This window comes from Diospyros lotus, chromosome 4, assembly GCF_014633365.1.
Source record: "Diospyros lotus cultivar Yz01 chromosome 4, ASM1463336v1, whole genome shotgun sequence".
Taxonomy (NCBI): domain Eukaryota; kingdom Viridiplantae; phylum Streptophyta; class Magnoliopsida; order Ericales; family Ebenaceae; genus Diospyros; species Diospyros lotus.
Genome location: NC_068341.1, coordinates 25,645,165 through 25,717,253, shown reverse-complemented (window position 1 = coordinate 25,717,253; position 72,089 = coordinate 25,645,165). Strand labels below are relative to the sequence as shown.

The window sequence follows — 72,089 nt, the reverse complement described above, 5'->3', positions numbered from 1 at the left end:
TAAATTTAATATCCTCTTTTAAACTTCTTTAGATCACAAATTAGAACACCTCATTCTGCTAGAACTGCCCGAGAAGAGGTGCTACGGGGAAACAAAATAAAACTAACTGATAAACTGAAATCTAATATCATAAATGAATATCTCAATCAATTAAAACAAAACTCTTGAGTCAAATAACTAAAAACCATAAACTTTGTCTAAGGGACAATCCCTCAACTGAAATATAAAATGACCTTAACTGACAAGACCTTATAAACTGATAATCTCCCAGACATCTTTCGTCTTGAGCGGCTCCACGTACACACACACTGACCATTGCTGTTAGGCCTCACATCTAGTACTCCCCCGCTAGGACCTGGAATGGTGAAGAATACAAGGTGAGCTACAAAGTTCAGCAAGTAATAAGTTGGGAAGAATAACTGAAGTTGAATCGAGAAATATCGATACTCATAAAGATAGTATCTATCCTTGCACTGAGAAATATAAGAATCATTGTAAGGTTGTATTTACGAAATGTAATGCACATAAACTGTAAAATAAATGCAGATATGTAACTTTGGCTCACAGGCCCACATATCTGTTATACATACTTGACTTATCTGAATCCTACAAACATAAAAATTGTAAGCACATACTGTGAGCAATATGCCCCTAACCCCCTGGTCGACATCAGGCGAGCAACTCATATACTGAGCTATAACTAAAACTGTTACTAGTGGGATCCCCGCGAACAAGCCGCCTAGTGTGTATAATACAATGCTCATATAAATGTTGACACACGATATGTAGTGCTCCACATAAAGTCATGCTCAATGCTCATACCATAATGTATGCACATAATCTCACAGAAAAATGCTGATCATGTCATAATTAATTAGTAAACATGGTATATGATTTTTATCAGCTATATTGAGATACAAAGATTCTGCAATTTCTGAGTATGGGCATGACATAATGGATTTTATCATATCTTGGCATCAAAATTCAATATTGGAAGAATTGAATATTTATATTAAATTTAAAACTTGCATTAAGAATTTACTGGAAGTCATTCGAATGTCCCAAGAGAGTCATTTGAATGCAAGGAAGGCCATTCGAATATAAGGCATAACACTGGAGATGTATTCGAATGGAATATGGGTCATTCGGATGCCATATGATACTATTCATAGGACATCTGAAGCATAAGGGAGCAATTTGAATGAAGCAGCAGCCCATTCGAATGAAATAAATTGACTACAGCAAGGTCATTCGAATGACAAAAACTTATTCGAATGAAAGAAACTCATTCGAATGATAGATGATATAACAAAGGCTATTCGGATTTTTCAAAGACTCATTCGAATGACTCATAAATTCATTCGAATGAATTTGGAAATTTTTCAACATTTGAACGGGCATAATGCAACTCATTCGAATGCAACAGTACCCCATTCGAATGAATGAATAGAATACACACGGGTCATTCGAATGACAGAGAGACTCATTTGAATGCTAGATTATACAAAGCAACAACTTACTCAGATCTTTAAGGATTCATTCGAATGACAAGAAAACTCATTCGAATGTCACACTCAAAACTTCAAAAACACATACGAATGATACGGCAAAGCTAAAAACTCATTCAGATACCTTAAAACTCATTCGAATGACACAAGGCTCATTCGAATGTCTAAAATCACATACTAAATAATGCTTACGATAACAGAGACGACATCTTGAATAAAAAACTTACATTACTACATCATTCCAAAAGAAATCTTGGGAGAACAATCCCAATTGATATAGAATAATATCAAGATGGATAAATCAATCGTTTTTGAAAGAAAATGCTATAAAAATTATACATAGCTTATCATAACTCACTGGATACTAATATCTGGCATGAATATATATATGTATATATATACATATGCATGAACATACTGTCTGATTAAACTGGGAACTAAAACAAATAGTCTTGGTATTCTGAGATCACTGAAAACATGGATCTTGAATTAAAAGTTTACAAGAAAGCTACTTGCTCATGACTTTACTGAATATGTGTATATATATAAATATGAAAACATATCTGCTAACTGATACTGATAACACTTGAACACCAGAATCAAAAATTCGGAATAACTAAGAACGAACACTAGCATGCTCCTATAAGAAAGGATTACAAGGAGAAGAACTTGTCTTATGATCGATCGGATCAAACGCTACTAATGAAAATCGAAGGCTGCTGCAACTGTGAACTCTATGTTCTTGGCTTACTGCTTCTTCACGGCGTGAGGAGAAACTATGGCTAATGGATCTATATATACAATGGAGATGCAGCCTTAAAGCCCACATCTCCTTCTCCTTATATAACTAGGAGACTTCTCAATCCTTCTCTTTCTCACGTATGAACTCCCAATCTCTTAATAACTCTAATTAAATAATTAAATTCTAATAACAAATTCTTAAATGACCATCATGTCCTTGTATCTAATTCTCACAACAATTAAATAAAATTAAATGCTATTCTTTCCTTTAAAATCTAAATTACCACATTAAAATAATTAATTGGCAAAATCTCTTAAACACTAATTAAATAGAGAATTAAATAATTTCTAGACCCTCTAATGGGTCATTACACAAATATTCCATAAATCACCAATCACTCTAAAACGTCAGAATTAATAATTATCATTTACCTCCAAAATTCTGGATGTTACACATCCCCTCTAAATCCAAAGCCTTCAATCCCAGCGAAAAACCAACCCTTCATCCCCGCCAAATCCAAAGCCTTCAATCCTAGTGAAGAACTAACCTTTCATCCCTGCCAAATCCAAAACTTCATTGTGGGGAATCTGTTTCTTCCCCAAGACAAACTCACGACACGACAATCTGGTAGTTCGAAGACCTTTGGTACGTCAATCTGTTCAATGAAGAACCAACCCTTCATCCTCGCCAAATCCAAAATCTCATTACAGGGACGTCAATCTGTTTCTTTCCCTGAATTGGTTTTTCCCTTATTGCTTGGATTCATTGGTTATGTTTTAACTGTACAAACACACCATATGTTTGATAAAAAAAACCTTATAAGTGATCTGACCACTCTTATACATTCTGTGTGTTTAAGAGTTTAGTTAATTTGATACTTTGTGTGTGTAACATACATATTCCATCAAATCAGTGTTTGTATACATTTTACCAGTGATTGATTTTTATATGTTATTTATTGGGAAAGCTGAATACTTTATTGTTATTTGTTTGACTTAAGATGTTTGATTCTTAACTACTATATAAAGAAAATTAACAAATTAATTAATTCTGTTATTCCAAGCGTATATTATCGAAAGGCTAATGTACTTGGAAACTAGGATGATTTAATCAACTTAGCTTGAGGACGAGTTTCGAGATAGACATGAAAATAGGAGGAATAACAAAGATTAGGGGGAAATCTTGTTATCCATTTTGTCAAAGTCGATAGCCATTTGTTGATTACTATGGTTTGATTACTGCAACAAATTTTAGCTTTCTCTATGTTGTATTTGATAACAATGATCTGATCACTCTTGTTCATTCTGTTTATTTTTCTGGTTGTACAACATAGTCCTTTACCTAGTTCTGTTGCCCTTACATTAAAAGCCCAACACAAAATAAAAGACTTTAGAATAACTAAAAAATTACATTTTAGAATAAAAGGAAAATTCAAATAGCAAAAAAACATATTCAATAATGGCAAAGTGACTAGTTGCATCTATCTTATAAAGCTACCCCAAAAACATATATTATGGGCTGAAATCGGAGTCTGTAAGCGAATTCTATGCATGTTTCTTCGAAGATGCACAATTGAGCTTTTCCAGATACGTTAACGTTGTTTCAACTTCATTCGTAGGTCGACCCTCATCGCATTGTTAATAAAGCATGTGTGAAAATAATTACAAATTAAACAATAATTATATATTGATTGCATAAATACTTTATGTTTGATGACGTAGGATCTGAAAATTGGAATGGCATAAATAGACTAAAATATATTGAAACAATAAAGCCCATCTGTATTTATTTACACTAGTTAACATAAAAAATACCATTAGATTTATCTAGCACAACAAAAGATTCTAAAAAAGTGGAAAACCATAATTTATGTTTTATGATATTATTTTATTCTTAATTTTTATTTTATTTGTTATGTTATTCAGAAAGTGTCTAAAGTCATGGATAAAAGCTGGATGTCTGCCGAAAAATGGTCTGAGGTCTATGTGCATGGAGTTCAATCTTTTATGAAATTTGTTAAAGATAATATGGGTTAAAATTGTGAAATCCGGTGTCCTTGTGAAAATTTTTTAAACTTACACAAAAAGAAACCAAAAAGAAGTACTTAGACATATGAGAAAGATGATGGAGTGGAAGATATGCTAGCTGACTTAGAAAATTTTACAGAAAACAATCTTAGAAGTGACGTTGATGGTAATTTTATTAATGGAGGCCTTGGAAACTTTTAGCAATTATTAAATGAATCTCAGTAAGAATTATATCCAGGTTGCTATAAAGTATCAAAACTCTCTTTCATCATTATGATTCTCCATTTGAAGGTATTCAATAAATGGAGCAAGAAATCAGTAGACATGTTGTTAGCATATTTGAAAAGCATATTTCCTGACAGTGAGGTGCTTCCAAATTCTGAATATGAAGTAAAAAAAGTCTTACAAGACTTAGGATTAGGATATGTTCCTATTCATGCATGTAAGTATGATTGTGCACTATTTTAGAAAGAGTTTGAAAATCGACAAAAATGCCCAGTTTGTGGTACCTCTAGATGGAAGCTTAATGGTGCTAAAGGAAAAAAGATACCACATAAGATACTGAGATACTTTCCATTGAAATCAAGACTCCCACTATTATTTATGTCAAGCAAGATAGCTACAGATATGATGTGGCACAAGAATAATTGGATTAATGATAAGAATTTGTTGAGACATCCGTTTGACTCAAAATCTTGGAAAGAATTGGATAAGGAGTATCCATGGTTTGCTGAGGATCCTCATAATGTTAGGTTAGGCCTAGCAACTGATGGTTTCAATCTTTTTTGTAATATGAGTAACTTTTATAGCATGTGACCAGTAATCCTTATACCATATAACTTATCTCTTTGGAAATGCATGAGTGAGTCATTTTTTATGATGTCCTTACTTATTCCTAGACCTTAAGACCCTGGAAAGGACATTGATGTTTACATGCAACCATTAATAGATGAATTAAAAGAGTTGTGGACTAATGGTGTATTAATGTATGATGCTGCGTTAAGGAAAAATTTCCAAATGCATGCTACTGTGTTGTGGACTATTAATGACTTCCCTGCATATGGGAATTTGTCAGGATGGAGCACCAAGGGTTACTTAGCATGCCTTGTTTGTAACAAGCATACATATTCTCAAAAATTGAGAAGCAAAATAGGTTATATGGGTCATCGTTGATACTTGCCACGTGACCACTTGTAACGCTTTGCTTTTTCGAGCGTAAAATAACTTAGAAATTTTGAGAATATTTTTTTTTCAGTATAAATCATTTCCCGACAATTTCGTTTTACCTTCCCAGCATATTAAACAAGAATTAATAAGGTAAGACAGGTAATCATCATAAATGCAGAAGCTTAAAATCGAAACCTGATATGATACATAACTGAATTCACTTAATCATAACATAAGAATCGGTACCATCATATCATCAAATACTTAAATACATTGAGACTTATCTATACAATCTGACGATTCATAAAAAAAAATTAAATCGTAACAATTATACATGATCTTCAATATAGTATAATTTTCTAACCATGACTAATGACATATCTTGAATCCTCATGAAAGAGAATATATCGGAACAACTCGTCGAACCCATCGGCCACGTCATCACGTGCCGTCACATCTCAATCATCCACTTGCCATAGTTGCAAATCCTAACTAGAACATTTGAATGTTTCGGGGCATAACCCAATTAGAAGATGAATCTTCTAGTGAGGGTTTAGAAACATGATACATTAATACATGATGCAATAACATAAACAAACATATGCCCTAGTGTAATTTCCATGGCCCACTGACCCGATACGGAACCCTAAGCAGAATCCCGACCTACTTTCAGGATAATCCTAACGTTGTTTCATCATTTGCCCTTGGAAAATTATGGCTACACTATCAAGGCGACATCCCAATCCCATGCACGAGTATCAATATGCCATTAATATCGTGCCATGCAAAAATCATAATCCATCGATGCAACAATATGTGTATAAATATAAAAGGATGCTCATGTAATACATATAACTTAGTCATTATCGTGGCTATCATCCTCAACATAGACAATATATAACTTATACGAACTTCTGCGAAAAAAACCACTCACTTGATGCCCGAATTTTAGCACACCACGAAAAATGTGCATCGCCTCGATTTGCGTGCCTGACCTCGATTTTTGCATGAGTCACTTCAACTTAAGGCTCAAAGCACCCTAATCATCACATTTATTTAAATAAGCATTAAAACCTATTTTTCATAATTTCTTACATTTTCTTTATTTTTCTCTCTATTTCTTTCTATTTTTCCTCAATAAATCCAAACTAAATATTTCTCAAATATTTCACTATAACAATCCATAAAATAACATTCCAGAATTTCAGGAATTTTCTAAAAAAATTTACCCACCCTGACTTAGCCTCTCAGGCTTCCTCGGTATGCGTGCCTTGACATCGAAATACGTGTCTAATCAATTTCTTGGCTTCGCAATACTCCTCCAGCCCAAAATAATTCCTAGAATTTTTCTCCACATTTTCCTATTTTTTCCCTTTTTATTTTCTTTTTTCCTTTTTCTTTCTTTCATTTTTCTTTTCTTTTTTCTTTATTTCTTCTCTTTCTTCACTTCATCTTCTTCCTCCTCTTCTTCTTCACCGAGCACCCGCGCATAGTGCGCCTGCTTGGCTGCCATCGCCGCCCGGCCACTCCAGTTGGCACCCGTGGCCAACGCTGTTTCTTTCGGTCACCCTCGGTCACCACCAGCTACCCACGTTGCCTGCTTGTAGTCGTTGTGTGCTGCCATAGCCGCACCTGCCTGCTGCAACAGCAACTTCGGGGCTGCTATTGCCACGCCTCCGGCCATCCCTGTTGCTTCAGAGCACCTCCTCACGCTCCCCCCGACCGCCCCGCGCTCGTTGCAACTGTCTTACTGATCGCGGCCACCACTCATGCTGTTGCTTTGCTTGGCCATGGCTGTCATCGCGGCTGCTTCAAGCCGCTGCCATGGCCGAGGCTGCTTGCTTCAGGCCGCCTTTGATTGGCCAGCTTCCTCATTCTCTCGATCTCTCCATCCATCTCTCACTCTTGGCTAAGCTCTCACGAACTCTCTTTCTCTCTCTCTCTCTCTCATTTGCTCTCGGCTCAAGCTTTTGGCCATTCTCCCTACAACTCTTTGTTTCCATTTCCATTCTTATATATATATATATATATATCCACATATCCACTTGCATCGAGATACGCCTTAGCCACCATTCTTTCTCCCGATATTTCTTCAAATTCTCTCATCCCAATGCCCTTAATTTGTGCCAATTTGCCCTTATGAGGCTTCTTAGAAACTTCCCAGAAATTGGCACAATCACACACGCACATATGTATATATATCCATATATTAGACATACTACATCAATATATATAAGAACTTACACATTTAAATCTCATATTTCCTCCTTATTACACTTGGGTATTTCATTAATTACAAATGCACCCTCAACCGTGGAATTAATTTGCATTTTGATACTTAAAATGCATAATTTATAATTTCAAACTTACTCGATAAGGACAATTTCATCTTTGCGCCCTCACAGGACCATTGTTATCTTGAAACCACCACAAGGTCGATCGTTATGAAAAATCGAAGCCCTATTAGGGTTCCGTTGAATTTCCGGAAGTCCCCTATAATAATTCAATTTTTCAGCCTAAATCATAGCTGTATTTTAGTTGTACCAAAAATTGTTTCTGATCCACTTTCTTTCGATGTCATAAATCATGCCTCGAAATTCTCATTAATACCATATCATTTTCCTTAGATATCTCGCCTCCAAGGCACTCCCTGCAATCGATTCGATCAATTTTTTTGGTTATTTAGATACCAATATTCCCCGAAATTTTATTTTTCTAATAAAACACTTATTCTCAAATAATCCAAATTTCTTGGGTATTACACCACTATTGGAGGAAAAGTAGGAAATTTGATGGCAAGGCAGAGTATGGAATGACACATAAGGATTTGTCTAGTGAAGATGTGCTACATCAGCTAGAATCAATCAATGTCATACTAGGAAAGCATCCAAATAATAAAAAAAGGAAGCGTAATCTTGAAGAATTGAATTGGACTAAAAGGAGTATTTTTTTCCAGCTTTCTTACTAGAAAAATTTGAAGTTAAGGCATAACCTTGATGTGATACATGTTGAAAAGAATATATGTGAAAATATTTTGGGAACTTTGTTTAACATTGAAGGGAAAACAAAAGATACACTGAAGGTAAGACAAGATTTGGAGGACATGAAAATTAGGAAAGAATTACACTTGAAGAAGAGAGATGATGGATTATATATAGTACCACTTGCTTGTTATACATTGTCCAAGGAAGAAAAACAAAAAATTTGTGAATTTTTTAAGTCAGTTAAATTTCCAGACAACTATGTTTCTAACATTTCTCGATGTGCTAATGTTAGTGATAGCAAGATATCTGGTTTGAAAAGTCACGATTGTCATGTTTTATTGCAACGTTTGCTACCTTGTGGAATAAGTGGATGTTTGAGCAAGGATGTGTCTAATGTATTGGTTGAACTAGGAGATTTCTTTAAAAGAATCTGTTGTAAGACATTGAAAATAGATGAACTAGAGACCATGCAGCAAGAGATTACATTGATAGTTTGCAAGCTTGAAATGATTTTTCCTCCGGCCTTTTTTGACATAATGGTACATTTGGCAATTCACCTCCCAAATAAAGCCATCATCGGATGACCAATATTCAATATCGATGGATATTTCCAATTGAAAGGTGATGCCGTTTTCCTTACAATTGTTTGTTGAAAAGCCTTTTTGGGGGAAAAATCTATTTAAAAAAAATATATATGCTCCCCATATATTTGTTATAATTTTTCACCCAATTATGTAGTAGTAACACTTTTTTTTATTTCCACATTTATATATTTCCAGATTCTTGGGGACTCTAAAGAGTTATGTAAGAAATAGAGTATGTCTTGAAAGTTTTATTGCAGAAGCTTACATTGTGAATGAATGCTTGACATTTTGTTCAATGTATTTGCAAGGAATTGAGACTCAATTTAATCAAGAAGAAAGAAATTATGATGTGGCTGAGAATGGTGAGTTGCCTATTTTCTCACAAAAATTTAAGCCAATTAGAGGAGAAATATATGGCGGTCTAACTGAGAAAGAGCTCAATTTAGCTCATTAGTATGTGTTGAACAATTGTGAGGAAGCAAAATCATATATCGAGTAAGTATACTATTGTATGTGTTTAATTTGATTAATGTTACCTCTAAACTAACAAGTCTTACAATTAGAATGCACAACAGGAAGCTTGAGTAAGAAAATGTAGTAAATCTTGATAAAAGCCAAAAAGAACATTTCCCTTCATGGTTTAGACAACATGTAATTAATTAATTATTTTGTTATGACTACATTCATAAGAGTGTTGAATATTTAAATATTTATTACTATTAAATATTTATTCTCTATTCCAGATAACACACTTATACAACATTAAAGCACCTGAAGCAACTAAGGCATTATATTCATTGGCATGTGGACCTTAAGTTGTTATGAAATATACTGGTTGTATAATAAATGGGGTTAGGTTTCATGTTCAGGAGCGTGATAGTCGCCTTAGAAGTCAAAATAGTGGGGTAGTTGTTGAAGGAAACCATAGAGATGATGTCCTTATCTTCTATGGAGTTCTCAAAGATATCATTCAAATAGATTACATTAACGAAAAGCAGGTCATCCTCTTTAAGTGTGATTGGTTTGATGTTAGTAATAAAAGGTCATGCATACAGAAAGATGGTAGCATAACAAGCATCAATGTCACAAAAAAATGGTATCAACATGATCCTTTTGTGCTAGCATCTCAAGTGAACCAAGTTTTCTACATCAATGACATGAAGTTAGGGGAAAATTGGAAAATTGTGCAACAATTTTGACACAAACATGTATATGACATACTTGAGAATGAAAACATAGATGCTGAAGAAGATAATGCCAATGATGAGGTGCGACAAGATGGAGAATCATTAGGAGGTGTTCAATTTCAATTGAAGATCATGGAACAACACCATTACTTAGAGATGGCATCAATCCAAGTGTAGTAGAAGCTAGTGGTGTCCACAACTTGGGAGGCAACATGCAAATGGAGCAAGAAGCCGATGATTTCATTTTGGATGATGATACTGAAGATGACACAACCAGCTATTGTAGCGACAATGAGGAGTTAAAGCCTATTGATGAATATAGTGACCTTAAACTTTGATTTTTACTTTTAGTTTAATATTCTATATGAAATTTTCTTTTCTTTCAATTTTATGTAATGCATTTTTCAATAGTAATTTATTTTAGAGAATTACATAAATGTGTATTGAGAGCTTCAATACTTTTATTTATATTAAAGTTGAACTCTTTATTTACTTTAGTTTCTCATTAATTGTTTTATTTTGTATGTTTTTGTTGGTTTTCTACACAGGATCAACTTCTCAAATTTGTTATTAGTTGCAAGAGTAATAGGTGATTTCTTTTCACAAGGTAATGCTACACAAATCTTTGTATACTTACATTGATTATGTGTACGGATAATTAGAATTTATGTAGTGACTGGAGTAAAAGTTTGCTATTATGCGTGTGTGAGTTTGCTTAGTGCACACTAGGCTATGAATACTCAATTATAGCAACAAAAAAAAAAAAAGAGAGAGAAAAATAATAAGTGCAATGATTATATGTGTATATAGGATAAATTGGGAGGTGGGTTTTGAACTTTCTTACTTAAACTTGGATTTTCTTTGTTGATTGGGTTTGGGCTTATGTATGGTCTGATTTTGATCTGTCTTTCTTTTGTTATTGCTTAAGCTTTGACAGTAATAAGCTCAAAGTGCTTAAATGTTTGTTCTGAAGATGTTAGTGCAATTAGGTTATCTACTTTATTGAAATAGAAAAATAGTATGAGCTTAATTACTAGTTGATAACTGAAGTAGAAAAAAGTTCTCAACTGTGCATTTAGAATTCCTTCATTTAAAAATAAGTTGATAACTGAAGTTTCCTTCACATTTGGTTATTTTTTAATATGTTGGAAGGTCCTCTCCCAACCCTTATAAAGTGGATTGCCAAAGTTTAATTGTTTTGTTTTGTTGATTTTTAGTAGTAGTCATAAGTTGAATGTAGGAAGCCAAATTGATTTTTTACTTGTTATTTTGTAAACATTTAGGATTTTGCTATAAATATTTCATGCTAAAGGTAATTCTTATGGTTTTATAGGTTTAGTTAATCATAGCATATGCATTATGTCATGTAAGTCCAAAAAGTCTACTTTTAGTGAAGTTACATCTTCAAGCCCTAACCCTCAAGGGATATTTAGATTATCAAATTCATCAAGGTCAACTGTGAGATTTATCCTTCCACTAAGCCTAAACAGAGTCATTCCATCAGCTAAAGATACATCACATAAATCATCCAGATTTATCTTTTCTCAGATGTTGTTTAACCCAGTTCTTACTGGAGTTGGACCCATTAGCAATTGAGCTGTCACATCTTGTAATGGTAATCTAAATGAATCATCACAACTATCCCATACTACAAATTCATCATCTCCATTCAATATTCCACTCAACATTGGAAAGGAAAAAGTGATTAAGAAATCTAGTGACATGCCTCAAGGGATACATATACCACATCTTTCAAGGACTTCAACTGGGCCACCTCAACTTATTAATACCTCGAATGACTCATCTCCTTAAGAGCCATGTGGATCATCCCTTACTTCAATGATAGATGATCCTCAACCTAGTAGCATTCCACAGACTCCATCAAATAATACTGGTATTTCTAAAACATTAAGTTGTGGTTGTAATATGATACTTATTTTGAGTTATATCTACTTAAATAGTGATGTCTATTGTAGGTTCCACTTCTAATGCAACCAGTACAGGTCGAGGTCCGACAAAAGGCAAAGGCTTAAGAAAGATTAAGAAAATAGTTAAGAAAAAAAGATGCCTATGCATATTTCCGTGGATAAAGGACGACCAGTTGATATGATTGAATCTGCAAAGCTATCAAGTGAGCTTAGTACCATAGCTCGAGACTTTTTGCCCATGCCAACAAAGTGGAAGGATCTTAAAAACAATCATGATCATTTGACTTCTGCATATGACCGGTTTAATGTAAGTAAACTTGTACTCAATTATTTTTTTATCCTTAACGATCACCATGTTGTTTTAATTTTAATTTAGGTTATTTCAATTATGTGTGTAATAACTTAAATTATTTTACTTTTTTCTTTCTAGATGAGGTTGGACATTATTGATGTAGGAGAAGAGGATGTAAGAAAAAAATGGAAGATATATTAAAGAATCGAAGTAGGGATCAAAGATATCATCTTCACAAGCATTTTCAAAAATTTAAGACATTAAAAGAAGCAAAACAAAACAAGCCCGCTAGGCTTACCCAAGAGTATTGGGATGATCTTTGTGCATATTGGTCAAACCCCAAGGTTCAGGTGTGTATCGCCTTAATGTTCAAATTCAAATTCTCCACTTACCTTTTGGTATTTCATATAATTTTGTTCTTGTATAGGAAAGATGTGCGAAGAATAAGGAGAATAGGAAAAAAAAATTACATCTCACAACCATGGTTCACGAGCCTTTGTCACTCTTCGAAATGAAATTGTAAGAATTAATTTTATTATTCAATATATATCCTTTGTATAACAATTTTTTTCTTATTTATATAAAAAACGTAAAGTTTGAACGAGCTTGATGGTGAGGAATGTGATCGAATAACATTTTATAAACGCACTTACTATAGTGAAAGGAAAGGATGGACGAGTCCAGGAACAGAAGTAAATTATGTAAGTTACTTCTTTGGATAACAATTTTACATTCTAATTTCGATAATTGATACATAAGTTTTAAGGTTCCAGCATTCTAATTCTTATACTTTTGCATAATGAAATTCAAGAACTTCTTAGTCAATCAGTTGCTAATGGTACTTCATTAAGTCCATCTAAAATTTGTGACATGATCCTTGGCACAAAGTCAAGATACATCAAGGGACTTGGATATGGACCAAAACCGACAAGAACAACAAACTCAAATACACAAAAAATGTTGGAATTGGAAGAAGCCCTTAGCCAATTTGAAGCAAAATATGACCAATTGAAGGCACAATTGAACATTACTATGGCAAAGTTATAGCAACATGATCTCCTTTTAAGAGGTTACTTGGATCTAATTTTGACTCTATCGAATATAATTTCTCATGGTAAGTGATTTGAATGCTATCTTATTTCTTTTCCTCTTCTTAAAATTAATTCTTCAATTGTGTATTGTATATGTTGGAATTAGTGGTGTCGTGAATTAGTGGTAAGTGATTTGATGGTGGTTGAGATAAATAATGTAAAACAACAGGAGCACAAAAGATCCAAACTTTGCATGTCATAAGCATGCATAATGTGCATGGAGTTTACTTCCTGAGCTTTAGCTCTCTCATTTATTTTTCTCACGTTTCAGGTGATGAGAGCTAGATGAATTGAGATCGCTTGGAGGCAAACTCACCTAGTAACCCATGGCATAGGATTTTAGTTTTGGACTAGTAGTTTTGAGATGCTTATTCGTTATTCATTTATTTACCCATTCTTTTAATTGTTTAATCTTGCAATTTTGAATAAATTAGTTTTGGTTTGGTTGGACCCAAATCTTTCATTTGGACTAAGTTATTTACTTAGTTGGTTAATATTTCTATTATTGTGGAGTTGGGGATTGAAACTTGAATTATTTGGTAGTAGTTGAGGTGTTGGATGAATGTGATTAGGTGTTTTTAGTTGTGTTATGGATGTGGTGTCCCTCTACAAGTTGGCTATGTAACGACTCGTTAGAGGGCCCAGTATTTGTTCAAGAATGATTTAATTAATTGTTGAAGTATTTGATTAAGTAATTTTACCAATTAATTATTTAATGTGGCAATTTAGAGATTTTGAAGGAAAAGAATAGCATTTATTTCTTTTTAATTTTAGAGTTAAAGAATTTGCCAAGGCGGCAAAGTAGTGATTTTTAATTGAGATAATAGTATTTAATGGCATTTAATTGGTGGAAATTAAATCCAAGGACATGTTGGTCATTTAAGAAGTTGTTATTAGAATTGAAATAATTAATTATAATTATTTTGATTAAGAATTAGAATTATTATGATTAAGGGATTGGGATAATCCATGAGTGAGATGGTTTTGGTTTAAAGTCTCCTAGTTATATTAGGAGGAAATCCAAATTATAAAAGGAGTGAGATCTAGGGTTTTATACCTATATATAGCCCATTAGCTTTAGTTTCTTCACGCCATGAAGAATCGAGAAGTCTGGGAGCAGCATCAATGTCTAGTAAAAGATAGTTTGCAAGCTTCGTTGATCCAATCAGAGAGATTGAAAGGCAAGTATTCTTCCTGTAATCCCTTTCATTACAGGATCATGATAGTTCGATTTCAGAATTTTTAAGACTCTCGTTTTGATCCTCAGTTTAAGTTTATCAGCCACTTTATATATTCCTATATGTGTGTTTAGATTAGCATATCAAAGGCTTCATTGAGCAAGCATCTATCCCTGTAAAACATTCTTACGGGATCATGATTCAATGTTAAATCTCAGTTTTCAGTAACTCTTTTGTTGAGTTTCAGTTGTTACAGACAGTGCACGAATATATATATATATCTATATATGTGTGTGTATAACAGTGAGTGCATGAAGAAGTTATGCATGATTCTTGTAGCAATTCTTTTACATATGATCTTCAAATCATGTTAGTAGTGATCTCCGAATACCAAGACTCTTTGATTTGGGTTCCCAATTTAATTAGATGGTATGTTCATGTATATATATATATATATATTCATGCGGTATATCATTACCCAGTGAGTTATGTTAAGTAATGCATAATTCTTTATAGCATTTTCTTTCATAAGCGATTGAGTTAATCCATCTTGATATTATTTTATATCAATTGGGATTGTTCTCCCAAGATTTCTTTTGGAATGGTGTAGTGATGCTAAGTTTTTTATTCAAGAGATGGTCTCTGTTATCGTAAGCTTCGTTTCATATAAGTTTCCAGTCATTCGAATGAGCCTCTTTGTCATTCGAATGAGTTCAGTGGTATCCGAATGAGTTTTCAGTGTTATCGTAAGTTTTTCCCTTATAATGTATCAGTCATTCGAATGAGTCCTTTGTCATTTGAATGAGTCATGTGTTATCGTATCATTCGTATGTGTTTTTTTTGAAGTTTTGAGACTGTCATTTGAACGAGTTTTCTTGTCATTCGAATGAGCCCTTGAAGATTTGAATAAGTTGTTGCTTTGTATAGTCTAGCATTCGAATGAGTCTCTTTGTCATTCGAATGACCCGTGAGTATCCCATTAATTCATTCGAATGAGGGTATTGTTGGATTCGAATGAGTCACTTTTTGCCAATTCAAAAGTTGGAAGTTGTCAAAATTCATTCAAATGAATTTGTGAGTCATTCGAATGAGTCCTTGATTAGATCCGAATAGCCTTTGTTATATATCATCTATCATTCGAATGAGCCTCTGTCATTCGAATGAGTTTCTGCCATTCGAATGAGCTTGCTGTAGTCAATTTTTTCATTCGAATGGGCTGCTGTTTCATTCGAATTGCTTCCTTATGCTTCCTCAATCATCCAAATAGTATCATATGGCATCCGAATGGCTTCCAATAAATTCTTAATGCAAGTCTTAAATTTAATATAAATATTCAATAATTCAAATATTGAATTTTTATGCCAAGATATGACAAAATCCAATATGCCATGCCTATACTCAGAAATTTCAGAATCTTTGTATCTCAATATGGCTGGTAAAAATCATATACCATGTTTAGTAGTTAATTATGACATGAACAGCATTATTTTGTGAGATTATGTGCATACATTTTGGTATGAGCGTTGAGCATGACTTTATATGGAGCACTACATATCGTGTACTAGCATTTATGTGAGCATTGCATTGCATTATGCGCGCTAGGCGGCTTGTCTGCGGGGATCCCATCAGTTTCAGTTTCAGCTCAGTTTATGAGTTGCTCGCCTGGTGGTAACCAAGAGGCTAGGGGCATATTGCCCACAGTATGTGCTTACAGTTTTTATGTATGCAGGTTTTAGTTTAGACATGTATGTATTATCAGATTATGTGGGCCTACAAGTTCAGTCAGTTATTTATCATTATCGATATTATTCGATTCAGTTTCAGTATTCTTTCTAGCTTATTACTTGCTGAGCTTTTGTAGCTCACCTTGTACTCTTCACCCTTCTAGGTTCTAGCAGGGAAGTATCAGATGTTGGGGCTAACAGCAGTGTTCAATAGTGTGTGTACGTGGAGCCGTTCAAGATTAAAGATGTCTGAGAGTCTGTTGAGTTTTATAGTGTTTTTTTTTTCTAGTTTAGATCTATTTTATATTTCAGTTAAGGGATTGTCCCTTAGACAGAGTTTGTACTTTTCAGTCTGTATTGACTCGGAGTTTTTATTCCAGTTGATTGAGATGTTCAGTCATGGTATCAGATTTCAGTTTATCAGCTAGTTTTATTTTATTTTCCCCGTAGCACCTCTTCTCGAGTAGTTCTAGGAGAAGTGGTGTTACAGGCTAAGTCCAATTTATAGGGGAGACTCTGCCAAAATTTTTGTAGAACTTTATAATATATATATACACACATATATATGGTAAATATAGGTAATATAAAAGAGATCTAGATTTAGGACTTCTAAACTTATGGTGTTATTCGTTTTTGGAATTTCTAAACACAGATTGTGTTTTTACTTTCTTCTTCTTTTTTGTTTCATCTCCCTTTTTAGGCTACTTAACCATATTGAACTTGAAACTCTCCATAGCCTAAACTGTTGGTTCAAGTAATAACATAAATGAAGTTATTTTTGGCTTTTACTTCTAATCTATAGCTCTAAAATATTATGGACTAAAATTTTTCAAGTTTCTTGCTTTGGGATCTTAATTCTATTAGAATTACTAGAGTAATCCTCTTAGTACGTATGCACGACCATTTTTTTTCCATCGAAGAGTTGAGTTCAAAAAGCATTTTATTTATCTCTTCCTTTGATTTGTGTTGACTTTTGTTTTCCAAGTTTTTGCCATGCATAAGTAGTAGAGGAAAAAAGCGTAAACAACAAAGGAAGAAAACAAGAAAGAAAGATGCTTTGGAGATAAATTTTCATAGTATCAAATTTTTAACTATTTTCATTTTAGAATTTAATGTTGCTATCAATATTACATCTATTGGTTTTATGTACTAGCCACCTTCAAAACAGTTGAAGAGTGTGGCTGACATTAATTTTATTTTATGTGATTAATCGAAAGATTTTGAAGTTATGTATTGTGTTTTAAATTTCATCTAAATTATAAGGGTTGGTGTAGGTTTAGAGAAAAATATTATTCCAAAAAAAGGGATTTTTTTTTCTTGCTATGAAATTAAATTTAGTAATATCGTAGTAGTTTATTAGTTGTATATAGAATTAACTATGAAAATTTAACTTTTGATTAGAAAAATATTGGTAGAGAAAATTAATTTGCTACGAAAATTAGTATGTGAGTATCAATTTGCTACAAAATTAGTATGTAAAAATTAATTTGCTACGAAAACTTATTACGAAAATTGGTATATGAAAATCAATTTGCTACAAAAATTGGTACGATTAGCTACGATTTGTTGTAGTTAAAAATAAGTGTTTTCTCTACGATTTGACATTCGTAGTAAAAGCTATGTTATTTGCTATGAAAATTAACATCATTAACTACGAAAATCAACATCATCACATATGAAAATTGATATAATTAGCTACGATACATGTAGTAGTATAAAACCAATACTTTTTCTACGTTTACCTGACTATAGCGAAAAGTGTATTATTCTCTACAAAATCTTAAATCGTAACTAAATACTCTTAGCTATGAGGCTTTGGCTACGATTCACGTTACAAATAAAATTTCGTAGCTGATTGGTTTTTGCTACGAAAATTGAATTTTTAATTACGAAAAATTTCGTAGAGAAAACCAAAATTTGTTGTAGTGTATATTCTAAAGAATAAGACAACTTAAATTTTATCAAACAAGACTCAAGTACCCACACTTGAGTATATAATCTTTTACTCAAAAGACATAATGTTGACTTGATGTTTAACACTTAAGCATTAGACATCGATAGAATATATCACTCTAAAGCTTGAGTAATGTTGCCACATACGACACTTTACATATAAAATATCACGAGTATTCACAAAACACTCATGCAACATCTTTAAGATCACCACGAAGAGAGGCATAAACAAACATATCAATAAAAAATATGGCTAGAGCAAACATAACACATATAGGAACAATCATAGGTAATAGATAAACCTATATAGGTTCCTTGACCGAGGCATCTTCAACATATATTCTATCAAAATATATAATCTATCAAGATAGACTTAACATATCATTAAGTACTATTCTAAATAAGAATACAAAACTTAATAACGTTAAAGTTTTGGCATGAATGCAATCATCATCAAAACATCTAGATCATGCTACTCAACACCATTCACTAGGGATCCTAAATATCATTTGAAGACCAAATATATTGACACAAGATATAATTTCACTACAAGAAAGGGAAATATGTCATTTGAGATGGATTTTGGGTCGTCAGAAAAATGACTGTCACTAATTTTGGGATGAATGTTTTTCGTCTCTAATTTGAGAAGGTTTTAGAGATGAATTTTGAGAGAGATTTAAAGACAGATAATTTTGCGTCTTTAATTTGAGACGGATTTTGAGAAAGATTTCAAACGGATTTTGAGTCCGAAATTTAAGACAGATTTTTTTCGTCTCATATTTAAGATGGATTTCGAAATAAATTTTTTCGTTTCAAATTTGAGACAAATTTTAAGACGGAATTTTCAAACATATTTTTTTGTCTCAAATTTGAGAGTTTACTTGGGGATTAACCTTGGACAATCCCACATCGACTGGGCAGGAGGGGATTATGGGCATAAATAGGCAGGTGGGGTGCTTATCCTGTGATAGTGAGCACTGATCTATACTAGGATGACTTGAGAGGTTGGGTATTCACAATTTGGTATTAGAACCGACATTCTTGTTACCAGATAGTGGGGTTAGCATGTGCGAAGATGCACGTGTCTGAAAAGATGGTGAAATTGGGAGTTTACTCAGGGAGTAACCTTGGAGAATCCCACATCAACTGGCTAGGAGGGGATTATAAGCATAGATAGATAGGTGGTGGGGTGCCTTATCTTGTGAGGGTGAGCATTGATCCATACTAGGATGACTTGGGAGGTTGGGTCTTCATAGTTTGGTATTAGAGTTGACCCTCTTGTTACCGGATGGCGAGGCCAACATGTGTGGGGATGCACGTGTCTGAAAGAAGGGTGGAATCAGGAGTTTACCTGGGGAGTAATCTTGGAGAATCCCACATCGACTGGCTAGGATGGGATTCTGGGCATAAATAGGCGATGATGTGCTTATTATTTGAGGGTAAGCACTGATCCGTACTAGGATGACCTGGAAGGTTGGGTTTTCACAATTGCCCCCCCCCGACCCCAATCGATGTTGTCACCAGCCACCAGCACAAAAGGGGTGAGTGACTGATTGATCGCTCGCCTCCTATTCTATTACCCCAGATCTGCCCACCCATGCTTATCTACTACTATCGATGGTTTATTGACCCTAATTGACGCCGTCATTGACCACCAGCATAAGGAAGGCGAGTTATTGCCTGACCTATCGCCTCCCACACAACTAGTGACCACCGATAGAGGAAGGCAAGACCATGGGTTGGTTGGTGTACGAGAAAAAATAGACTAGGGTCAGCCGATGGTGAAGAAGACAAGAGGTCACGTTGAAGGAGAAAAGTTGCTCGTGATGAGAAAGAGTGGGAAGGAGAAAGAAAAAGATGACGGTGTTGCACGTACCTCAATTGTGTGTGTAACTTACACACTGACTCAAGTGTCTAATAAATTCAAAAGTGAAAGTTGAGGGGCTAATGGTCTTCCCTTAAGTTTAGGGGATAAAATAATGAAAAATGCTATTTGTACAGAAGGATTTTTACAGAATGCTTATAGGGATGATATATCGCGATATTTTGATCCTCGCCGCCGCCTCGCTTTGCCTCGCGTCGCCGTCGCCATCGCCTCGCCTCAGTCGCTTTGCCTCGCCGCTGCAACTTCCACCACCTCGCCCCATCGCCTCATCGTGTCGCCTCGCCGCTGTCGCTGTCGTTAGGGCCGATGGTGTGAGTGGGAGAGAGAGAGACAGAGAGAGAGAGACAGAGAGACAGAGACAGAGAGATGTAATTGGGCATTTGGGTAATTAATTACAGGGGCAAAATAGATATTTTGATTGTTCTATAAAATTTCTATAATATTTATTCTGTACAAATAACATGATTCTAAAATAATTAAGGATCATGCTACATGTATACCATTTTTATACATCTTGAGCTACACAAGGGGTATTATGACCAAAATACCCTGCGCCTCTTCATGAGCCTCACGCGCTTCTATGCGCCTCATGAGGGATTTTTTGTCATAATACCCTATTTTATAGTTCAAGATGTATAAAATGGATGTACCAATAACATTTTCTAATAATTAAACAGGTAAAGTTGGAAGGGGCTAGATGCGTCCTTAGCCTACGACAATCAGTTATTGGACATTAGCATCATATATAAAAGAAAACCAGCTTGTCACCATGTGATGATATGAACAGCGCCATTTCAAGAGGACCTTGCAGAGCTTTCTTCGCCTTTCGGCAACCTCTCCAGGCACCACCACCGTTTCCATTTCCTCTCAAAGTCAATTAATTCAAATTTAGTTTTTCACCCATTTAATATATATGCACTTTCCGATTCTCAACTTTTTCACTCTTCCCCAAATCCTTCGCAGTTGCAGATCTGAATCATCCACATCGCATCTGATTCTCAGCGTACTCTCTCTATTTCTCTCGCGCTGTTTTCGTTGCGTGCTTGATTTTGTGGAGTTTTGAGATCAATTGTGATCGGCTGATTTCTAGGGTTTCGGGATTTAACCATCGGTGATCGTTGGGGAATTTGAATTTGCATTTGAGTTGTTGAGAAATGGACGCAACGTCGAGCCAGCCGGAGTTCGATTACTTGTTCAAGTTGTTGTTGATTGGGGACTCTGGTGTTGGGAAGAGCAGTCTCCTTCTGAGTTTCACTTCCGATACGTTTGAAGATCTCTCTCCTACTATTGGTAAAACCCTGCACTTGTGCTTGTTAATGCACAAATCGTAATTGGCCTTTAGTCTTTGTTCTGTCTGTTTGCTTTTCTTTTTGTTTGCAATTTCGTCTATTGGTTGTGTTCAGAGATGAACTTTCAGAATCATGTTGGAAATTCATGGGGTGTAAATCAAGTGAAAGATGTGTTCCGTTTTCATTTATTTTCAGGAGTTTTGTAGCTTCATATAAACTTATCTTGTGCTGTTCTCATTTCGCTTCAGAAATGGGAGTCTGCACGGTATAAATTTATCATGGTTACAGTTTCTTGTGTTTGTCCTCTGGATTGAGTTGTGTATTGCAAGTGTGGTTGCAGTGAGAAAGAATTTAATTTTCTACTTTTAATGCAATGCCTGAATTCATTAGAACTACAAAATACGTAAATTTGGTTTCATGCAATTAAAAATGAGCAGTCATGTCCTATTCTGTAAAGTGTAGTCTTCAATGTTTTAAGGAACTGTGTCATTGATGTTATGTGCAAAGATAGAATGTCTCTAGTTTTTATGGACCTATGTTAAAAGACTTGCTTATGGTAGAAGATATGCAGATATTATTAAGGTCAATTATGTTTGTGATTCTTTCTTGTCTTCATGGTTCAACTAATTAATTTCTCTCGTTGTGTAGGAGTGGATTTTAAAGTAAAACATGTGTCTGTTGGGGGAAAAAGGTTGAAGCTTGCAATTTGGGACACAGGTAATTAAACTTGTGATATAGATACACATGGTTGTTACTCTTGGAAGTGTGTATGGTTGAAGGCAATAACACTTCTAGTTTCTTGTTCTCTTTTGGGAACTTTGGTATTTGGATTAGTTAGTGATGTGATAAAATAGTGATGGGATTAAATTATCCCTATGAATGTTTGGCATAAGGAGGTATAACCATTCCATGTTTGGTACAGTAAACTTTGAATGAGGTATAGATGGACTTTGATTGCTATATTTTTACCATTCACGAAATCAACCTACTGCCACCAGTGAGTCTGGTGGAAGCTGTTCACCATGGATCATGGCTGATAATCATCTCCTTCACTATTCATAGAACCAGAAATCAAAAGGGAGCACTAAATCATCATAATTGCATTTTTTTTTCAAAACCCAGAATTCTAAACAGTAAATTAGTTAGGATTAACAGAAAAAATTGTTCAAAATTTCACCACATTGTAAATACAAGTCCAGTGAGAACTCCTCAGTAGCCAATACATCAAACCACAATCATCGTGTTTTCATTCAATGTTCCCTAATCAAGAAATCATAGAGAAGCAATTGGATCTGGGAGCTTTGACTCCAATGGTAGACAATCCACCATGGGAGAGGAAGGATGGGAGTCATTGGCGACACCCATGGGTGTCGTCGACTACCGAAGGTAAGATGAGAGAGGGGATAGAAGAAATGGCTCTCGGAGAGAGGGAGAGAGAGAGGAGTGGGAGGGAGAAATGGATGAGATGGGATTTTATGTTAGGGGCAAAATGGTCCATAGTGTAAGGAAAATGATCATAGTGTGAAGTGGGATTAATTTAACCCATGGGGGCGGTGGGATTGACTAAGCCATGGATTTAGGTAATCCCACCTCACGTGGAATTTCAAATGAGATATTACCATGCAGGGCAATGGCTAGAAAAAAAAAGGAACTACAAGAAAGCTAAAATCAAAGACTTCCCTAGTGCTTTTCTTGTGGGGAACAAACTCTCTATGCTAGGCTTGAATGTCCCTGTCAAGTCACAAATATTACATAGTTATAGTTTTTTCTCGTGAGTCATGATTAGTCTTAAATGTATGTCATGATGGCAAGGATATATTGATAATTGTAGTTTAATGCAATTGTAGTTATTTCTTATAGTTATAAATTAGAGTAGTGGAAGTGGAAGTGGTAACCGCTATAAAGCAGTAAATAACTGTTGGATAGCCTTATATATAAAGCTATGCCATAGTTTCGAGAATATGGTTGAATGATATCAGAATTCAAGTCTTTTCTCTCTCAATTCTCTTTTGAAATTCTCTCTAATTTCTCCCTATTCTTTCACTCTTTCTCTATTCTTCCAATCTTACCCTCTTTGTTCTTCTGAATTCTCTCTCTCTCTCTCTCTCTCTCGATTTCTACCAATTTCCACTCAAAACCCTAGGTCAAGGCTATATCCCTAACATTTGGTATTCGAGCAGTCAATTTACGGCTATAGATCTAGGTGATTCCAAAAGTAGTTTCAGAGGCAAATTCAGGCAATTATTGGAGCCAGTTTTAGAAGCGAGCAATGGAGAAAGGAATCAAGGAAGAATTCATCAAAAGTTGGATGACTTAATGATTATAATTTCAAAGAGGTTATAGGTCAGTCTAATAGTGGAATTTCTTTCAAGTTTCACTATGGAACTGATTCGAGTAGGTGCTGAAATCCTACCTAATGCTTCCAATTTGCAAGAAGCTGATGAATTACCTACGCTAGATTAGGTAATTCTGACTGAAAGATCATTCATCTGCAAGGAAATTGGTGTTGGAGTCCTTCCTCAGATTTTTGACTTACAAGAAATTGAGGAACAATTTGAATTGGAAAAAAAATATTGATTCATTAAATAATCCAGCTATAAATCATGTCAAAGATGAAAGTCGCAATGAAGAGATCTCTCATGCATCTGATGAGATGTATGCCTTTGGCATATATCCTAGGTTGGATCAAGTTTTTGATTCTCCACTTGCAATCAAAGAAGTTCTGATTGGGCATTTTGGACTAGAACAATCTTATATTGGCTCCAAGGAAATTGATCATAAGGTTGATAAGGTCCTAAGACTAGGAATTTTGGAGCTTTGGACTCTAGAAAATCACTACAATTGGTCTGAATCTAGATATGGAGGTCAAGTTTCAGTCATTGTAGAACCTACTATCCTAGATGAAAGTTTGAAGTTTCTTCAGACTGAAATAAGACATGAAGAGGAAGAAGTAGCTAAACAGCACAGGCAGCACAAGAAGATTATCAATATTGTACAAATGGAGAGGAGAGCTTTGCCAAGGAAAAAGCCAAGAAGGAGAAAGAAAGAGAGGAAAAAGAAAAGAAGGAAAAAGAGATGGCAAAGGAACAATCTAAGATGGATGAATTAGATAGTGAAAGCAGGGATTGGGTAACAAAATATTGGTCCAGTTACTGGATTTCTTGGGGACAAGAAATCTTTCAAGGAAGAGAAATTGTCACGACCCCAAGGATATATTAGTAACTGTAGTTTAATGCAATTGTGGTTATTTCTTACAATTATGAATTAGAAGAAGTTGGGAGTAGTGTAGGTGGAAGTGGTAACCGCTATATAGCTGTAAATAACTGCTAGATAGCTTTATATATAAAGCTATGCCACAGTTTCGAAAATATGGTTGAATGATATCAGAATTCAAGTATTTTCTCTCTCAATTCTCTTTTGAATTTCTTTTTGATTTCTCCCTATTCTTTCTCGATTTCTCTATTCTTCTGATCTTACCCTTTCTGTTCTTCTGAATTCTTTGTCCCTTTTTATCCTCTCTTCCCCCCCCCTCTTCTCTCTCTCCCCCAATTTCCACTCAAAACCCTAGGTCAAAGGCTAGATCCTTGACAATGTACCATCTTGTTCAACATCTCACCATAGTAGAATTGGATTGGTTGTATACCACTTTGTGTAGTACCATAAGCGTAATGTCCTTTCACCCAAAAGTGTGAACCGAAATTTAGTTTGTGGCCTATGAGACAAAGTAAAAATATCTAAAAGGTTAAATGTTCTACCATTGTGGATCATGTGATACACTCTCCCCCTCTGGCATACTTGTTGGGTCACAGACCTCATTTTATCTTAACTTTGACCTGTGGTTGGCCTTGAAGGTACATTTTGGCTTTTGATTCTATACGCTATAGTTTTGTAGCTACTTTATGCTCAAGCTAACAATCCACCACAAATGGGTTGTCCACAATTTATTACTATTGTGCTTTCTATCTTATGCCTAGTTGAGACATGCAATCTAAAGATGTGTGATGAGGTGGTCCTCTTACAAAATGAAGGTTTGCCCCTATCCCTTGGGAACCACAATCCAATTCATGTGCATTGGAGTGGTGTGTTGGTATCTTGGAATGCCATGAAATGTGTTTAAGTTTTCCTAGATTGGAGACCTAGATTAAAGAGAATGGAAGAGGTTCTAGTTTGCCTAGAAAGGGTTGATCTGTTGATCAACTGGACAAATTTGAAAAGAAATTAAATAATAAAATATATAGTTGCGTGTGGAAAGTTCTAGATATATCATTGAGACTTAACAATACAACATTGACCCTTTTGCTGGTTCAGTAATTGTATTTGTATCCTTTTAACTCCTCATATTTGTATTAATATATTTTTCTTGACTATTATTAATATATATTTTTTTCCACTTAAAAGTGATGGCATAGAGTTAATTTGTTTTTAAAAGAACTAACTCCAAAACTAAAAAATTATAGTTGTATGTAAAAAAGTAAATGAATATAAACATGTGTCATATTTTTACTAATAAATCTCATATATTAATAGGGATAACTTTTATAAAAATTATTTAATGGAATAGCATTAAATGTACCATAACCCCCTCCCCCCTCCCCCCATGGATATTGGGTTTTGGGCAAAGGGGTGTACCATGTCGCAATACTATGTTCCACATCTTGGACATTTCGTGAACTATGAGACACATACATATAGTGTCTCAATACACTTTTACCCAAATGAATGAAACTGCCCATGCTTATTGTTCCTGTTAGAATGTTGTCTCAAGTAGATCCAAGTTTTTAAAGCAGTCATATGAGTTGGTTTAATGGGTTTAGTCAGGCGGTTACTTAGCTTTGTAATTAGTTTTAAGTTTGAGGGTAAAATCGGGAATGTCTAATCCTATTTCAAGCCTTAGAGATAATCGCCTATTATTCTATAAATAGGGCAGGGGTCTAGGCTTATGTAATGTTGTGCATTTTCTCACGAGGAAGTTCTGGAGAGGAAAGGCTGTGTGTTCAAGAAATAGTCTTTGTAATCTTGAAGAGACTTGTAATCGTGAGGCGAGATTGTATTGGTACCATTCTGAATTAAAGAGGCTGCTATCAGGAGGCTTTAAGAGGCTGGATGTAGGGTTGTCCTAAGGGCAATCCGAACCAGGATAAACTGCTTGTGTTCTTCTTGTGGTTTGGTTTTATTTTCTATCATTTACATTCTGTTTTCATTGTCATTCATTTTGTCTCTGCTATCATTAAAATCCGAGTGTGTGCACAAGGGTGAGGTTGAGAATTTCGTCCAAGAAATCTAACTCTAAGTGCTCCTAAGTTAACAACTTGGTATTAGAGCCAGTCTATAGGATCAAGAAAGCTCAAGATTCTCATTGTTTAAAGTTTCTGTCATAGGAATAGTGTCAAGAATGGCAGCCACTAGATATGACATTGAAAAGTTTGATGGCCAGAATGATTTTGGCCTCTGGAAAAGGAAAATGAGAGCTTTACTAGGGAACTTAGGATTAGAAGAAGCCTTAGACGGTGAATCAAAAATGCCTAAATCATTCTCGGATGAACAGAAAAAGGAGATTGTCAAGAAAGCCTATAATACCTTGATATTGAGTCTAGGGGATAAGGTGTTGCGAGAAGTATCAAAGATGAAAAATGCAGCTGAGATTTGGCTTAAGGTAGAAAGCCTTTATATGACCAAGACCCTATCAAGTCGATTGTATTTAAAGGCTAAGTTTTTTACTTTTAAAATGAATGAAGGACAGAAGCTTCAAGATCATATTGACAGTTTTAATAAGCTGTGCCTAGATCTGGAAAATATAGAAGTAAAATATGATGATGAGGACAAGGCATTAGTCTTGTTGCACTCTCTTCCAAAATCATATGAGACTTTTGTAGATATATTAAAGCATGGCAGGGATACCCTAACCCTAGATGATGTAATAGGGCCATTAAATTCAAAGGAATTGCAACATAGGGTAGATGGGAAGAGCACAGCTGGGGATGTCTTAAGAGTCAGATCTAGATCCAATAAAAAGGATTCTAAGTAAAAGGGAAGATCTAGGTCTAAATCCAAGGATGGTAGGAAAACTATAAAATGTTATAACTGCCATGAGGAAGGGCATATTAAGAGAAATTGTCCTAAGAAAAAGAAGGATTTTCTAGATAAACCTAAGACTGAAAATTCCTCATCTATTTGTGAATATGACTATGATAGTGCTGATGCACTTGTAATATCTGGAAATACAGATAAATCTGTATGGGTATTGGATTCCGGGTGCTCTTTCCACATGTTACCCCATAAGCAATGGTTCTTGAATTTTAAAGAAATAGAAGGAGGTAAGGTGTTGTTAGGAAATAATCATGAATGTAGGATTAAAGGTATAGGAGATATAAAGATCAAACTGCATGATGATTCTATCAAAACATTAAATTCTGTAAGATATGTTCCAGAACTGAAAAGAAACCTAATTTCTCTTGGAGAGTTAGATAGGAATGGCTACTCCTATAGAGGAGATGGTGGAGTCCTAAGGGTATCTAGAGGATCTCTAATAAGTATGAGAGCAGTCCTAAATAATGGCATTTATGTTCTGCAAGCCTCCACAGTATGTGGAGAAGTTTCTGCCACTGAATTAAAAGCCTTTGATAAGACAAGGCTTTGGCATTACGGGATAGTCCACATTAGCGAGCAAGGCCTTAGGGAACTATCTAAGCAAGGGATACTAGGGAATCTTATAGTTTTAGATAAATGTGAGTCATGCATATTTGGGAAATCAACCATGGTAAAATTCTCCAAAATTGCCATACATTCATCTAAAGCACCTTTAGACTATATTCATTCTGATTTGTGGGGTCCTGCCCAAACATTAACTCATGGTGGGGCTAGATATTTTCTATCAATAATAGATGATTTTTCTAGGATGGTTTGGGTGTATGTTCTTAAGACAAAAGACCACACTTTTGAAGCCTTTAAAAGCTGGAAAACCATGATAGAAAACCAAAAAGGTAGCAAAATTAAAATCATTAGGACCTGATAATGGTTTGGAATTTTGTAACAAAGAATTCTCTCATCTATGTAAAGAAAATGGGATCCTAAGACATTTGACAGTCCTTGGAAATCCAAAGCAAAATGGTCTTGCTGAGAGGATGAATAGGACCTTGCTAGAAAGGGTTAGATGCATGATTTTTCATGCTAAGTTACCCAAATCTTTTTGGGGAGAAGCTGTAAACACAGCAGCCTATGTAATAAACCTATCCCCCTCAGCTGCTATAGGTTTTAAGACTCCATATGAAATGTGGACTGGACATAAACCTAGTGTAGATCACTTAAGAGTGTTTGGATGTTTAGCATATGTCCATGTTAAGCAAGGGAAGCTTGAACCAAGGGCTAAAAGATGTATATTCATAGGGTATCCTTCTGGTGTAAAAGGGTACAAATTGTGGAGTCTAGAATCAGGAATTCCTAATACAATAGTATCTAGGGATGTAACTTTTGATGAAAATTCCACTATAAAAGACATAAACTTAGATATATCTAAGGGAAATGAAGGGAAATCTAAAGCTGTGGAAGTTGAACAGCAGTTAGAAACTTCAGAAAATGTCTTAGATAACCCGATGAATTTAAATCTAGAAGAAGAGATGCCAGGGGACTCTCCAGACAGTTCTCTAGGACAGGATTCAGACTATAGTAGAGAGATTGAAGAGCCATCTAGCATAGAAAGTGAGCTAGACCATGAGAGGTATAATGTTGCAAGAGATAGGCAAAGAAGAACCGTAAGGCCTCCAGTTAGGTATGGATATTCGGATCTGGTTTCCTATGCACTTTCAAGTGCAATGGAAGAAGCTGGTGATGAGCCTCTCACTTTTGAAGAGGCCATGCACTCAAAAGACTCCAAGAAATGGCAAGCTGCCATGAAATCTGAGATGGAGTCCCTTATAAAAAATGAGACTTGGACTTTAGTAGATAAACCCTTAGGGAAAAGGATAGTGGGCTGTAAGTGGCTATACAAGATTAAGGAAGGTGCTGGGAAAGAAGATAAGCCTAGGTATAAGGCTAGGTTAGTGGCTAGGGGCTTTACTCAAGTGCCCGTTATAGACTTTAATGAAGTATTCTTACCGGTTGTAAGGCATACTTCAATTAGGATCTTATTAGCCATAACAGCACACTTAGACTTAATGCTTGATCAAATGGATGTCACAACAACTTTTCTTCATGGAGAGTTGGAAGAAAATGTTCTTATGGAGCAGCCAAAGGGATTTGAGATTAGAGGGAATAGAGAGCAAGTGTGTTTGCTTAGGAAGTCTCTCTACAGATTAAAGCAATCCCCTAGGGTATAAGAAATTTGACTCTTTTATGATTGTCCAAGGTTTCAAAAGGAGTGCATATGATAGCTGTGTATATTTCAAACATATGTCTAATGAGATATCTATATATCTTCTCCTATATGTAGATGATATGCTGATTGCAAGCCAATCAGCCATAGAAATCCAAAATTTAAAGCTGAGATTAAGGTCAGCCTTTGAAATGAAAGAATTAGGAGAAGCTAGGAAGATATTAGGCATAGAAATTAAGAGAAATAGATAGCAACGACAGCTTAGTTTATCCCAAAAGTCATACCTTAGTAAGCTGATTTGGAAGTTTAATATGCTGGATGCAAAAGAGGTTTCTATCCCCTTTGCACAACACTTTAAACTTTCTCATGAGCAGTCTCCAAACAATGAGTCAAGCATGAAAGAAATGAGTAAGATTCCTTTCTCAAATGTAGTGGGCAGTTTAATGTATAGCTGCAGCATGGTCTGTACAAGGCCTGATTTGGCTCACTCTATGAGTGTATCTAGTAGATTTATGGCCAAACCAGGGAGAGCTCATTGGGATTCTGTAAAATGGACTTTGAGATATGTAAAAGGAACATTAGATATGTCATTCGTTTATGGTGGAGCAAAGCTAGGAGAAGAACCTTGCATTTTAGGTTTTTTGGATGCTGATTATGCAGCCGATCTAGATAAAAGGAGATCATCAACTGGATATGCTTTCCAGCTATGGAATTCTACCATAAGCTGGAAGACCAACCTGCAGCCTGTGGTGGCTTTATCCACCACTGAGGCAGAATATATTGCTGTCACTGAAGCAATAAAGGAAGGTCTTTGGTTAAAAGGAATTGTGGGTGAACTCCTAGGAAGAAATGTCAAGGTAGAGTTAAGGTGTGATAGCCAAAGCGCAATCCATTTGGCTAAGAATCAATCCCATCATGAAAGAATCAAACATATTGATGTTAGGTATCATTTTATTAGGGAGATCCTTGAGAAAGGAGAGGTAAATCTAGTTAAAGTTGCAGGAGAACATAATGCGGCTGATATGTTTACAAAACCGGTTCCTTTGTCCAAATTACAACATTGTTTGAATATTCTTAATGTTTGTTTGTGTTGGTGATCAGGTACATATTGTGTTAAAGCCAGGAAGGAGAGCAGGTTAAAGCTTTGATGATTGAAGAATGGAGTGGATCTTACTCGAGACAATGGTGGAGATTTGTTAGAATGTTGTCTCAAGTAGATCCAGGTTTTTAAAGTAGTCATATGAGTCGGTTTAATGGGTTTAGTCAGGCGGTTACTCATCTTTGTAATTAGTTTTTAAGTTTGAGGGTAAAATCGGGAATGTCTAATCCTATTTCAAGCCTTAGAGATAATCGCCTATTATTCTATAAATAGGGCAAGGGTCTAAGCTTATGTCATGTTGCTCATTTTCTCACGAGGAAGTTCTGGAGAGGAAAGGCTGTGTGTTCAAGAAATAGTCTTTGTAATCTTGAAGAGACTTGTAATCGTGAGGCGAGATTGTATTGGTACCATTCTGAATTAAAGAGGCTGTTATCAGGAGGCTTTAAGAGACTGGATGTAGGGTTGTTCTAAGGGCAATCCGAACCAGGATAAACTGCTTGTGTTCTTCTTGTGGTTTGGTTTTATTTTCTATCATTTACATTCTGTTTTCATTGTCATTCATTTTGTTTCTGTTATCATTAAAATCCGAGTGTGTGCGCAAGGGTGAGGTTGAGAATTTCGTCCAAGAAATCTAACTCTAAGTGCTCCTAAGTTAACAGTTCCCATTATCTTATGCCCTTTTTGGCTTCTAATGAAGTGATATTGTCTTTTGTGAACATCCTCCAATCTTGTCTCAATTATAAGGGTGAACGCATCAAGCTCTGACAAGGTCTTAAACTTTAGCAATGAGAACTTCTTGCAAACAGTTTGGGACAACCCTACTAAAGTAAGACCACTTTGTCAACCTCTATGAACAGTTGAGACAGGACAAATCTGGACAACTTAGTTAACATGGTCTGTGGGTCAACCACAAAAATCTTCCCTTATAATGCAAGGAATTTGTCAGGTTCTAATAGCTGGGGTGACTTACACGTGAGGGTAGTTATAGATGATGTGACTTGTACCTAGAGAAGGCTATATACATTTGTACTCCTTTCGGTTTTGGCGAGATTTGAGGCGCGGGGATTTAATATATAAGGGACTGATCCTATCTGCTTAGAGGCATTTGGAAATTCAATTGAAATTTGTCTGAATTCTCCCTCACAATTTCTCTTTCTCTTTCTTCATATCCCTCTTTGTTTCTCTCCATTCTCCTACGGAATTCTCTCGAATCAACATCCGATTAGTGAGAATTTAGTATCAGATCAGAGATTTGACAAATTTGGTATCAGAGCTTGACCTTGGCTGATGAGATTTCAGTGGTGTTTCCCCATGGTGGAGGGGATATGGATGAAGAATTTGGAGTCGCAACTTTAACAGTTCAATTCAACTATTTCGGATTTGCTAGCTCGAGTGGAATTGTTGGAGATCGGATCAACTAGGAACCATGAGGCGATAATGGTGATGGATAGGAAAATGGATAGTTCCATGAAAGGATTGGAAAAGAGATTGGATGGAGTAATCTCACAGATCCGAGATGAGGTGGGGGACTAGATTCGGGATTAGCTCCAGAGTTTCATGGTGATGTTTATTCGAAAGAATCAGGTAAGAATTTCCCTTGACTTTCCTCCTAGGGAGAGGACATAACCTATCTTAACCGAACATGGAATAAATAATGTGAATGTTGGCCCCTCAGAAATAGAGGTGGATTAGGCAAAAACAGAGAAGAATGTGGTCGTACGACGGTAGGAGGGACCAACTTTTTCGAATTAGCCAGAGTTCCTAATGCCTAAATTAGAGATCCTTGTTTGATGTGATTAACCCACGGTGGTGGGTGAGGATGTGTGAATGGATGTTCAATTGGTATAATGTGCTAGAGAGACACTGGGTTGTAATAGAACGTAAATGGAAGATTGAGGGAGAGAAAAACTCAAGAGAGAAAACTAAAACCTCGTCCAATCTTTGATTGAGAAAATCAGAATAAATCTCAATACCATTACAATAGAAAGGCTACCTTATATATAGCCTTGATTACCGCAACTATAAACATATCAAGCTAGCAATCCTCTACAACCGAAATCACATCCTAATAATACACTCAACCACAAACACAACATATAGAGTGACAAACAATATCAAGACAACTACAACTGATCGACTGCCTTAGTGTCTTCAACATTCCCCTTCAATTTAGACCTCCTGAAAGTATCCTGCAGTGCTGCTTCTGTAACAGCATCAGTACTGCTTTTAGTGTCTTCAACACGGGTGGCTCTGGCAGTCGCTTATTTCAATGATGTTGGGGATGCCAAGAATTAAGGTTGGTCGAAGGTTAGGGGGAGTGTCCGTGGGATGAATTTGCAAAAAAGTTGTGTGAAAGGTTTGGGGATAGAAATAGGATGGATGTAATAGAAGAATTTAACAAGCTTAAGCAAGGAGGAGTACAATCCTATCAACTATGGTTTGAGGAGTTGAAGTCTCTCATGCTCAATCTGAACCTACACCTCTCTTAAGCATACTTTGTCTACAGCTTCGTGAGTGGTTTGAATTAAAAACTTAAGACCCATGGTGAAGATGCTACAACCTAGAATGGTGGAACAAGTAGCTGAGAGTGCTAGGTTACATGAGTTAATGGGGGAAACAATAATGAAGAAATAGAGGCAGCAGTCTAAGGGGATGATCATTGGTACTACGTGACAAGGGAATAAGGGTTATGGCAAGGAGATGATCAAGGTGAATCATGGAGTGTTGAAATATTGTCTCGAGTATATGGTATAAGAAGAAGAAAAGTGCAGTGAGTGATGGTAGTGCGCTAGAGGGCCATTGAAGAATTAGATAGAAGTTTATATTCCAAACTATAATTAATGGAAATTGGGGGGGTTAAACTGTAAATATCTAATGTCTTCTCTAGAGATAACCGCCAACTCTATAAATAGAGTGCTAGGGGGTGTGTGTGTCCATTCTATTCTCTTCTATTGTAATGAGTGCATTGTATTCTCTGAGAGGAAGGCTAGAGTTCTATTTTTTTAGCTTTGTAATCTTGGGAGAGAAATTGTTGTTTTTGTACTAGGGAATAGGGGGGAGATCTTGCTGCTGTACTGGTCTTTCTTCTCCTTAATAAGACTACTAGGAGGGCTCTTTGAAGGCTGGATGTAGGTTTCCTCAAAGGAAACCGAACCAGGATAAATCCGCACCTACGACTTGTGGTTTGATTGTTTCTTGTTCTTATTTTCATTCTGTTTTGATTGCTTATGTTTCTGTTCTCAATTCCTATTATCGCTGGGTGAATTTGAGAGTGCTGAGAGAGGCATATATCCTCTAAGGATAATTCTGCATGGTCCTAGGACAACAAATTGGTATCAGAGCTAGTTTTTAGGTTCAAGAACAGTCCAAGAACCTTCAAGATTTCATTTGTTTTGAATTCTCTATCATAGAATAGTGTTATAATGACTGCAACTAGGTATGATATTGAGAAGTTTGATGGCCAGAATGATTTCGGCCTTTAGAGGATGAAAATAAGGGCATTGCTAGGGAATCTAGGACTAGAAGAGGCTTTAGATGAGGAAGAATCACTACTTGAAACCTCCACTGAAGAACAGAAAAAAGAAAAATCAAAACAAAAGAAAGATATTGACAAGAAAGCTTTTAACACCTTGATTTTAAGTTTAGGGGACAAAGTCTTGAGGGAAGTGGCCAAAATGACCACGGCATCAGACCTTTGGAAAAGATTGGAGACCCTTTACTTGACTAAAACCGTTCTACTAGATTATATTTGAAAACCAAATTTTTCTCCTTTAGAATGGATGAAGGTAAGAAACTGCAAGAGCACATAGATGAGTTTAACAAGTTATGTTTGGATCTTGAGATCTTGAGAACATAGACATCAAATATGATGATGAGGATAAGGCCTTAGTCTTATTGCACTCTCTACCAAAGTCATATGAAACCTTTGTTGACATCTTAAAACATGGTAGAGACAAGTTGTCTCTAGATGATGTGACCGGAGCCTTGAGTTCCAAGGAATTACAACATAAGGTTGAAGGAAAGAACTCTATTCATGATGCTCTTACAGTTGGGACTAGACTAGAAAACAGGGACCCTAAATTTAAGGGTAGGTCTAGGTCAAAGTCTAGAAATGGCAAGAAAATGATAAGATGCTATCACTGCCATGATGAGGGACATATTAAGAAAAATTGTCCCAAAAGAAAGAGTGAACTCCTAGAGAAAAACCCTGGAATTTCTTCATCTGTGTGTGAGGCTGACTATGATAGTGCAAATGCCCTATAAGTGTCTAGAAATGCTAGAAATGTAGCATAGTTTCTAGGTTTAGAATAGTCTTATCATAGGAAATGGTTTTTTCAATTTATAGAGTCATAGTAGGTGATAAGGTGTTAGTAGACAATAATCAAGAGTAAAGTGTCAAGCCCATTAGAGATCAGTTTCTAGGATCTAGGGAGACCTATCTAGGCCTTGTCTCATGGTGGAGCTAGGTGAGGTGAACCTAGTGAAGATGGTGTGTTCTTAAGGAATTTCCAAGCGTATATGAGCTTGCTGGAATTTAGGAAGCTTGCTGGAAATTGCTTCTGGTGTGATGGGTTAGGTGTGTGGAGTTGTGTAATAGGTATGCCTAGGTCTCCTAAAGCTAGGGTTCTTACCTATGAGGGAAAACTCTACTAATAGGACATGGAATTAGTTGATTCCAAGGGCAAGGGATGGAATCTGGAATGCTGTGTAAAGAAAAACAGCAAGGAGAATCCTTTGGGAATGTCCTAAACTAACCTATGAACCAGGGTATAGCAATAGGGAAATCTGGAAAATGTTTTGATCAGATTCTTTGTGTAAGCTTGGGCTGAATTGTGAGAGGGAGGAAGCTAGTGTTTAAGATAGCTTTGGCTCTTGCAGTAAGGGTCCTTGTGAACAGTGAGGGGAAAAGGGTGTGTGCGAGGGTTGTCTTGTATGGTGAAGCCCTTGGTTGATCAAAATCTGGATTAAGCAATGAAAGGGAAGGAGAGTCATCTTGTAGGTAATGAGCAAGGAAATAGAAGGTCTAGTGTTGCCTAGGATGGGTAAAAGATAGAACCTCAAGTAATCTACCAGTGAGGTATGGAATGTTGGGTTTGAAGGATGCTTAGGCTCAGGTTTGAGTGCTAAGGAGCAGGCTGGAAAATAGAATCTCTTGTATAATAAGAGGTAATGCTCTCTTGTCCAAATGAATGGCATGGAGCCATGTAAATTTGGGGAGAATCTTGGACTTAAATGGAATATCCCTTAGGTTAAAGGGGTGGAGTGCTGTTGTAGTGTCTATTTGTAAATTAAGGAAGTGCTGGGAAATGGGAAAAGTCTAGGGAAATGGCTACACATGGCCATTGGTTATAGCAGCACATGAAGGCTTAATTTGGGTTAAATAGGTGTCTCTAATCAGATAGTATCCATGAAAATTAAGCGAGAAATTGGTCTTATAGAGTAGCCTAAGGGATTAGAGGTTAGAGGGAAAGGTAAGCAAGGTTTATTGCTTAGAAGGTCTCTCTATGAGTTAAGTAGTTCCTAAGTCAAAATCTTATAAGAATTGGAGTCTCTTATGATGGTCCAAGGGATTAAAAATGAGTGCATGGAAAAGTTGTGTGTATTCCAGTGGTATGCCTAGTATATTTAGAGGCAGTTTTATTGATATTTTTCTCCAAATAGAACTCTCAAGGTGTAGCTGAGTGTTTAGATCAGTGTTTGATAGTGTGGGAGAAAGGATAAGCTGGAAATCTAAGGCATAGAGGTTGGAATAGAAATAGGAACAGCTTATGGCAGCCTAGGTTACCCTAATCTTAAGCATATCTTAGTAGGTTGGTAGTTAGAAGAGTCTCAAGAGAGTTGAAGCAGTTCTCAAAGATTGAAACAAACATAAGAGAAAGTCAGTGGTAAATCCTAAAAGGCCAGTTTTGGGTGTTCGGAGAAAGTCTAGCAAAGTTAAGGCCAATCCGGGTAAGGTTCACTTTGCTGTGATGCTGTGTAAAACGATGGAACCTTTGGGATTAAGGAATAACATCAAGTATGGATTTTGGTTTATGGTGGAGGGTACCTAGATGAAGAGATATGTTTTTAGGATATATATGTTGCATTTGATGTGCAGCAGGAACCCTAAAGGAAAGTCTAGGTAGAAAAGCTGAAACAGCCAATGGGCAGTCCATTTTGGCTTAATCTTTAGTCCCACCATGTAGTATATCAATCATATTGGTGTTAGGAATATGTTCATTAGGAAATCCCTTGAGGAGGATAATATCTAATGAGAGTCGCAAGTTTAGTTATTGCAGCTAGGAATTTATTCAAAGGTGGTCCATTGTTATGTTTTTTCAGCATTGTTTTGTTTGATATGTTTGTTTTTTGTCTTGAGTGATTAGGAGCAGCAGGTCATATGAAGAGCAAGATGAGAGCAGGAGAAGGTCATCTATTGAAAGGCCAAGGCTTGATGGATGAAGGCTGAAGTATACTCAAGACAATGGTGGAGATTTGTTGAAATATTGTCTCAAGTATATGGTATAAGAAGAAGAAAAGTGTAGTGAGCTAGAGGGCTATTGAAGAATTAAATAGAAGTTTATATCCCAAATTGTAATTAATGGAAATTGGGGGGGTTAAACTATAAATATCTAATGTCTTCTCTAGAGATAACCGCCAACTCTATAAATAGAGTGTTAGGGGGTGTGTGCGGCCATTCTATTCTCTTCTATTGTAACGAGTGCATTGTAATGAGGAAGGCTAGAGTTCTGTTTTTTAGCTTTGTAATCTTGGGAGAGAAGTTGTTTTTGTACTCGGGAATAGGGGGGAGATCTTGCTGCTGTACTAGTCTTTCTTCTCATTAATAAGACTGCTAGGAGGGCTCTTTGAAGGCTGGATATAGGTTTCCTCAAAAGAAACCGAACCAGGATAAGTCCGCGCCTACTAGTGGTTTGATTGTTTCTTGTTCTTATTTTCATTCTGTTTTGATTGCTTATGTTTTTGTTCTCAATTCCTATTATCGTTGGGTGAATTTGAGAGTGCCGAGAGAGGCATATATCCTCTTAAGGATAATTCCACATGGTCCTAGGATAACATGGAGCAAAAGGGGTGATGATCCCCACTCTTGCTAACCCTACAACAATGCAAAAAGGGAAGATGATTGAACAAAGAGGGTAAGCAGGGTTGTGTTTTAGGTGTGGGGATAGATACTTCACTGGACATCAATTTAAGAAGCAATTGCTCTTGCTTGAAGGGGAGGATGGAATTTTGGTAGAAGAAGAGGAAGCAAAAGAACTGATGGAATTAGAAGGGGAGGACAACGGGGAGATCTCCCTATATGCTCTTAAGGGGTTAGCCAACAGCAAGATCATTAAGGTCAAGGGGAAGGTACAGGATTGTAGCATCATGATTTTGATTGATAGTGGGAGTACTCAGTTTTTTGGATGAAGGTAGGGCTAAGAAATTGAACTGTCGACTCACGGGTACCCAACCATTGATAGTAACTGTGGCTAATGGCAATAAGGTGCTGAGTAAATTAGCTTGTGTAGGCTTTTGCTGGGAGATACAAGGGGAATCCCTCGAGGCTGACCTGAGGCTTCATAAGCTAGGGGTTGTGATGTAGTCTTGGGGGTGGATTAGATGAAACGCGTGAGTCTAATAAGCTTTGATTTCAACAGGATGGAGGTAACCTTTGAGAAAGAGGGTAAGAAGCTTACACTCACGGGCAACAAAGAGATAGGGACTTGTAAGATGATCATTGGGAAGAAACTTCAAAAGATGCTCAAGAGCAAATGGGCCCAAGTTGCCCAACTATTTTCAATTCAGACTATGGATGTGATAGAGGAGAGTTTGGAGCGAGGAGGGGAATTACAACTAGCTATCAACACTCATAATCGAAACAATTTGGAAGGATAGCAATTACACCTACTTAATATACTCTTGGCTGAATTTGATGATCTCTTTGTAGAGCTTAACTCCCTGCCACCTAATCGGTCCTTTGACCATTCCATGAACATTAAACCTAATTCTAAACCTATCAATATCAGATATTACCGTTATCCCCCTAACCAAAAGACAGAGATTGAAAAGATGGTCAAGGAAATGTTACACAAATCCTTGATTAAACCCAACCAAATCCCCTATGCATCCCCTGTATTGCTTATCAAGAAGAAGGATGGATCATGGTGTTTTTGTGTTGACTACCGTTAACTCTATGCCCTAATCATTAAAGACAAGTTCCCAATACCCATTATTGAAGATTTGTTAGATGAGTTAAAAGATGTCACTATTTTCTCCAAACTAGACCTACGTTCAGGCTACCACAAAATTCAAATGAAACCAAAAGACATACCCAATACAGTTTCAGAACCCATCATGGCCATTATGAGTTCTTGGTGATGCCATTCGGGCTTGCCAATGCCCCTGCCACATTTCAGTCCCGAATGAATCGAATATTTGAACCATTCCTACGCCATTTTATATTGGTCTTCTTTGATCACATACTTGTATACAAGCAAACCTTTGACTGGCACCTAAATCTCCCAAGGACTACGTTTGAGATTCTTAGGCCTAACCAATTGTATATTAAGAGGTTAAAGTGTGTCTTCAGTCAAGGACAAGTGGAGTACATTGGACACATTATTTCTGGTGTAGGGGTGAGCACCAATCCAAGGAAGGTGGCAACAATGTGTCACGAACCCAAGGAACCCCAAGAATATATTAGTAATACACGTCATGTGTTTTCCTTATTAGTTGCATTAGTTACATTTTCTGTTGTTGTTGTTGTTGTTGTTAGCATCTTCAATTGTAAGCCTATAAATAGGTTTGAGTAGTTAGAGGAAGTCAGCTTAATGAATGATTTGAATTCTCTCATTTTCCCTCTCCTAATTCCCCTAGTTCTCTCTCTCTCTCGTCTCTCTCTCTTCTTCCTCAATTCTGTCCGGTCTGTTCTTTACCTCCCTTTTTGCCCTATCTTCCTTTAATTCTTGCCAAATTCCTTCCTAGACCCTAGGCAAATCCTAGGGCCGTAACATTTGGTATCAGAGCTGACGATTCTCGACGGTGATCCGAAAAGTTTTTAGCAGTAACCAAGACGATTTAGTGCAACTAAGCCTGACGGAATTCCGATGAATTGTAGGCGAAATCGATTTCGTATTTCTATCCGACTTGAATTTTGAAAGCGAAGCAAGTGGTAGCTTCGTGGATGTGAATTTTGCTAAGTCTCGGCAATTGCATCGTTTAATCCGAAGTGGTTCGAAATTGCGAGACGAAGCAACGTCAGGTGGTAATGACCATGCTCAAGCAATTCTTGTTTTGATCTTGAAGGCGAAGCAGGACAAGGGAGTTTCTACAGAGACTCCAAGAAGATTGCAGCAGAGCTAGTGACTTCGGTGCCAGTGGTCGGTGATTGGGTAAGAAGTGGATGTAGGCTTAGGACGATCGTGAATTTGTAGCGTCGTGAGCAGCTACAAGCAAGTTCGACAATTGGCAAACCCGTAGTCGTTAGGCTCGAAATTGGAAGGCGATCGTGAATCACTTCGATCCAGTGAGTAGTGAAGGCACGATTGAAGTAGAGCTTTGGGCGATTCAAGAATTTAGGAGAATTCCAAGTAGAGGTTGGTGATTGGGTGAGATTGGGGCGATCCTTGAATCACTTTGATTCTGACAAACTCGCTGCATGTGGTTGAGGCGAGAAGGCAGGCGCAGTTAGGAGCGGAAATTCAAATCTAGGTTGTTGCATGTGAAAGGGAGAGTTAGCGAAACTGAGAGTTGGCGACTTGAATTTTGAACTCGAATTCAGAGGGAAGCCGATTGTTCGTTGGCTGGAACTTAGGCGGACATCGGCTGAGACAAATTCTTAGGCGAACTACAGAAGCCTGCCAATTCTTGAAAACTGATCGAAGGTGTTTAGATTAGCGATTTTCAGAAGTAAGTGCGCAATATAAGTTAAGTTTTTTAGTGTTGCATTGCGGAAGTAGGTTTGGCAGTTTGAGCAGTGAATTCCGACGATCTACAATAAGTATTTACAGAGATTGGCATTGTTCGGGGACTCGTTCCTGTTAGTCTTGTTCGACATTTTGAATCTCCATGCACGGTGGCTGAGCGATTTTGACTCCGAGAGTTGGAGGACGACTTGGTCGTGTCAATTGAGGAACTTTGCAAACGAGCAGGCCGATTGGTTCTAAATTAGAAAACGATTTGGTCAGACAGATTAGACTATGATTCCGACGAGTTCATAACAGTCAGTCTCGTATTGTGGAGGTGCAATTGGACTGCTAGAGTAGGCGTATTAGTAGCAGCCGATTCTCAGCTACTGCATCGTAGTAGGAGACGATATTGATAGGGTAGTTATTCTTGCAATTCCGGCGAATTCAAGCAGTTCAATAAAGAAGAATCAGACTCGAAGATTGGTCTCTGTGGTGATTATTGGAGGCTATTCAGCAACAACTAAACTTTGGAGGTTGTTCTTGAATCAAAGATTCAAGAAGATTGTACAGAATGATTGAGGGAAGATTGATTTTCGAGGCTGTTGATCATTCTAAAAAGAGGAACTATTGGCCTTAAAAGTAGCTAAGGTGGAGGATTCTGGTGTACTTGGAAGCTCACATGGTCACTCAAGCACGAAAAATAGAGGTGGAATTCATGTTGTTGGAAGCCGTGGATTTAGTAGTAACAATAATGGAGTTGGTGGTTCTATTCCTAGCATTCTGCCAACTGTTGCAGTGAGGGGTAATTGTAGTGCTATTCCTAGACTTGGAGTGTCTCCAATTCTGGGAAATGCTAGTCCTCGAATACCTAGTTCAATGGGAAATATGGTAGGTGGGGGAAGCATCGGGAGAAACGTGAGTTCTGGTGGTGGATTATCTTTGCCTGGTCTTGCTTCTCACCTGAATTTAGCTGCCAATAGTGGCTCTGGAAATTTAAGTGTTCAAGGCCTTAACACACTAATAGTGGTGTACTTCAAAAAGCTTCTCCGCAGGTGATTTCTATGCTAGGAAACTCCTATCCAACTACTGGTGTTTCAGAGCCATGTCCAGCTAACCAGCCATCCTAGTTCTACTGGAGGGTCTCAAGGACAATTGGGTTCACTTCGTAAACAAGGCCTTGGAGTTAGTCCCATTGTCCAGCAAAACCAAGAGTTTAGCATCTAGAATGAAGATTTTCTGGCTTTACCGGGATTCAAAGGGGGCAATGCTGATTTATGCCATGGACTTGTACCAAAAAGAATAGCTTCATGATAATAGTATGTCTATGATGCAGTCTTAGCATTTCTCTATGGGGAGATCTGTTGGATTCAACTCAAGAGGAACTGAGGAAACTGGGGTAAGTGCTATGCAATTGTGGGAGAAAAGTTGCGCTAACTTCAAGCAAAAGCTGGATCGAATGGATGAATTGCTAGTTCGTCTTGCTAGGATGTATCGGGTCAGTATTTCGACTGAAATGGAGGTTAATCGGATTGAGTTTGGGGAGGATCGAGGTGACTGGTTTGGAGAGAAGTTAATGATTGGAGCGATTGACGAATTTCACAAACTTAAACAGGTGGGATCGGTGATGAAGTATCAGGACAGGTTTGAAGAATTAAGGTCTTTGATGTTGACCTTACAACCTACCTTAACGGAGAGGTAAGTCTCCAATTTTATTAGAGGTCTGAAGGACGAATTGAGATCATTGGTTAAGATGATGATGTCTGCAATTGCGAAACAAGCGGCTGAGAAAGCAAGGGATCAAGAACGCACCTTGGAAGCTATATTTAGAAAGAATGAATTGCAGCCTAACAGATCTGCTGAGAGCAGCCAACAGATTGAAGGAGCTTCTATGGCTGCAAATCAAGTCAAATGCAAATCAGGTCAAACACAAATCTGAGGAAAACTTGGAGTTGGACCAGCCAATTGTAACAAAAAAATCCAGTAAGGAGGAAAGCATGAGCAAGGATTTATGTGGGAATCACAGTTTATATGTGTAGGAAGTAAGAGAGACTCTAATGAAGGAGACCCCTATTGAAGATGAGGAAAGAACAGATGCTAGGAAGACGACGGAGGAATTTGTTGTCGAGGATAATGAGACTCTTGCTGTTGTGCTTGTCTAAATTTCCGTTGGAGAGCAACTACATCAATTATGGTTTTGGCTTGCAGAGCAGTTTGAATCCCTCTCTATTATTGGAGATGAGAAGGTGGAAGGTGTGACAAGGCAATTGGAATTAATTCTGATAGTTACAGGAAAGGGGTGGATGGCCAAACTGAGTGTTGCAACAAATCCTAGTATTGTTGTTTTTGGAGAAAAAGACATGAAAAGGCAAAAGAAAATGAGAATACAAGATAAGCACAAGAAAAGACGAAGAAGAAATCAGATTGTTAAGGCTGGAATAAGTTGAGGAGTGGGGTCAATAGCTGTCAATTCTTGGGGACAAGAATTGTTTGAAGGGGTGAGAATTGTCACGACCCTAAGGAACCTCAAGGATATATTAGTAATACATTTCATGTGTTTTCCTTATTAGTTGCATTAATTGCATTTTTTTTTTTTGTTGTTAGCATCTTCAATTGTAAGCCTATAATAGGCTTGAGTAGTTAGAGGAAGTCAGCTTAATGAATGATTTGATGAATTCTCTCATTTTCCCTCTCCTAATACCCCTAGTTCTCTCTCTCGTCTTTCTCCCTTTTTCCTCAATTCTGCCCGGTCTGTTCTTTCCCTCCCTTTCTACCCTATCTTCCTTTAATTCTTACCAAATTCCTTCCTGAACCCTAGGCAAATCCTAGGGTCGTAACACAATGGTTGCATGGTTGAGACCCATGAACATCAAGGCATTGAGGGGGTTCTTGGGGTTGACAACATACTATAGAAGATTTGTGAAGCACTATGGAATCATAAGTAGGCCCTTAATTGAGTTGTTGAAGAAGGATGGGTTTAAATGGGTTGAAACAACTTTTGTGCAGTTGAAGGAGGCTATGAGCAAGGCACCAATTATGGGATTACCTAACTTTAGTAAACCTTTCACCTTAGAGACAGATGCTTGTAGCACCGGAGTTGGGGCGGTTTTGATGCAGGAAGAAAGGCCCTTGGCATACCTCAGAGCCTTACCCCCCACGCACATAGGGATGAGTATCTACGAGAAAGAACTATTGGTTGCCCTAATGGGTGTGAAGAAATGGAGACACTGCCTAGAGGGGGGTTAATTCATAATTAAAACAGATCATGAAAGTTTAAAATTTCATAACAGAGGCTCCATACGCACTTGTGGAAGAAGGGGATTGTTAAACTAATGGGTTCGGACTATGTTATATAGTACAGGAAGGGAAGAGAGAATATAGCAGCTGATGCTCTATCCATATGCCATGAAGAGGGGTCCTCAGTTGCTATTATAGTTATAACCCCTAATTGGTATCAAGAGGTGGTGACCAGTTATGAAGGAGATGAGAAGGTTAAGGAATTGTTGGAAAAACTGATATTGGATCCTAATGGAAGGCTAGGGTATACACTTACCAAAGGGGTAATTCGATATCATGGGAGACTGATGATTGGGGATTGTGAGCCACTTAAGAAGAAAATATTGCATTCACTCCATGAATCTCCCTTGAGAGGGCACTCGGGAATCCAAAACACATATTATAAGGTGAAACAACTTTTCTATTGGCCCCAACTCAAGAAGTTTGTGACAGACTTTGTAATGGCATGTGACACGTGGAAGAGGTGCAAATATGAGATTGTAGCCTACCCTGGCTTGTTGCAACCCCTAGTTATGCATAGGCGTGGGTTAGTGCGTATGGATTTTATAGAAGGGTTACCTAAATCTGAGGGCAAGGATAGTATCATGCTAGTGGTAGATCGATTCACAAAGTTTGCACATTTCTTAAGCCTCACTCACCCCTATACCGCACAGGAATTGACAAGGATTTTTTTGGATCAAGTGGTGAAGTTACATGGGACCTGCCAATCCATAATATATTATAGAGAAGATATTTACCAGCATGCTTTGGTAGGATGTTATGTACTTGCTTGATGAATTATATTCGGGAATAAGGGAGGGTAGCATAGCCAAGGTGCACATGCCTGGCGTGAAGGAGGTTAGATGGTTATTTGTTTTTGGCGGGAAGGCTCCCACATGACTCTAGAGATTAGTATAAATATGAACTGATCTCACCTGATGAAAGGCATGCAATGAACTGTTATCATTCTGGAATTCTCTCTCAAATTCTCCTACACTTTCCTCTTCTCCTTCCAGTAGAAACAACTGCTTCTTACACTAATGGCTAGGGAAGTACTTGTCTCCACACCTGAAGCATGAGTCTAGCTTGTCTCTTTTGATCTATTAGCCTATCTCCTTGTGTTTTAGGAGCTGGTAGGGTTAGGCTCCTGACCCCTTGCATCCTGACCCCTTGCACCCCTTTGATAACTTCCTTCCCAAGGTTCTTACCCACAGGTGACAACACATTGTGTGTTCCACCCCTATTCAACAACCTCTGCTTCCTCATTAGTGCCTCTATTGTCAACTCGTGTAATCTTGCACTCTCTGCTGCATGCTTGAGGGTTTTAGGTTGTAGTACTTTCACCATTGGTCTCAACTCCTCACTTAAACCACTTATGAAGCTTGAAACGAAATAAGCTTTAGTGAGGTAGGGGTTGTGGTTAACCATCAATGCTTTAAGTTCTTCAAACCTATGTTGGTACTACAACACTGATCCCCCTTGCTGGATCTTGTTGAATTCCTCCACAATGTCTGTCATACCTTTGTTTTCGAACCTCACATAATTCTTCTATAAATTAGGCCCACTGACACCCTTCCTTCACCTTGGACCATCCCTGGTACCAATCATCTCCCGCATCATTGAGGTAGGCCGCAGCCAAGGCCACCTTCTGTTGATCCAGGACCCCATACCAATCAAAGATCCTTGCACACCGCCTAATCCACCATTTGGGACTATTCCCATCAAACATGGGATATCCAATTCTGGCATAGGAAACCCTGGGTGATTATGCCCCCTAATTCCTTCCTCCCTCAGTCCCACTACATTCTCTCTTATTTCCACTGGATTATCTCCAATTTCGGATGTTCCAAGCCTCCTTTGATTCATCCTTTGTCCGGGAAGAATCGGGTCAGACCTCTCCCTAGGAGGAAAGTCAAGGGAAAGCCTGACCAAATATTGTCGTGCAAACATTACCATGTTCCCCTGCAATTGCTCCATGATCTAAATTCCCACCTCCTCACAGATCTAAGTGACTGTCCCATCCAGCTTTCGATCGATGGAAATGATTGCTTCATGGTTGCGGTTGGATCTGAGCTCCAATTGATCCACTCTTGCCTGCAAATTAGCTGCTGTAGAGTCGAATTGTTACAGCTGTAGCTCCATGTTCTTCATTCGTGTTCCCTTAGCTATTTGCCTAAATTCACTGTGATCTGATTCGGCCTAGATCGAGCTCTGATACCAAATTGTCAGGTCTTAGAGATTTGATAAGGAATCCTCAAGAATTCCGTAGAGAATTCTAGAGAATCGATAGGGAGAGGAGAGAAATGAGAGACGAGAGAGAAAAAGAGAATTCCAGAATGATAATAGTTCATTGCATGCCTTTCATTGGGTGAGATCAGTTCATATTTATACTGATCTCCCCAGTCACATGGGAGCCTTCCCTCCAAAAACAAATAATCGTCTAACCTCCCTCACGCCAAGCATGTGCACCTTGGCTATGCTACCCTCGCTTATTCCCGAATACAATTCATCAAGAAAGTACATAACACAGGAGTTGATGTGATCATTGGGAATTAAACTCAAAATGTCTATAGCTTATCACCCTCAAACGGATGCGTAGACGGAGAGGGTGAATTAGTTTGCAGAGACTTACTTGCATTGCCTCTACTTCCTTCATCCTAAGAGCTAGTACAAGTGAATATCACTCGCACAGTGGTGGTATAATTCCAGCCACCATAGCTCAATCAAAAGGTTCCTGTTTGAAGCTTTATTTGGTTACAAACCCCCACTACTTCTTGCAGTGGGGGAGCATACTACAGTTGCTATAGTTGAGTCCTACCTTGAGTAGAGGCAACAGGTCCTACAACAACTTAAGAAAGAGTTAGTCATGGCTCAAAATCACATGAAGCAATTTGTAGACCGAAGGAGAAGTGAAAGGGAGTTCACAGTGGGGGAGGAAGTCTACTTAAAACTCAGGCCTTCTCATCTTAAGGCTCTCACACAAGGACAAGGGCAGGTGTCTAAATTGAGCCCACAGTACTATGGGCCTTTTCCTATACTGGCCAAGGTGGGAAATGTGGCTTATAAGCTTCAGTTACCAAAAGATTCACAAATCCATCCGGTTTTTCATGTTTCCTTTCTCAAGAGATCCGTAGGAGTGCAGTAGGTAAACCCTATTTTACCCCAAGTCACTAAGGAAGTTGATGCTACTATGGGGCTGAGTGCAATGGTATAGTAGACTGGAGGGTCATATACAAGCAGGGAGCCCTTATCATAATAGTATTAGTGAAGTGGTCTAACCTTCACCCCGATAATAATACTTGGGAGTATCTCCCTAATCTACTTAGACAATTCCCGCAAGCTGCTAGCCTACTTAGCATTTCTTGAGGGCAAGAAAATTTTCAAGCAGGGGGGAATTTGTTATGTTCTAACAGCTGAGGTGATTTACATGTGAGGGTAGTTATAGATGATGTGACTTGTACCTAGAGAAGGCTATATACATTTGTACTCTTTTCGGTTTTGGTTGTATTTGAGGTGCGAGGATTTAGTATATAAGGGATTGATCCTATCTACCTAGAGGCATCTGGAAATTCAATTGAAATTTGTCTGAATTCTCTCTCTCTTCATTTCCCTCTCTGTTTCTCTCCATTCTCTTACGGAATTCTCTCAGATCAACATTCGATCAGTGAGAATTAAGTGTCAGATACATTTATAGGAAAAAAAAAAATAAGTGTCAGATCAGAGATCTGACAAGAGTTCAACTTACTTTTGCTGTCGAATTAAGATGGGATGGACTTCCCATTGAATAGCTCAACAAAAGTTGCCTAGGTTACTTTGTAGAAGATGGTTTGTGACACTTTTGTTGAGTTTTTCAATGATAAATTCTACCTTCACTATTTTGACTACAGAAGCAAGTGAATTTCTTCTATTGAAGCAAGGTAGCATGTTAATGGCCAAGTACAAGACCAAGCGTTGGGCGATTGATTATTTATACGTGGTATCTTGAGACTTAGCCCTATCCTACATCATTTAGAATGAACAAAAAATATATTCAATCCATGCTTTACCTACAACCAATCGTCATCGCTACAACCACCTAAACCACAATTCTTCTTTCTCTGTTCAGACAAACATAACCCTAATCTCCTTCCTAGTCAATAGTGAGGTGCCATTGATCTAGCCGCCAAAGCTGCAATCCTTTTTCCATATTCTACTCTGTTTGTCTTTACCTAATCTTCTCTCTATTTGTAGCCTTCTTTGAACAAACAAACCTCGTGTCCCTCTTTGTTTACAGCCACTCATAACAAATAAGAGAGTAATAAAGGTGTAGACCGGGTGGAAGCACAGTGGTCAGAGGACTGCTCTTCATCTTTCCACCCTAAATTGAACAATCGGGTCACTCCTAAATCCAACAATAGGACCATTTCAGGTAAAGCCCTAGTTGACCATGCCAGGTCGATAGACCATCACGTATGGAGTAGGGTGAGAGTTGTTGGTTGCAATGGTTCCACAAAAAAGGTGGCAATAGAGCATGTGGTAGCAATACCAATCTGAGAGTAATAGAGGTGTAGAGAAGAAGCACAGGGGCTACCCTCAGGTAACCACGTCAAAGAGGTCCTACTACCACCATATTGACCAGGCCTGTCAGGATCCTAGGATGTATAAGGGTTTACGATAGGGTTGAGTATAGCAGATTATTCCTCAGGAGTAGTAATTAAGTCTGTTGTGTTGTTAGGGTAGTTATCTTGTAATCTGTTGAGTTGTTGTAGTAGCTATATAAAGCCACTAGGCTGTTGTAGTGGGGGATATGCAGAAAATATCAATTGAAACATTTGTTCTACTCTCTCCCAAACTCCCTCTCCCCCCCTCTCGGACCTGTCTCCTCTTCCCCTCAGCTTCTGTTCCTATCTTTTCCCTTCTGATTCTCTCTAATTCTCCCTCTCTTCTCTCCTGTTTTCCCTTTCTTTCACCAATTCTGCCCTAATTCTTCCTAAAATTGGCCCTAATTCTCTGTTGAAACCACCTAGGGTCATGACACAGGCCCTGTCATGTGCCACTGCAGATTTTTATTGCTGCTGCAAGCTTTATTGCCATCTTTGTGGATCCATTGCAACCTAACAGCTCTCCCCCTACTCCATATGTGTTGATCTATTGATCTGAAATATTGCAGCCTATTGTCTGAGATTGCAGTAGCCCAGCCAGCCCATCAGATTAACCCCCCCACCCTCCTCCTCCTCCTCCTCTCTCCTCAAAACACACGCACAAAAAAAAAAAAAAAAAAAATGAAAAACGTGAGCTGATCTTGCAGCCCAGTGTACATCAATTCAATTCTAGTTTGTTCTCAATAGAGGTGCAGTGCTCTACTAGAAGCTTGATTAGTTTTACTTATTGTATAGTTTTTTTTTTTTTTGAAAAATGTGAGCTCAATATATTAAAAAAGTATAGAAGATGTACATCAAAGACATGGAACAAGAGAGTTCCAAACAAAATTATACCGACCAAAACACCCCCGCCCCCAACACAAGCCATTAGGGGACAATGGCAACCCAAAACTGACATTAAAGCCAACAAGCCTAGAAGAGGGAGAAGAACCTAGTGGCCCAGACCAGAGGCTGACATGATAACTTGATCCATTGAGTAAGGAAAAGATGGCTCCACAGCCCTCACCCAAGCGACTAACCTAGCAAGCACCAAGTTAAAGATATCAATTGCACCCGACTCTCGATCTTTGAAAATTAGCCTATTCCGCCCCAGCCATATTGTCCATAGCGCCGAATAAAAGAGAGACTTCCACACCTTCCTTTGAACTTTATCTCAAGCAAAGAAATCCCACTGCTCAAAAAGGCCCCCAACCGATCTTGGACAAACCCACTCAAAGCCTCACCAACTAAAGATTTGCTGCCACAAGCACAAAACAGCCTCGCAATGGACGAAGAGGTGGTCCGCAGACTCCGGGGCAGAGCCACAGAAGACGCAAAGCAGATCATCCCCTTGCAAGATTCCTTTCCTACCCAGGTTATCCTTCGTGTTAATTTTACCCCAAATGACCAGCCACACAAACAACTCCACTTTTGAAGGAGCTAAGCTGCCCAAAACACAAGCTGCCACTGAATTAATATGAGGAACATTGGAACCAAACATAAGGGAGCATTTGATGAACAGCCTTCTTCCATCTAGCAATCTACCATTTCCGGCCTTAACCGCCCTTTCAGCCTCCGTATCTGACTTGTACCGCACGAATCCAAACCGGTGGTCTATACCTGGCCTTACTTTACTTTGTCTATACCTGGCCTTACTTTACTAGGAATGAACACGTCCATAAGGCAGCCAAAATCTGAGAACAGCTTGTAAAGGGATCCCCTCGACGAGTTCAAACCAATGTTGTCCACAAACAGGGTCTTTAGTTTGCTCCTTCACTCGACTGATTGCGGAACTGCCCTCCCCATTGGAACTGACAGGCCGCCTGATGGATACCGAGCACCAGAGAAAGCAGACATGATGAAAGAAAATGCCGTCAGACAAGAAGGAGATGGCAAACTGGCCGCGAGAGAGATGGACAATGGACGCGTGAAAGATGACCAACGGACGCAAGGGAGACGATCGTTGGACACGAGAGAGGATGGCCAACACACGCCAGGCCGAGAGGAGATGGTCGTCGGACGCAAAGAGAAATCGACCAGCGGAAAAGGATGGCAACTGTTTAGGTTTGTTTTAATTTCTCATAACTCGGGAAAAAGAATTGCAAAAAAAAAAAAAAAAAAGAATTACCCTGCTTGTTGCTCCTCAAGCATATTTAATTTAAATTTCATACTTCTAGCTAGTGTGCTCCTTGGTAAGTTTATATCATTTGTATTTATTTTGCAATTTGAGTCTTCTCAGCATCACATGTACAGCATCTACCATGGTCCATAACAAAGCCAAGAAGATTTCTTCCACCCACCCACAGATATCCCTTACAAAAGAAAAAAAAGGTTTTCTGATCAGTTGGCGGATATCTTCAAACAGTTAGGTAGGTAGACTGTAAGAGGCAATTTAACTAAGTCTCACCATGTTTGTAGACATTGGGTCTCTCTTGGACTGCAGGTGTCATTTGGATTTATGGATGGCTTAATGGAATAAATTTCAGTCGGTTTTAGATCTGGGTACAGATTTTGCACCAGAACAAAAGGGTGTAAAGCTCTACATTTTCTTCAATTGGATGCAGCAACTGAACAGGAAAATCACAGAGAGACTCTGGCAGATGCTGCAGCTGAAGCCTTTTAGCTCTGACAAGGGCTCTGGGGATGATTTAACAAAGCAAACAAAGACTTTGATGATTTTTGTGATTGGTTAAACCAATAATGGTAAAATGTTGTGGTTACAGTAATAGAGGTTGTGAAAGGTTGTGAAGTTTATCCGACTGCATTGGGGAAGAATTGCTGTGAACAGTTTGGCATGAAGGATATGATTCTGTGTTGTTGTGGTATTATACTGGCTGCATAGGAGAATCCAAATCTTCTATCCAATCACAAATAATCTAAATTTGAATAATTCCTCCTCTGGTGAGGTATTTATTCACAAAATTTTATGAAATCCAAAAATCAAACAAAAGAAGGAAACAATATCGCAACACCTTAATTTTTAACTGTTAAGAACAAAACATAAAGTTCCTAATACTCTGCATTTTCTAAATATCTAAAATCCTAAAATAATTAAGGTTCTAAAATACTTAAAAACTCCAAATTTTCACTAAACCTAGACTTCAAAACAAAGTGATGTTCTTTTGGCCGAGTAGGAAGAGCTTTAATTATCAAAGCAGAAAATAATGTTGTTGAAAGGCCTTAATTGGACATCAAACAGTGAAGTAATGGGTAAGGGGATATGAAGTTATTGTGTTTTATGGTTGTTTGATCAAACAGTGATAGTAGGATGGGTGGAAAAGCGAAGTATTGGTTGTTGCTCCTGCACTGGCAGAGATGATCAAAATGCTCATTTCTCTTTCTCTGCTCATGAACATTGCATAACCATGTGAATTAGAATAAGGTTGTTGCTTCAGCGGAGAGTGGAAGCTATTATGAAAGTTTTCTTAGTGGTTGTTTTGTTGTTTTCTTCCAATTGTTACATTATATCTATTTTGCACTATTTTCTTCTTTTCCTTTTTTATGTTTTCCCCCCTCCTGATGTTGGTCTTTTCTCTAAAGGGTCTACTATCCTTCCTCCTTTAGTACTACCTATATGTTCTCTAAGGGGCTTGTAGTAAGAAATAAGATACAGGTCTACTTATTACCAATGTTATTACAGGCAGATGAAAATATAAAATATTGACTTACCTGGAAAGAAAGGACTATTAGCAGGGGAAAGTACATTTCTTTCTTCAATTAGTCAGGTTATTGCGCAACAACAAAGCTGGATTTCTTATTGTCTCAGAGTTGATAATGTATCAAACTTGTAAGTTCCTCCTGGGAAATTCCCTTGACATGTAAAAGTTAACTTATTCTCCTTCTGCAGCTGGGCAAGAAAGGTTCAGAACACTAACTAGTTCTTATTATAGAGGAGCTCAGGGAATAATAATGGGTAAGTTCCTTTTCTTTACGAATTTTAATTTTGATATATGTGCCTTCAGTATTACTCATTATCTGATAAAATCCTTCAAAAGTTTTGTTCACATGGACCTCAACATTTCATGCTTGGTTATGACAATTCCATTAGCCCCTTATATTTATTCCTATTCCACTGGGGTTGGTTAATTATTTAGTAACAAACTTTCCAAGTTTGCAATTTGTAAATAACTTTTGAAGTTTTGACTCAAGGATTCTCATCAAGAAGTGAACTGGTTAAGAGAAGTAAACTGCTTACGCGCGAAGATGTGTATGTGTTGCTTTTAGACCATGGATGGGTTATGTGGGTTATTCCTAATTTGATTCATGTGACTCTGGAGTCTGGCTACGAACTTTTTGACAATATCCTTTTTAACATATTCTATTTGTTTTTCAATTATCAGAAAATCTCACTTTAACACATTTGTCTTTGAGTTGGTTTCTTTAGTCTGTATTGGGATTCATGGAGGGTTTTTCTTTTAGATAATCTATATTTGTGAAGGTTAAGTTTTTTAATTATTGAGTTATCTTTTGTGCAGGTTTCTTTTGTCCCTAGTCTCTGCATCTTGTTGAAATTTTGTATTTTTGTTTAACATAAGAAAATTGTTTGTTTTATTGTGTCATTTTACTAGGCAACCTCCTGTACTTCCTATATAACTTTTGCTCCCTAAGTGATCTTACCTCAAGTATACAGCCAGTTCTTTTATTTTATTTTACTTTCTATTTCTTTTTGGTACTTCGTCTCCTGATCTTAGAGTCTTGGAACTTCTCACATAGTCAGGAAGATCTAATTGTGTTGGGAATTGGAACAGTTTATGACGTAACACGGCGAGAAACATTTACGAATCTAGCTGATGTGTGGGCTAAAGAAATTGATCTCTACTCAACAAATCAAGATTGCATCAAAATGCTTGTTGGCAACAAGGTTGATAAGGTACAGAAAAGTGTTTGGAGTTATTTCTAACCTAGGTGCCACAAAAAATTAATTTCAGTGGCTATGATGCTACAGTATGTTGCAGTTGTTTTTGAGGACTGGTTTTAGGTTGTTTTCTGTTCCTTTGTGAGATGGTATGATGAGTTTCTGGATTGCAACTCTTACCTTTTTATTTGACAGGAAAGTGAGAGAATTGTCACGAAGAAAGAGGGAATTGACTTTGCTAGGGAATATGGATGTCTTTTCATTGAATGCAGTGCAAAAACTCGGTCCAATGTGGAGCAATGCTTCGAGGAACTGGTTCTGAAGGTATTTTCATTTTTTCTACCACGTTTGATTTTTTGTTTTTTTTAAAGTGATTATCTACTGATCACACACCATTGTTTGAACTGTTGGATGTGCTTTGTCTGATTGGGTCACTCATAACCAATGCAATTCGTCACATCACCTCTGAGGATTGGTATTTTTGTAATAATAGGCATTCGTAGTCATAGTAGTGGATGCTGCAACACATTCTGTGAGATTGAAGAATTATATTTATGTTTATTCAAGTAACTTACTAATATTTCCATGAGTAACTGTTACAGCACTATCCATTGGTCTCATAATATTATGGCATGCCATCACATTTCTGATTGTGGGTGTATTTAGAATCTGTATTCATATTTTTTTGTTTGTATATGAAAATTGCACTAGAGAAGATGAAATTGCCTTTAAGGCTGCTGCAATGGTAATACATATAAGAGCATGTTCATGATTTTATTACATGATGATACATACTCATCTATCATGTTGATGAGATGAGCTTGTCGGCGTGCAGATTTTGGATACACCTAGTCTCTTGGCGGAGGGCTCAACTGGCGTCAAGAAGAACATCTTCAGACAAAAACCTCCCGAATCTGACGCCTCAACCAGTGGGTGTTGCTGAAAGTCATATGTTGTCCTTACGCTTTGTACCTGTTAACTTGCCTTTGTTCTGTTTGTTTGACCCAAAAAACGCCTCTTTATAAGCATTAAGCAACCAAGTCTTTGAACAAAAATATGTAAATTTAGTCTAAAATCTCTTAAGATATGTTTCATATATGTACGTCTCTCTTTGATCATTCTCCATTCTTTTTTGTCTTACCTACCAGTTTTTTATGAAGGCAAATGTCACCTGCAAATGTTGAATACTTGTAATGTAAACAAGGGCACGGCCCAGTGCTTGTACAAAATACACGAAGGGTGTTTTGCATAACACAATAGCTTTTTATAAGGTTAGTAGTACCAAAAAGTCACGTTTTCGAATTTTGACAATTTTATATAATATTTTTAATTTTGGAAAGAGTTGTCTAATTTTTAAAATTAGTTATAATTTTAGTCAATGTTGAAATTAATTTTGATTGACGTGTGGTTTTGTTTAGGTGTCATGTCACTTGATATTTAATTTATTTTTTTAATTTATTTTATTAATTTTTAAAAAAAAATATTCTATCTTCTTTTCTCTGCCATGACTACCTCCTCTGTCATGGCTGCTTCTTGTCTTGCCTCATTGTCACCTAATTACCTCATCGTCTCTTTTTTATTTTGCACCAATTAATTAACACACACAATAATATATATTTATATACATACACAACATATATTATATACACACACACATACATAAATATTTACACATAACAATATTTATATATACAAACACAATAATATGTATACACAACAAAATATACAGTGATCGACGATAGAGGGGGCAACCGACAATTGATTGAGCGGGCGGTGGGGGGTGATGGCGATGCTAGCGAGAGGGTGAAAGAGAGAGATCGGTGATGAAATTCGACAACCTTCGTCGGAGAAGTCCGATCAAATTTCTCCAATCGAACTTCTCTATATGACCTTTATTATCAGACTTTTTCGATCGAATTTTTATAGCCTTCATTGTCGGACTTCTCCGATTGAACTCCTACATTCTTCATTATCAGACTTCTACGGTTTTCATTATCGGATTTCTTCATCATTAGACTTTTTTGATCGGACTTCTCTGGTTTTCATTATCAGACTTCTACGGCCTTCATTATCGGGCTTCTCCGATCGGACTTCTATAGTTTTCATTATCGGACTTCTTTGATCAGACTTTTCCGACTTTCATTATCGAACTTTTTTCGATAGGACTTTTTCGGCCTTTATTATTAGACTTTTTCTTATAGGACTTCTTTGACCTTCATTATCAGACTTCTACAACCTTCATTATCAGATTTCTCCAATCAGATTTTTCTGATCGGACTTATCCGGCCTTCGATATCGGACTTCTACGACCTTCATTATCGGGTTTCTTCGATCGGACTTCTATAGTCTTCATTATCGGGCTTCTTCGATCGGACTTCTATAGTCTTCATTATCGGACTTCTTTGATCGGACTTTTTCGACTTTTATTATCAGACTTTTTTCGATTAGACTTTTCCGGCCTTCATTATTGGACTTTTTCTGATAGGACTTCTTTGACCTTCATTATCAGACTTCTACAACCTTCATTATTAGATTTCTCCAATCAGATTTTTCTGATCGGACTTATCCGACCTTCGTTATCGAACTTCTACGGCCTTCATTATTGGATTTCTCCGATCGGACTTTTCTAGCCGAAGTCTGATCTTCGATGAAGTCCAATCGGACTTCAGATCAGACTTCATTGTCTCTTTCACCTTCCCACTCTCTCTCTCCTTCCCTGCAGCATCGCCGTCATCCCCTATTGTTGCTCGATCTGTCGTCTGTCACCCCCTGTTGTCGTCAACCATTGTATATTTTGCTCTGTGTGTGTATATATATATATATATTGTTGTGTGTGTATATGTTTCTGTGTGTGTATATATAAATATATATATGTTGTGTGTATGTTAACTAATTCATGTAAAGTAGAGAAAAGGTGATGAGGTAAGAAGGCGTTGGGCAGCTACGAGGTAAGGCAAGAAACGACCATGGTAGAGAAGAAATGAGGCAGCAATGACAGAGGAGAGAAAAGATAGCATTTTTCTTCAAAAAAAAAAAAATAATAAATAAATAAATTAAATTTCAAGTGACATGCCACCTGGGCAAAGTAACACACCGATCAAAATTGATTTCAATATTAACTAAAATTGCAACTAATTTTAGAAATTGGGTTTTTCTTGCCAAAATTAAAAGCATTAGATAAAAAAAACCAAAATCAAAAACATTTTGACTTTTTGGTGATAATAGCCCCTTTTTATACCATACATCCTTTATTTTTTACAGCAAATCTTTGTATTGTACAAATACGTTTTAACATTGTACAGAATACCTTTTGCATTTGCATTGTACATGGTATTGTTGCCCTTAAAAGAGTAGCATAGGATTTTTATATATTTTTATTTTTCATTTAAGTTAAAGACTGATGGAATTGAAGATGATAAAAGAGTGGTTAATGCAGGGGGGGGGTTTAAAATCATATTAGGTATGTATTTAATCCCAACTAGGCTTTAGTTGAGTTCGCGGGCGGGGGTTTTACTCATTAATGGTTAACGAAGATGAAAGAGGCATTATGTGCTCGCGTGGCCCTCTCAGTTGAATAATAATAGGAGAAAAGGGGGAAGGGGCTGTTAGCACTGCACTTTATTAATGTTGGTGGTTTGGAGGCTGCTCTCATCATTCCAAGGAATTGTATTTATTTATTTATGACATTGGTGAGGGGAAACTGTTTAAACTGTCTACAGCAACGTTACTGGTAAGATTCCTCTATTATGATCTCAACATCGATTGATTTGTTTATATACATATATATAAACATTTACATTAAAAAATATTTAAAGTCAATAGTGTTATATTTATCACGAGAAATTATTATATTTGCAGAGGGACAGAGAGGAAAAAAGGGCAGGGTGTCCCCTCCCCTCCCCCTTAAGGAAGGACACACTATCATCTCTCAATTTAATATTTTGTATTTGTTTTGATAATTTTGCCATTCTTTTCCTCTTCTTCTCTAAAAACATTTTCATTAAAAAGATAAAAATTATTAAAAATTTAATGTTATAATCATATTTACTTTCTTTTTATGACGAGTTTAATGAGTTCTTAAACTCAAACTGGTAAAGTGTCAAATTTTAGTATTGAAAAAAATATTAAATGTTAAATGTAACCGATAAAAAGCTAATGCCCATGCCTAAGCCTAAATGAATTTAAAAACCAATTCAATTGACCTTATAAACCTCTAAACAAAATAAAGGTAGCCGTAGCCCCTTTTCCAACCAACCCCCCATCCTTAGATATAAGGTCTTCATTTCACCTTCAAACTTCACACATCTCTACTGCCTCACTCTCCATATGTTTAATTACATTTTCGGCATACCCAACAGTCTATTTATTTATTTATTTACTTTCTTGTCCTCCTTCCCTTCGAAACATATGTAACTTTCCAAACACAACCACCTTGAGCCATATCGAAAATTCAGTTAACAAAAGCCATAACCAGCCAGCCATTACACCACCATCTACAAGATACAAACCCCAGCACCCGCAGGAAGGAACCCACATATAAACAAACTTCACAGGTATTGATTGTCAGTTCAGCCCACAAAGCAGAGCAGCCAAATCCAAATGCAACATGTACAGGAGGAACAAACTTGCAAGATTTTTACCCACGTTTCTTCACTCAGACAGCAGGGTGAGGCAGCATGCTGGCTGCGCGGAGCCCTTGTACAGAGCAGGCACAATGCACCGAGGTTAAGTTCAGGCAGCCGCTTATGATGAGAGAATGTCTTCCCGGGCAGGTATGAAGCGCAGGGAAGGAGTCGCACACGGCCTGGACAGCCGGAGGGGTGAGGGCCGTGCACTGGCTGATGTTGAGGTTCACAAGCCCTTCCTTCTCTTGATACCTGTTTTCCACGGACTCCCACATTTCTGGGTGCTTGTTCCGTACTCGGCTTTGAGCCAGTGAATACATAGCTCTATCCGTGATGTTTCGGCAGTAGTACAGGTCGAGGGACCTCAGATGAGGGCAATTGTTTGCCAAAGCAATAACACTTTCATCTGCAATGAGATGTCAAACATGAGGTGAGATCAGTACCAATGGAAGGAGAATCATCATGACGAACCCTGACTTAGATCTAGCAATATTGGGGTTAAAACAGGTTCGGCCAGAGCCAGTTGGAAGACTCGTCATGGTTCTCATCCATATCTTTGTATATGCAGAGTGGATGCCAGTTCTCCCCTGTAGACTTATAATCAATCAGAGTAAAAAATCTGAATCTGAATTAATCAGTCGAAACCTGTTGATGACTTGTAGCACCACAGTCCAAAGCAGGGCATAAATCACTAAGGAGACCATTTCACAGCATCCATAATAAATTTTAGCGGGCACAATCACAATAGATTTTAGTACAAGTATAGGATTTGATTTCGTGACTGTGCCTAGGTGTCATACCCTCTACCTCAATACCAAGGTGCGGGGATATATACAACAGTTCAAAAACTAGATATGGTAAGTCAACCAGTTATGACATAACATTATTTACCTTGAATCCATGTGAATGGACCATCTATTAACTATACTGTCAATTTTTACTTCAATCATCCAGGGGAATCATATCCTTGCCAAATTCTCATATTCTTATCACATCCACGAGAAATATCCATCCTTACCGTTGTAATATCCCGGTGTACATGGATAAGACAAGAGTCCACATAACACTGGTTTAACAATTTGTAGTGTTGGCTGGTACTCTTTCATTTATGCTAATCGTTCATCTGGATGTATTATTCTACAGATACTTCTATTCTTGCAAAATTCTCATTAAACTATCTATATCCCAGTGTCTAAAAGGGGACCAGCCATACTGAGGTTCCATTCAGTCTACGAATATCAAGCAAAAAGGGTTATGATTTGTGTAAGGAACTAAATGAATCTGCATATCTCACATTAAAACAACAGTCCGTTTGCTTTCAGATACACAATGATTTCGTCCAAACCAGACTAAAGGGTGGCTACAGTGAGGAAATTAATTACATAACGCATTCGAATTTGGTAAGTATATTACCCGACGATGAATTGCAAAGGAAACCATGCTCATCAAATGTGTAGGTTTACGGATTTTCTGAGCCATAGACCCAGCCTAAATAGTAATTCATTGTGTTGCCTAAACCAAACAAAGATGTGTAAAATAGTTTTTGTCATGAGAATTTCTTCTGTATTTATCCATTCACTCTTTTTTTTTTTTTATAGAGGTTCTGGAATACCAACTAATTGGGAGAGGGATACCTGTTATTAGACTACAGCAACAAAGGTCAAGGGCTCGCAGATCTGGGCATCCATATGCCAAACTCATTACTCCTGCATCACTGACATACTCGCACCATCCCAGGTTCAAGGACTGCAACTGACTGCAGTTGTATCCGATAACCTACATACAATAGCTTCACAAGTTCACTTGCCAAGGCTAAAATGAGAAAATAACAAGCTCCAACTCCTTACCTTCAGTGCCTTGTCAGATGCAGCTCTAGAACATCCACAAAGATTTAAGTATTTTAATTTTCGGCAAAATCCAGCCAAATACGAGATAGACGTATCACTGAAGGAAGAACACCCGCTAATGTTGAGTTTTATAAGATTTGGACAACCACGAGCCAGAGCAAACAGAGAGCGATCAGTAACCTTGAAGCTCTTGCTAAGGTCCAAATCCTGCAGGTCATGACAGTAATTCGCAATAGCCTCAACAGCATCATCTTTAAGCTGCGAAAAATCCTGCCGCAGAATCAGAGTCTGCAGTTTTGTGAACTTAGGAGCAAGAGATAGAACCAAGTTGTTCATATTGTTCTTGCACCTGCCGAAAAGGAAAAAGAAAGAAAAATCGATTAGCAGGATCCAGCCAACTGGTAAAGGTAAGTTATCAAGGTAACATGAATAACAATTTTTCTTGACAAAAGATAGCATTTCAAACTATGAACATTTACCCAAGTTAGCTTCATTTTGGCCTATAGATTTTATCATATTGTTTATATTGTCTCATCAATTTCTCAAGTAGAAGAAGTTAAAGACACCAATTTTTTATTTTTTTTTTTTCATATATTGGGCGTGGTGTCTGAAATATTCTGCTAATGCTAATCAGAAATTCTCACACAAAAAGTATTTCATTTGATGTACTAATTGGAAAAAAGAGAAAGAAGGATGCTAACTAAGAACAAGAACAATCTGAACGCTCAACTTCAGAATACATAAAGGTTTATGCAAATCGCAGGGAGAGCACAAAATATCAAGCAATCTACTATCTGTACCGATGGAAATTGGCCGCCTTATTCTCTTGACAAATAGAATCAGAATAACCAGTATACTGACGAACAAACTAATTCAAATATTACCACAACACATTTACAAACAGGCACAAAAAGAGGGGAACAAGATGATACCATGAGAGGGAGAGGTGGGTAAGTCCCCAGCAAATGGCATCTCTCCACCCACTGCAGACTCCTGCGGCAACAATGACGGTTTGATCATCGACAAGCGAGACGATTCGCAGCAAGAGCTCCATGGGAATGTCCTTCCACTCGGCGATCGCCCCACCGCCTAACATCTTAGCTACCCCAATATCACCACCACTACCAGCAAACACCATTAGCTCCTCAAAGCACAATCCCAAGTCCTCAGTCCTAAATCCCTCTGCCCCAATCATTTACTCTTCCATATATATATATATATATATATAAATATATATTTATATAACTTCCAATACGAAATACCTCTTTCTTGTTTTTTCGTTTTTCAAATTCCAGCCCCCCAAAACTCACCTTTGTTTCTGTCATCAAAGTTACAGAGATGAAGTCAGAAGGGGAAACAAACAGATAGAGCACAGAATTCCCAACTAGCAAAACAACAAGTTAATACCCATCAATCTCTCAATAAATCATATAGAGTCTGCAGAGTTACATAACACGGTAATCAACATTAAGGAAACTAAAAAATTCCCAGAAATTTCTCCGTATCGCATATGATCATAGCAGATTTGCAACTCTACAAATCCCAGACCTCGACGAATTTAGACTTCCCAAAGATAAAGGGAGACAATTCATTCTCATTTTTTTACCAAAAAGACAGATTGTCACTTGCCCACAACATGATCAGAGGCATCTATACCCTGATAAACATACATATACACAGCTAGAAATACACACACATGAATACATAAATAGACAGATACATGGACAGGTACCTAGAGTGACCCTTGGCCGGGATGGGACGACGGTTATGGTTTCCTCAAGTCCTAGAAGCTGTCAAAGTGAAGGTTTTGAAGAAGAAATAAGGAGAGTAGAGAGAGAGAGAGAGAGAGAGAGAGAGAGAGAGAGACTTACGGAGAGAGAAATGGACGACGCGTAGGAAGCCACGTGTTAGGTAGTTTAAGAAGGAAGCGGTAGGACCCAAGAGGAGGTCTGGCAGTAAGGGGATTTCCGTCTGGAGATGATGAGTGGTGGAGATTCAATCAATCAAACAAATCTGAAATTTCAAAAGAAAAAGGAAAAAGGAGGAAGGAAGAAGAGAGAATATAGGTGACGAGGGAGTTCTGAAAGTTCCCATCTTTTTTTTTTTTTGTTTAAAATCGAAGCCGCACCGAAGTGGGGACGTTCCCAGGGGGTCGGCCCCTCCCCTCGCAACTGTGTTTCCACCATTGTTTGATATTTTCCCTATTATATATTATATTCATTTTTGCCATTAGGATAAATTCATATTTTTACTTATATGTTTTTTATTATTTTAATTATATTTTTATATTTATATTTTTAAATCAATTTAACTCTTATATTTTGATATTTTTGTGTGATATTTTTTTTTATTATTTTAATTACACCTCTATGATAAGGGAAAATACTATTGGGTCCATAATTACTTCAATATCACAGAAATATGGCCATTGGCAGTAGTGTTACGTGTCCACTGATGAGATACTCTGTTGACGTCATCTTACCCGAGTCTGTAGGAGACACGTGGCAGATGCAAATCACCACACTAGCTAGTTTGTTACTCGACGAGGATTCTCCAGATTCCTCGGGATCAACCATCCCACCGAAGATCATGGAGATGGAAACTACCCCGAACTCCTCGGAGGTGATTATGGAGTCCATATCGGTAGGATCCCAGCTCCGCGAAGAGGGGGATAAGGATCCCGGTAATTTGAAAGATGATCCTTACCTTAGCAGGAGGATAAAAGGGAGATGACCAACAACGCATAAGGGATCAGATCTTTTTCTCTCTCTCTCTCTCTACTCTAAAATCGCACTCTTTTGTGTTAAAGGTATTTCGGTAATCTGACTTAAACGTCGGAGGGATACCGAGAGAGTTGTTAGAACGAGAGGTGCTATGACACACACCAAGAGGGGGGGTGAATTGGTTATTTTAAAAACTTAATTGATAGAACTTGAAAAGCTTTTTGATACAGATTGAGGTTTTAGAGTTTTAAAGTGTAAAGCATAAAAATGACAAATGAACAAAGATAATTATGTGAACCGAGTGAGGAATAATGATATGCTTGGAAAGATAAATATATCAAAGAACACAAGCACAAGAAAACACAAGGATTTATAGTGGTTCAGCTTAACCCAAGCCTAATCCACTATCTTACCTCCTCACTTAGGATTTTGCAAACAATCCACTAAAACCCCCTGCTTAAACTAAGTAGGTCCTCTAGTCCAAGACTAGGAATTACAACCTCTTGCTTATACAAGCAAGTCCTCTAGCACCTAACTAGGAATTACAACCTCTTGCTTCAACGAGCAAGTTTTCTAGCACAAAACTAGGAAAATAAAAGTGATACAAATGTAAACGAGATGCTAAGAGTTGACACTCTTAGTTACAAGTTCTCTAAAAAAGAAAACAAGGCTTGAATGAATTAATATAAGTTAAAATCAAAGCCTTGAAGAGAGAAAAAATTGAAGCCCAATCATTGTAAATACAAACCAGAGTAACAGTAAGCTTAAATTGTTTTATTCCCGTCCATTAGCCTTCTTTTGATCATTCATGACTTGTATTTATAAGCTTCCCACAAGATTAAAGAGAAATGTAGCCGTTTGTGACCGTTGGAGTTTGAAAAACTAGCCGTTATTGATTTCTGAGAAACAAACAGTCAACAGACAAAATGGGTTAGTCGACTATTTCTTCAAATAAAACTAAGCATAGTCGTCAGACAAGAAAGCATAATCGATTATTGCTCAACCAAAACTTCTCATAATCGACAGATCAAAAATTACAAAGAAAATTTTGAATATCATGTACAAACATAATCGACAGAATAAATAGCATAGTCAACTATCCTTTCACAATAATCGACATAATGAAATATAGTCAACATAAGCCACACATAGTCAACAGAACAATAGGTATAGTCGACTATCCTTAGGCATAGTCGACTATTTATGGGCATAGTCGACAGATTGAATCACACAGTCGACAGATGAAGAAGATTTTCAACAGAATAAAGTTTGAAAACATTACAACATATTTACATTTCTTTAGTTTAAGTAAATGGTCTCATTTTGTTTAATTTATATTTTACCTTCCATTTACTTTAATACATAAATATAAATAAGAAAGTACCCTCCATTTGAATTCAATAAAAATATCTAAAAAATCAAATTCCATAAGAATAAGAAAGTAGAATTTGGGTTTTAGTAGGAACTTAGGATTTTGTAATTTTACCACCTCCAAGATATACACTTTCTATTTCTTGAAAAATTCATTAAAAATCATTTTATTACTAATAAATGTTAGCTATTGAATTACCGGGAGTTAGTTTTCTAAAAAGAAACATTTTCATATATGTCTCCTTATAAGGTGCTTAAGCTTCCAGACTTAGAAAAATATGGCTTTGAAATCTCGATACTTGAAATTCATTTGGTTTTGATTCTCACAAAGTAATACTTGATATTGAAATTGATTTATGTTGAAAACCACAACCTTGATTCATGACTTAAAGATTAAATAAAATATTATTTTTCATCATCAAAACTAAGTATACAAAAGTAAAACAATAGGAGCAAGTCCCCGACTCCATTGAAGGTACTTTGGTTGAGGCAGACGGAGGTGATCAGCTACCGCATTATCAATTGGTGCCCACCGTGGGGCCGAGCCATTTTTTTTTCTATCTCTCCAATACAACTTGTTGTGACGGTTAAGTTATTTTCTTCGTTTTGATGGCGACTAGAAGGCAACAGACTCGGGCTGTCGGTGGTAACCTCACCTCGGAACCGAGCCAGAATAATCCTCCAAGGAGCTCGCATGGGAGAGACCGTAGGCCAGATGACCCTCCTCCCCCGCCTGATCGGATTACGCTTTTGGAGAATCAGATTCAGCGCTTGACGGAGTTTCTCACTGGCTTCTTGGACCACCAACACTAGCAAGCCCATCATTCTCAGGCGGAAGAGAGGCAGGAACCCTTGAAGGAGGAGGAATCTTGCCCGCTCGAGAGGGACACTCGGGGGTACGGTAGGGAGGACGAGCATGGGGAGGCCGCAAAGTCTTCCGGTATGTTGTACGCGCAGCAACAACATGAGAGAAGGTTGTGGCACTTGGAGGAAGAGATTGCAGCCCTAAAGCCAAAGCTGGGTGAGTCTTAGGGGACAATGGTGAACTAACCCCTTAGTCCGAAAATCATGGTTGCCATACTGCCATCAAGCCTTATGCGGGGACTTCTGACCCGATGGACCACCTAGATCTTTTTATCTCCCCTATGATGGTGCAAGATGCCCTTGATGTAATGTGGTGTAGAGTCTTCCTGGCAACACTGGAGGGGCACGCACATGCTTGGTATTCAAACCTGGCCCATCACTTGGTAGCTAATTTTGCGCAGCTTTGGGGTAGTTTTCTAGCCCACTTTGTGCCTCTCCGGAGGCACTGAAGGTCCACTATGGCCCTCGTGAGCCTGAAGCAGAACCAAGGTGAATCTTTGAAGGATTTTGTCTCACGTTTTAATATGGAAGCTCTGAGTATCGAAAACTTCGACCATAGTGTCGTTATGGTGGCATTCTAGAATGCCCTAAGCCTGGTCCCTTCGCTCAGTCACTGGCTAAAACTCCCCCGCTTACATTTACGAATATCTTAGGCCGGGCCACGAAGTACATTAATGCCGAGGAGGTTATGCAGGCGAAAAGGGCAGAGCACACTGAGAAAAAGGAAAAAAAGAGACATCCCGAATAACATAAGAGCGAGGGCAGAAGGGAGGATAAAAAAGATAAGCATCGTCCTCGGTAGGAGTTGACTAGTTTTACCCCTCTGAATGCCCCAAGAGTAGAGATCCTTGCCACCATCGTGGATAAGGACTATCTGAAGAAGCCCCGACCGATGAGAGAACCGTCTGACAAAAGGAACCGGAATAAGTATTGTCGCTTCCATCGAGATCATGGTCATGATACGGAGGAATGTCACCAGTTGAAAGAAGAGATCCAAGAGCTGATTAATCTAGGTTTTCTTAGAAATTATGTTGCTAGGGAAGCAGATCCCTGAAGGGGGAGGGAGCGGCATTTGCGGTCGCGTAGTCTCTCCACCAGGAGGGATCGAGCTGAAGGGCGAGATAGAGTTTAGCATTCGCCCCGAAGGGAGAGACCACTGCAGGTGGTAGAAGATCCTCCTCAGCCTCGAGTATTTCATACGTTGGCCGCGGGGGAAGTCCTGGGGGGCGAAAGGCGAAGAGGTTGCAGCGAGTAGCCAAATCTCTGGGAAAAAGTGGTCGAGGAGGGGGGAAACGATCTCTTTTTTGGATAGTGACCTCCCTGGGTACCCAAATCGTGATCCCCTGGTAATAACAGCCGAACTTGGAAGGTGTGAGCTTCAGCGGATCCTCATGGACCTAGGTTGTTCTTCAGAAATTTTGTATAGACAAGCCTTCTTGGGCATGAGGTACAGGATGAAGCAGCTAAGGCCGGCTCGGGTCCCCTTGGTGGGATTTGATGGGGAAGCACTATATTTAGATAGGGTCATCCAGCTTTTGCTAACCTTGGGAAAAGGTTCTTGAACCTCCCAGGTCATGCTAGATATCTTAGTGGTGGATGTTCCTGCGGCTTATAACATGATTATGGGAAGATTGGGCCTCAACGCTCTTCGGGCTATTCCTAGCATATATCATATGATGATAAAGTTCCCTACGGTCGGTGGGATAGGTGAGGTGCGAGGAGATTTACGCTCAGCCCGCAAATGTTACATGGCCTCTATAAGCATAGCAAGGAGTGCTGAGATGAAAGAAAAAACGCCATGAGAAGAAGCTCCTGGTCAGCGAAGGAACTCCAGAGGAGAGAATGAGGAGAGTCCCCCATAGGAGGTTAGTTTCCTATTGGAAGGGTCGGAAGATCCAAGAACAGCAGAGCCAGTGGACAAGCTAGAGAAGGTACCCTTAAGGGAGGATTACCCAGATCGTTGCATAAAGATAAGTGCTGAGTTAAAAGACCTGTTAAGGGATCAGATTTTAGCCCTCATTCGGCAGTATGCAAACGTCTTCGCATGAACTACCCAAGATATGCCGGGGGTTGATCCAGAGGTCATGATGCACAGGTTGGGAATACATCCAAGTTTCCGTCCAATTAATTAGAAGAAGCGAAGTTTCGCCTTAGAAATAGCCAGAGCGATTGATGTCGAAGTCGCTAAGTTGATGGAGGTGCAGTATATTCGGGAGGTTGATTATCCTGAATGGTTAGCAAATGTGGTACTGGTGCCTAAAGGAGAGGGCAAATGGAGACTTTATATTGACTTCATTGATCTTAACAAGGCTTGCCCGAAGGATAGCTACCCTATTCCTCGAATAGATGCCCTGATTCATGGGACTGCTGGTTGTTTGTTGATGAGTTTTCTGGATACCCTCCAGGGATACCACCAGATCCTATTACACCCTGAAGATCAGGAGAAAACGACATTCATCACCAATAAAGCACCCTACTATTACACAATAATGCTGTTCGGCTTGAAGAATGCAGGAGTCACATACCAGTGTGTAACGCTCCGCTCCCACTTACGGGTGTTACTCGTGAATAATCAACTAACTATTCACTCGCTAAGGGAACAATGAAGAGACGGACTATATTTCAATGAGAAACACCTTAAGTGGGAACTAGGTTTTGCGCCTCCCTTCGCTCCACTCAAGGATCCGGGAAAATATCAAAAAGACGCCCCCATGGGCATAGCCCAGCGGTTGAGACCGTACATATGTTGGTGCTAAAAATATCAAAAAGACCTCGTGAAAATAAAACTCAAATCCTTGGTGAAGCATCACCCTTCTCAAGCTCTTAATGAAGAACTAAGGATGACCTTTCCCATGATTCGACAAAACAAGCAAACCATACTCGTTTCATTTAACTATGGCATAAGGCCTTAATTGTTAGAAAATAAATTTTGGCCCAATTATTAACCATTTTTCTCACTTTCAAATTCTTTAGAAAATATTTAGGTTAATCTTCCTTTGAAAAATTAATAAATTTTTCGTTACCAAATCTCCATTTATTTTCTTTTATTTATTTAAAAAAAATACCTTAAATTCCCAACCTTTAGGAAGTAAATTTTTGAACTTCAAACCTCAAGTTCCTCATCCATTTTCCCAAAATTCAAGAAAAATACTCCTTTATTTTATTTTCTAAAATATAAGAATTTTTCCAAAAATGCCTCAAAATCTATATTAATTTAATAAATATTTTGGAGGCTCAAATCCACATTTATTTATTTTCTTTTAAACATGCTTTTATTCCAGAAATTCCAAAATAGCATAAATAAATAAAAAAAAATAGTAGCAAGGGGTAGCGGCAGCACCAGTCGCACCCCCAGCGCGCGGGCTGCACGCGCGTGCTAGCCGCGTGCCGCGCCCCAGGCCTGCCCGGCCTCGCTAGCTCGACTTCCACCCAAAAAAAATTATTTTTTTCCCTTTTTAAACCAAAATTTCCAGAATGGCCCTTCATTCCAAAATACTTCCAAAACCTCAAAGTTTTCCTCCATCCATCCACAATAAGTATACATACATATCAACTAAATAAATACATCAATACACAAGTCAAAACATACACCATCACACACTTTTCTTGCTCCATCTCCTTCAATCTTCCAAAACTTTCTTTCCTTTAGAAGATTCTTCACCTACAAAGAGGCCAAAGGACCTTATGAGCCATTGCTCAATAAGGGTGCTGTGCATAAGTAAATGTAAAATGAGAAAAACATGTAATGCAAAATGCAATACAATAAATGGGCAATCTTCCATGCCCTCGTAACCTCCATAAGTTAAGGCACCAACCAACCCTTCTCACATCACTAGTCCTCCATATGGCCATAGGTACACTAGAACACAAATCATGCAAATGTGACCATTACATGCAACTTATACAAAACACTTACAAATGCAAGCAAACCCCACTACTTGAGGTCATCCCTTACCTCTTCTCTCTTGAGAGCTTTAACAAGATTTGGCTTCCAAGATTTCTTTTTCTTTCAACCACCTTAAGAAAAGGATTCTTAGAACATTAGATGATCTTGAAGACTAGAGAAATGAAATGGAGAAATAAAGACTTTTCTTTCTTTCTACTAGAAAAGACTTAGATCAAAACTTACCTTTCTTTCCTTTGGAAGCTCACAAGAGAACTCTCCCTTGTTCTCTAATTTTCTTCCACCAAGCAAAACTTTCACTTAGAGATTTTTCTTCTTTATATATAATGTCTTGACATCTCACAAGTTCAAGACCAATTTCTAGCCCTTGATCATTCTTTTGAAGAATAAATCCTAACCCTTGAAACTAGCACAATCCTTGTGCTTTAAGAGGGTTTATTCTTAGCCATAGATCAAGATGAAACTAAATCTCCACCCTTAAAGAAAAACACAATCCTTGCCATCTAGTCCCTTTAAATCTCCACGCTTGATGATAAATTAAAAACCAAATCTTCATCCTCCATTCTTTTTATTAGGCTCATTAGATATTTATTTATTTGCAAATTTGGCAATCCATGCCACTTTCAAGAATCAATTGTAGCCATTAGATCTTGATTCTCTCCAAGTTAAATCCTCAACCATTGGATCTTTTATTTCTCACTATTTAATTAAATGAGACAATTTTCACTACATCACTCTTGAAAGACATAATCCTTTTTATTTTGCATTTACTTTAATTCACTATTTTTTTTCACATAAATGCATGACTAATTTTTAATTTAATAAAGAATTTCTTTAATTCACACCATGATAACTCTCATTTAATGCTTGAGAGACCATTTTCCTTTTCCTTTATGAATTTCTTTTAATCTCACATCTTGTTTCATAAGATTTTGCCAAGTGTCACCAATCTACCTTACTTGGCTTCCATTTTAATTCCTAATTATCCATGCATTTTTTCATGCAATTAAACAAGAATTAAATTCTCCCCAAAAAATCCAATTCCCCAATATATAAATATTTTTTCACAAAATAATTTACCTTTATGGGATGGGATTCCAAATTACCGTTTTGCCCTTCTTAAGGCATCTCCATTTATTATATGCATTCCCTTTGATTCAAGGACAGTTACAGAAATTTCCATGCAACATTATTCTCTTAATTGGCGATTTTATCATAATTCATCAAGGGTATTACACAGCGCCTGGTGAATAAGCTGTTTCAGCACCAGCTCGGTCGGAATATGGAAGCTTATGTGGATGACATGCTGGTGAAAAGCCTCGTCGCTGAACATCATCCCCTAGATTTGGAGGAGTGCTTCCAAATCCTTCGTAAGTTTCATGTAAAGCTTAATCCTGTCAAATGTGCTTTTGGCATTTCTGCAGAAAAGTTTTTAGGTTATATAGTTCATCACCAAGGGATTGAGGTAAACCCAGAAAAGGTTAAAGCCATTATGGACATGCCGGCCCCAAGGAATATCAAGGAAGTGCAAAGCCTTATAGGAAGAATGACGGCCTTAGGAAGATTCCTCTCTCGATTGGCAGAAAAGGGTCTTCCCTTCTATAAGGTGCTATCGAAGGCGAAGAATTTTGTTTGAGACGCTGAATGTTAAGAAGCTTTTAACAAGCTAAAGAAACATCTAGCCTCGCCTCTAGTCCTTACTAAGCCACAACAAAGAGAATCACTGTATCTTTATTTGGCGATAGCCAAAGAAGCCGTGAGTTCAGTGCTGGTCCGAGAAGGAGATAAAAGGAAGAGGCCCATCTATTATGCCAGTAAGCGGTTGACAGGAGCGGAGGTTCGGTATTCTCCCGTGGAGAAGTTAGCCTTTGCCTTGGTGGTCTCGGTGAGGAAACTTCGGCCATATTTTCAAGCTCATACCATTATTATGCTTACTAACCAACCTTTGAGGTATGTTCTTAAAAAACCAGAGCTCTCAGGAAGGATGTTGAAATGAGCAATGGAGCTCACAGTTTTTGATATTGAGTACAAGTCTCGGCCGGCCATCAAGGCCTAAGCATTGGCAGACTTCATTGCTGAAAGGATAGGACCCCTAGAAGCTTCGGAAGAGGATCAGAGGCCATGGATGTTGGCCGTAGATGGGAGCTCGACCTCGGGCGATGGCGGAGCAGGGCTAATGATCAGAAGTCTTGATGGGCAGGTATGGCCCTATGCCTTGCATTTAGACTTCCGAGTATCTAACAATGAGGCTGAATATGAGGCCTTGTTAGCAAGATTGAGATTAGCTGAACAGTTGGGAGCGCAGCGAATCGAGGTGAGTTCGGACTCTAACTTGGTAGTACAGCAAGTGACCGGGGAGTATGAGGCTCGAGAAGGTCATATGGCAAGATACTTGGCTATGGTCGGGGAACTAATCGCGCGTTTTCAGTTAGTGAAGGTGGAGTATGTCCCTCGGGCTAGGAACACGGAAGCAGATTTGTTGTCCCGGATTGCTTCTTCCTTTTTTCCTATGAGCTCCCGAGAAATTCGGATTGATTCTTTACCACAGAAGAGTATCGAAGAGTTCGCCGATCAGTTATGTGTGGAGGATGAACCTAGTTGTGTGAATCCTTTGTTATTATAGTTGAAGGAGGAAAAACTTCCCCAGGATGACTCGGAAGCTCGAGAGGTCAGAAGGAAAGCCCGAAGTTTCATACTAGTTAACAGGGAACTTTACAAGAGATCATTCTCGCAACCATTGCTCAAATGCATTAGGCCTCGCGAAACAGACTATATCCTAAGGGAGATTCATGAAGGCATTTGTGGAAGCCATATTGGGGCCCGAACCCTCAGCCAAAAAGCTCTTCGGCAGGGGTACTATTGGCCGATGATGGTGAAGGACTCAGAACAGTTGGTCAGGACCTACGATAGATGCCAATGAACCTCCAACTTGGTTCATGTACCAGCTATCACTCTAGCTCACCTAGTTAGGCCTTACCCATTTGCTCAATGGGGCATCGACATCTTGGATCCTTTCCCCCTGGCAGCTGGTCAGGTTAAATATATCATTACTGCCATAAATTATTTCATGAAGTGGGTGGAAGCCAAACTGGTAGCTTCCATTACTACTCGACGAGTGAAGCAAGTTCTTATGGAAAAATGTGATATGCCGCTTCGAGAATCGTCGAGTTCTAAT

At 37.9% G+C, this 72,089-nt stretch overlaps 2 protein-coding genes across 7 annotated transcripts; one reads left to right on the top strand and one right to left on the bottom strand.

The window, feature by feature from the left end:
- The first annotated feature begins 20,986 nt into the window (after nt 1–20,986).
- LOC127799483 (ras-related protein RABC1) lies at nt 20,987–54,698 on the top strand. Of its 3 annotated transcripts, none has more exons than XM_052333551.1 (8): nt 20,987–21,092; nt 21,214–21,253; nt 21,341–21,540; nt 22,188–22,256; nt 52,573–52,638; nt 53,474–53,595; nt 53,776–53,904; nt 54,416–54,698. In XM_052333551.1, the coding sequence occupies exons 3-8, from the start codon at nt 21,405–21,407 to the stop codon at nt 54,521–54,523; spliced, it is 630 nt and encodes a 209-aa protein (XP_052189511.1). In that variant the 5' UTR covers nt 20,987–21,092; nt 21,214–21,253; nt 21,341–21,404; the 3' UTR covers nt 54,524–54,698. The 3 variants fall into 3 exon arrangements, with proteins under 3 accessions (XP_052189511.1, XP_052189513.1, XP_052189510.1); XM_052333553.1 differs by having other exon boundaries at nt 21,026–21,092; nt 21,220–21,253; XM_052333550.1 differs by having other exon boundaries at nt 21,033–21,253.
- Nucleotides 54,699–57,746: 3,048 nt separating this feature from the next.
- Nucleotides 57,747–61,896, bottom strand: LOC127800550 (F-box protein SKP2A-like). Of its 4 annotated transcripts, XM_052335229.1 has the most exons (6): nt 61,785–61,893; nt 61,315–61,370; nt 60,985–61,224; nt 60,053–60,401; nt 59,840–59,981; nt 57,747–58,611 (listed from the first exon to the last, which is right to left on the bottom strand). In XM_052335229.1, exons 3-6 carry the CDS (start codon nt 61,188–61,190, stop codon nt 58,235–58,237), a joined length of 1,074 nt encoding a protein of 357 aa, XP_052191189.1. In that variant the 5' UTR covers nt 61,191–61,224; nt 61,315–61,370; nt 61,785–61,893; the 3' UTR covers nt 57,747–58,234. The 4 variants fall into 4 exon arrangements, with proteins under 4 accessions (XP_052191189.1, XP_052191186.1, XP_052191188.1 ...); XM_052335226.1 differs by having other exon boundaries at nt 60,985–61,370; nt 61,785–61,896; XM_052335228.1 differs by lacking the exon at nt 61,785–61,893 and adding an exon at nt 61,460–61,733 and having other exon boundaries at nt 60,985–61,370.
- Nucleotides 61,897–72,089: the final 10,193 nt, after the last annotated feature.

What these genes read in the sequence shown, in the direction of transcription:
- LOC127799483 (XM_052333551.1), top strand. Translation starts at nt 21,405, where the DNA reads ATGGACGCAACGTCGAGCCAGCCGGAGTTCGATTACTTGTTCAAGTTG. An exon ending in AGATCTCTCTCCTACTATTG is followed by an intron (nt 21,541 to 22,187) that starts GTAAAACCCTGC and finishes CTCGTTGTGTAG; the next exon opens with GAGTGGATTTTAAAGTAAAA. An exon ending in GCTTGCAATTTGGGACACAG is followed by an intron (nt 22,257 to 52,572) that starts GTAATTAAACTT and finishes CTCCTTCTGCAG; the next exon opens with CTGGGCAAGAAAGGTTCAGA.
- LOC127800550 (XM_052335226.1), bottom strand. Translation starts at nt 61,247, where the DNA reads ATGATTGGGGCAGAGGGATTTAGGACTGAGGACTTGGGATTGTGCTTT. An exon ending in CATCTGACAAGGCACTGAAG is followed by an intron (nt 59,982 to 60,052) that starts GTAAGGAGTTGG and finishes TATTGTATGTAG; the next exon opens with GTTATCGGATACAACTGCAG. An exon ending in TTGCTGTAGTCTAATAACAG is followed by an intron (nt 58,612 to 59,839) that starts GTATCCCTCTCC and finishes ATCTCATTGCAG; the next exon opens with ATGAAAGTGTTATTGCTTTG.